The 72,089-nt window shown below is 36.0% G+C and overlaps 1 protein-coding gene and 2 long non-coding RNA genes across 4 annotated transcripts in view; 2 read left to right on the forward strand and 1 right to left on the reverse strand.

The window, feature by feature from the left end:
- The first annotated feature begins 26,130 nt into the window (after positions 1-26,130).
- On the forward strand, positions 26,131-40,663 carry LOC145797194 (uncharacterized). Its single transcript, XR_014338413.1, has 4 exons — positions 26,131-26,302; positions 26,459-26,503; positions 27,501-27,545; positions 39,989-40,663. It is a non-coding gene; the product is annotated as an uncharacterized LOC145797194 (long non-coding RNA).
- A 30,291-nt stretch (positions 40,664-70,954) lies between these two features.
- LOC145797195 (uncharacterized) overlaps positions 70,955-72,089 on the reverse strand; it is a 4,696-nt gene continuing 3,561 nt past the window's right edge. Inside the window, exon 2 of the long non-coding RNA XR_014338414.1 lies at positions 70,955-71,881. This is a non-coding gene — a long non-coding RNA (uncharacterized LOC145797195). The remainder of the gene's footprint in view (positions 71,882-72,089) is intronic.
- The window catches only part of LOC114305599 (xanthohumol 4-O-methyltransferase), a 2,986-nt gene continuing 1,967 nt past the window's right edge, over positions 71,071-72,089 (forward strand). For both annotated transcript variants that reach the window (XM_028250701.2, XM_028250702.2), the window contains exon 1: positions 71,071-71,949. In XM_028250701.2, the coding sequence (XP_028106502.2) occupies positions 71,071-71,949 (879 nt within the window). The remainder of the gene's footprint in view (positions 71,950-72,089) is intronic.

A 72,089-nucleotide genomic window follows, 5' to 3' on the forward strand; every position in this document is an offset into this window, starting at 1 on the left:
CCAATCACGCATTTCGATGCATGATGGCCCAAAGAATCGAGTGTGCAACTTCAATTTCAAATGTAATGCAATGCAAATAAACAAGCAAAGGGGCTCAACCTCTATCATGCTCAACTCAAGAGGTATAGCATGCATGTTAATGTAATACAATCGTAAGCATGTGAGCTAGCATGCAACATAGGCAATGCAATGTGTACACGCAAGTATGCAAGCAAACATACAAGAGGAGGATGCAAACAAGCAAAGAGATGAACTTAAACTAAATTAGGCCACTCTCAAACAAGCCTAAATCAGCGGCCAAAGTACTCAAACATGAGGGCCAACACACATACACGCATGCACATGTTAAGGCCTAAACACTTAAGCATCAAAGGATATCCTTTAAGCACACTTCAAGGGGAATAATCACGGACATATGGCATGCATTAGAAGCTTTAAAATCATGCTAAATATGATACCATATCAATTAAACATGACAAGCCAAGGCATGCAACCAAGGTCCCAAAACTCAAAGTAAGCTAAGGGGCATTAAACTACCCTTAACAAAACCAAACATGGCATGCATTAAACAACTAAAATCAGATTTCTAGCATGTTAAAACAAAGCCAAAAGACTACTTAGATGATATCTAAGAGGCCTAAACATGCAAGCGCACCAAAGAGGCTAAACATGAAGCATGGAATGTCGACCTTTCAACACACTTAGGGGACATCAAATGCAACCACACGAGCATGCTAAGTGGGCTGAAATAACATGGCAAGTGGTTCCAAACCACTGAAATGAGGCAAGGATGCATGCTACACACTCACATACTTGAAGCCTAGAAGCTAAAATGCAAAGAGGCTATGCAATGCATGCTAAATTCGACCCAAACAACTAAGGACAGATCTTAAACATGGCAAAATAAACACGAAAGCTTCACAAAGCCAAGCCTAAAGCATGCTAGAACAATGGTCTACAACCTAAGGCATGTTAAGGCAACAAAATGGCATTACAAGGCATGTATGCTAAGCAAGCATGGTATACCAAAACCAACTTAAAACAATGCTATATTATGACATAATAAGCTTGAAAATCAGTCAAGGCGTGGTCAATATATACTCAAACTATATGCTCCCTCAAGAGGCTAAAAATGGCCCTTTTCAAGGACAACAAGGAGAGGGGGTGGCCCTCTCCTTCTTGGGACCTCAAGGCACCATCCTCACCTTTGAAATCCCTCAAGATTTCATTGGTGAGGAGGCCCAAACACCAGGGTCTCGGAGCTCACCCAAAATGGCACAAAATGGAGCCTTACAAGGCTTAAGAGGGGTCAAACAACCCCAAAGCTTGAAGCAACCTTAAACAACTATTTAGAGGGCCTAAAAATAGAACTTTTTTATGTTATACACTAAGCTCAAAAACAGATGCAAGATAGGCTAAAAAGCTATGCAAAAATGGGGTAAAAAGGGACAAAAGTCTTACCCTTGTAGACCCTTTACACAAATGGTGGACCAGCAGTCCCCTTAAGTCCAAACCAGCTTCAAAACTTCAAAAACAACCCTCTAGAACCTCAGTTCCAAGAGAAAGGTGTAGTAGTAGGTGTTTGTGTGCAATACTAAGGCCTAAAACACACACAAATACAAGAGAATGAGAGATATAGATATAGGATAGATATAAAACCCTAAACCTAGAACCAGAGCTTCTCTAACAATGTTTTCTAACCCTAATGCCAAGAGAGGAAGCCTCTTCTTATAGGCAACTCCCTCTTGTAAGGCTTCCAAAACAAGCCATCCAAGAGGGAAATCCCTCCATACACGTGTATGGAGGGGAACAGAGTGGGTGCCAGCTATCACAGCTGGCATAAAATATCTACTAAAAGTAGATGAACAGTGATTAACTATCCAAAATTGCCATTTTGACAAAATAAATGGCCGATCGGCAACAAAGAATGCCGACCGGCAATATATATTGCCGATGGCATAAAATCACTGGCCGGTGGCCTCGAGCCATGGCCGGTGATGTGTGGGGATGCCTCACAAGGCATTCCCTGCCCCTCAAGGCAAAACACAAGTGTTTGGTGCAAAACCAGACACCAAACAGTCGAGTCGAGAGATCCTGAGGCAAGGCACGCAACCGAGACCTCCGGGAACTCAAGACGAACACAAACATAGATGATCACCGAGTGTTCAAGCGGTGACGTCCAAGTCTTGAGGACGGTCAAAAATGGGGTGTCTACAGCCAGCATCTTCCGTTTTGTATTTTTTCTCCAAAGACTTCCAAAGTTCTTTTGCTGTCTTGATAGGACTGTAGACGTTGTATAATGTGTTGTCAAGTCCATTCAAGATGTAGTTTTGGCAAAGGAAATCAGCATGTTTCCAGGCATCGACCGCAGCAACTACTTGCCGGTCGGTTTCATCCTCTTTCAAAATAGGAGCATCCTCACGGAGGAAATGAGCCAGGTTTAGAGTTGTAAGATAGAACAACATTTTCTGTTGCCATCTTTTAAAATCAGTTCCTGAGAACTTCTTTGGCTTCTCACCATGATTTACCGGTACTGTGACAACAGGAGAGGGGGTTGGCGCAATTGCAACCACCACACTAATACTTGTTTGAGCATTTGTTTCAGTAGCCATGAATTCTAAATTATAAAACAAAATTATAATCAGGATTTATACTACACAAAAAACTTAAACCAAAATCACATAATTAAATTCCATAAAAAAAAAAAAACAAGAAATGTAACTTTCATTTTTCAATTAATTTGGAAATAAAATAAAATTTTATTTAACCAAATTAATTCCACACAGAAAATTAAATTTCTATAACACTTCAATAATTAAAATACTGAAACAGAATTTTAATTAATGAACACTCAGAAAATAATTTCTAAAAACCAAAATTAATTTCTGACAAAATTCCACAAATAAATATTCTGAATTGTTAATGGCACCAGTATATTACTACTAGTTGTCAAAGAAAATAGATAGTACATTACTACTATCTGTCAAATAGCATATAACCACTATTTGTGTTTCCAACCAGAATATTAATTCGTAAAATCACAAAAAATAATTTCTATAAGAACAAGAAAGGGAAAAGGGAACAAACAAAAAATTTTGTAAACAGAATAATTCGAATATGTCTTAAGATTATTGGAACAATCTTCTGTGTAAATAAAATAAATTAAAACAAAGCCAAACAAATAAATAAATAACGTATCAAATTTATTTATGGAACCGAATTAAAAAATAAAAGACCAAGTCAAGTGTGTGACATTCTGTCCTTAAGACAAATTTGCCTCGCTACGATGCTTACGGATAAGTGGCGTCTATCTCTCAGGATACAATAATCTTCACAAATTTGTAGTAACACTCCAAACAAATTTGTCCGGCACACTAGAACCTTGTATTCTATTACTCTTTGGTTTTTTCTCTAAATAACTAATATGAAGAATAATGTAAACAAAGCAAGAAATGGACTGCAAAAGATGATATTCTGGATGTTTTTTGGATCATCAAAATTGCTGGAACATGGCTATATTTATAGGCAAAAAATCTGACCCAAATAGGTGCTAATTTAAATTGAACAGGTGCAAGCACTATTCAAATAGATAACTGCTGGAATAGTTGGTCTGTCCGAACTGTATGAACCTGTTTGAACTGGTAAAGAATATGTCCGGTTCAACTGGGCAATTTATGGTAGTTAAATAACTATAAAACCAGTTTGAATCTGTGTGGAATTTGGACCGGAAGAGGCACAAAAATTTTGAAAAAAAATTGAATTTAAATTTAATTTGAAATACAAATAATTTCCGACAAGAATTTTTTGAAAAAATTTGAATAAATTAATGTTAGACCCGACCCACAACCCACAACCGGCAAGGCTTGGGCCGGCCAGACAGACGACAGCGGCGCGCATGCGTGGTGGTTTAGGCTAAGGTTCACTTTGTCCGTAACTCCTCCCTTCTACAAACTTGGGGTGCCCCTTGGGGCCCAACCCAAGTGTTGCAATCTAGAGCTTATATACTCAACAAAACTCTCTTAAAGTTTCAATGTGGGACAACCCATTTCAAAGAAACCCACATTTACTTCTTTAATTGTCTATTCCACGAACCCGAAAACAACGTCAACTTCCCATTCACCCATAAATGGTTTTGATGAACCGTCTTCACCGTGTGACTTATCATGCAGCAAGGAACACGTCACCTTTTCGGACCCACCCCAAAAGAAATTTGGGGCCCATTCAATTTTGGGCTCAAAGTTAGCCCAAAATAAGCCTTTATAAACCAAATTTTCCAACAAATACAAATTTATCAGACTAAAAAACAAGCCTAAAACCATTTTTACTTAACAAAGAATCAGAACCTAAATTCTTTCGGATGTCTGGTACATATAGCACGTTGTTAAGGGTCAGTTCCTTCCCCGATGTCATCTTCAGGACTACTTTCCCTTGTCCAGCCATAGCAGAAGTAGATGAATTTCCCATAAATAGTTGTTCACCATTTGCAGCCTCATTATAGGTAATGAACATTTTCTTGTCTACGCAAATGTGTCGAGTTGCCCTCAGTGTCAACCTACCATTCTTTGGGATTTCTAATCAAATTAGCCTCAGACACCACAACAGAGAGATTGATGTCATTTACCCCGTCAGAGATGTGATCAAGTTCTGTCACATTGGCTTGATTGGTAGTCTTCTTGTTGTACTTCTGTGATCCTTCTTAGGACGGTGGCAATCAAAGGCTCGAAGTCCTGTCTTGCCACCGTTACAACATTTACCTTTGAACTTTTTATTGCCATTGTTGTTGCTTTGTTTAGGACCATCTCCAGCAAACTTCCTCTTTTTGTTATGTGGTTTGGGCACATGTTCAACCACATTAGCTTTGAACTCAATGGGCTTTTTCCATTCCTCTTTTCAACCTTACGATTATCTTCCTCAATTCTTAGTCTTACAAACAATTCATCCATGGTTATCTCTTTGCGTTTATATTTTAAATAATTTTTAAAATCTTTCCAATTCGGTGGTAACTTTTCCACTAAAGCAGCGACTTGGAGAGATTTGCTAAGACACATACATTCAGAATGAATATCATGCAAAATTAATTGTAAACTTTGAACTTAAGAAAATACCGGCATCCTCTGTCTTATATCATGCAAAATTAATTGTAAACTTTGAACTTGAGAACTTGAGAAATTATCATGCAATATCATGCAAATTTCTTTGTGCCGGCATCCTCTGTCTTGTATTTTTTATCCAAAGAATCCCACAATTCTTTTTCTATTTTCAGAGGGCTGTAAACATTATACAGCATGTTGTCAAGGCCATTGAGAATGCAGTTTCTGCACAGAAAATCAGAATGTTTCCAAGCGTTTACAGCGACAACAACTTGCCAATCACTTTCATCCTCTCTAAGTACTGGAGTCTCTTCACGGAGAAATCGGGCATGATTCAGAATTGTAAGATAAAATAGCATTTTCTGTTGTCATCTCTTAAACTCGGTGCTATTAAATTTTTTCAATTTTTCTCCATGATTTATAAGAACTTGAACATGGTTCTGGATAGGGACCGTAGTCATTGTAACAATCGGATTTAGAGTACTACTTTCAGCAGCCATAATATCTTATTACACAAAATCAGAAAAAACCAAATTAATTTTCTAGTTACTAAAACCAGAAAATAAATTATAACACAAAATAATTTTACTTTTCTTGTTACTAAAACTAGAAAAATAAAATACCACAATAATTTTATGTATCACAAATTAATATTCTGAAATTGTTAATGACACTAATATATTACTACTAGTTGTCAAAGAAAATAAACAGTATATTACTACTATTTGTCAAATAGTATATTACTACTACTTGTATTTTCCAGCCAGAATATTACTTTGTGAAAGCACAGAAAAATAAATACAATGAAGACACCAAAATTATTCTGTCTTAAGATTGTTGGACAATCTTCATTGTATTTAAAAAATAAATTATGTTTGTGTACTTAATAATAAACGGAATACAGAAGAAATAAAGGAAATGAGAGAGATTGTTTGATTACAAAAATCAAATCAAAATATAAATTAAATAAATAAAACAGATTTTTATTTTGTTACAAAAATAAAATCAAAATCTAAAACAGGAAAAATAATAAAATAGAAAAGTAAATTAATTACTTACCTTATTAATTTGTCGAACAAATTTTTTGATCAAGTCCAGTGTTTAACACTGTGTCCGTAAGATAGATTTGTCCTCTCCACGGTGCTTTCAAATTGTAGACGTCTATCTCCCAAGATAAAATGATCAGTAGTGAATAGTAGCAGCAATACAAACTATTCACACAGCGAACACCCTTTGGGTTTACACTCTTACTCATCGGAAAATAATGTAGCAAAATGCAAAGAGAACTGTTAGGTTTTTATTCTTGGCAACCCCGTTTGACAAAACTCCTTTCAGTTGTATTTGTTTTCACACTTTTATGTCAGTGAGGCTATGAGTGTTTATATGCGAATCCAACCCGAATTGCGCCTTTCAGAGAAGTTTGTGATGCTAATGCTTTCAAGATTGTCACTTCCCTGATTATGACGGGGATCAAGCTGCCCGGTCAGCTTGTTGGAGTCCAAGGGGCAACGCTCCTTGGCAGGTCCGGGGCAGCGCCATGACGGGGTCGAGGGGCAGCGCCCCCGAAGCAAAATGCAAAAAATGCATTCCAAGTTGCCTGTCCGCTAAAGCGGACATTCCCCTGCTCGAGCGGACATTCCCCTGCTCGAGCGGAGAATGCTGGGTTTCAGAAGTTTGTCAGGTCTGTAAAAATACTGGAAGGTGTGATTTCGCGCTCGAGCAGGTTCTCTAGCACTCGAGCGGACCTCTATTTTGTCACACGCATATTTTGCTGAAGACGCTCGAGCGGGATGTTGGGCCCTCGAGCGGACCGCGCGAACACAGTTTTCTGGATTTCAATAAGGATTGGGTTCTCTTCCAAATCTAGGATTACTTTTGGTTTTTCTATAAGTAGTTGGTTTTCTCCCAAAACGAGACTACTCCTGAATTCCTCCAGATCTTCTTTTTGGTTCTTAAGGTTTATATCTGGGGATATTTTGTTAGTTTTCTTTGATGTTTTATTGAGTATTCAACTCATGGTTTAAAGAGAGTACATCAAAGGTTTTGTTGTTATACACAAGAGAGAGAGTGAGTTGTTCTTCGGTGGATTCTGAAGAATTCGAGCCTGAAGCTTCGGTGGATTCTGGAGTGGCTCATTGTAAAGACAATTCCGAGGTGAAGACGGGGTTGGAAGAGGCACATAGAGGTTGGTTCAATTAGGCGTGGATTCGCTAGGTAATTGAGAGTATACCTATCTTCTTAGTGGATTGTTTTGTGGCTATTGCCCGTGGTTTTTTAATCACAGTTGGAGGTGTCCAATTGTGATTTTTTCACGTTAAAATCGTTGTGTTGTTTTGTCTTGATTGCTTGATTGGGATTGTTGTTTACTATTTAAAATTGATACATAATCATAAATCAACATCTAGGGGATTTCTAGATTTTTCAAGAACAATAGTAGAATTTAGAATGGAAATTCAAGTGAAAAAACCAAATGAGGGATTGCCTATTTATAGGTGGAATGGTGGCCTTTAGGTGAAATTCAGTTTAAATTAAACAGGTAGCAAACATGTTTGAACAGTTACCAGACCTATTTGGTTTAAATGAACAGATACAAACCTATTCAGTTTGAATTTTGAACAAATATGGGTTTGAACTGAATCTGTTCAGATAGATAGAAACTTGTACATAAATTCTGAAAAGGTGCAAACAAATTTGAATTCAAAAATTGAATTAAACTGGACAGATTTTATTTTACCAAAAAATAAAATTAAATTCAAATGTTTTGGCCCAAAAAGATAAGTATTGGGCCGGACAAGCCCAACCCAACCTCACACCATGCACCCGTACCCAAGCCTAGCTCAGCCCGCCCAACAAGACGGATGGTGGCGGTGGCGACCCGTGCGTGTGTGTTTATTTTTTTAGTCCAATGGGTCTAGCCCAATTTGCCCAAAACCTCTCCTTCCTACAAACTTGGTGTAACAATTTCGACCCATAATTAATGTTAATCCATGCTTAATTATGCCTAATAAGTAATTAAAGTGAATTTTTGCATCATATGTTGCCTTATTTGTGTTTATATTTGTTTAATATAGAAAGATCTATTCATGTTTTCATTTCGGTTTGAGAATTGAAGGTCTTATTGACATCCGATTCATAAATTGACTTGATTTATGTGTTAATTGGGATTTGTAGAATTTTATGGTAGGTTCAACTGAAATTTGATTCAGAATGAATTAATTAGAATAAATTGTACTCGTTTGATTAGTGGTAAGCTTAATTAATTAAACTCTATAATCCAACCTATATAAGGCTAGTTTGTGCATTAGCTCTTTTGGTTTTACACATTTTTTAGTCTATTCACACGAACAAAACGTGAGGGAGAGTAAGAGAAGGAAGAAGTTGAGATCAAAGCTAGGAATAATTGGAGAATTGAAGAGAATTGAGAGGTGAACTTCTACACTTGTACAATTGAGACTCTAGGTAAGAATTCTAGTCTTTGGCTTTGTAATGTAGTTGATTACTGCATTGAAACAAGTGAGTGAGGTGAATTCATAAGGGATTTGAGCTAAAATTGAAGAAAGTTAAGTCATTCCATACATGCATGCATATATCATAGCATCTTGAGTTTGAAATCAAAGAATTTCCACATGCATGTGTAATTCATGAAGTTTGAAGGTTGATCTCCAAGAATTTCAACTTGCATGCACTCATTTTACATGTGTTTTGAGAATTCATCTTGTGTTGCATCAATTTATATCACTTGATTATGTTTTGGAAGCTTTGGAGTCAAACCATTGCAGACATGGCATGTTTTGTATATTTCAAGTTGGGATTTTAGTCAATTGGGCATGCTTTTGGGCCTTGATTTTATGAAATGATCTTGAATTTTCAATGTTTTCCAAGTTTAAATGTGTTTTGTCAAGTGTTTGACCCAAAAGGATGAGTTTGTAGCTTTGAAGTTGAGTTTGAAAGCTTAGAGGCGAATATGGAAATTCCAGAATTCGACATCTCCGCTCGAGCGGTCACCTTTGTTTTTGCATCTCTGCTCAAGCAACCAGAAGTCCGCTCGAGCGTAAAATGCAAGCTCCCAGAAGTTTCATGTTTTTGCAGACTGTTCAAGCGACAAGAATTGCGCTCGAGCGAGGACTTGAGTGTCACGTGCGAGCGTCTGTCGAGCGTGAAAATCACATAACTAGTACTTTTTCAAAGTTTGCAGACTACTCGAGCGAAGAAAGTTGCGCTCAAGCGGCCCCTCACACTTTGCATGTCCGCTCGAGCAAAGGAAGTTGCGCTCGAACGGGACCCCTATTTCCAGCATTTTTGACCAAGTGTTTCCTAATGCATTTTTGCATCCTCATTGCATCACAAGCATTCCTAGGCCAAGATTAAGACATAATAATGAAGGTAAAATGTAAAAACACACTAAGAATAGGACGCAATGAGTTAAGTATATCCCAAGTGTGTGTCTCAAATATGTATTTGTTATGTATTGATGTAGGTCATGTACCATAGACTGTTTGATTAGTCTGCTCTGTCTGTCTGCACCCGGAGCCATCTGTGAGTAATAACTTAGTAAAGCTATATTCAACTTTATTTATTTTCTGTATGATGAAATAAGATATGTTTTCTGAAATGTTATGTTCTGTATAATGAATGATTGTCCAAATTCTAACATGTATTCGTGGCATCCTTAGCATCATGTGATATCTGTTAGCTATTACCTGGTATCGAAGGTTCCATTATGGAACTTATTATGTCTGTCATCTGTTACCCATACAGGATGCTCCATCATGGAGCTTAGCATATCTGTTATCTGTTATCTGTTACTCGGATCCGGAGGTTCCTTCATGGAACTGGTTACTCATAACCACTATCTGTTCTGTATCTGTTCTGTTAGCGCTAATGGATGTACCATGTATGATTAAGTATAAACTCTAATTTCTATATATGACTTGAACAAGAACAAGAATATGTATATGAATTTGAAATTCTGATTTTCTGAATCTTAAATGGATATCATTCATTAAGTTCTTTACTTTGTTATTATTCACTGGGCTCCCGCTCATTATTTATATTATATATGTAGGTGATTATACACGTGACCAGGCCCAGAGTTGATGGCCTAAGATTCCGTTTTGTCAGCTAATCACCGTGCCTCCCGAGAAGGTTCCTTTTGGGAAGACCATGTCATGGCTTTATTTTTTTGTTCTGTTTATTTGTACTTGGACTAAGTTTTCTTTCGACCTTATCTGTGTGAATGCGTGATGTGAGACCAATGTATTTATGACGTCACATGTATATATATATAAGTTTATTTGAAAATTCTATCTCATGTATGTTTGAATGTTATTTCCGCAGCCCCTAATTATATCTTATTCTATTAAAAGGCTTTCAGTAATCCAAGGATTACTGGCCAGTTACGACGCTAAACCCATAGGGACGGGTTTGGGTCGTGACACTTCGGGTGTCCCTTAGGGCCCTCCCCAAGTTACAAACCCATGCCTTATAAACCCACATAAGTTTGCCCATCAAACCAATATGGGACAAGCTTTAACTCAAACCTTAATGAAAATTCCACTAAAACACCATTTACATGGAACTCACTTTGGCTTCAATTTTCCATTCACCCGATAATGGTTTTAAGCAACCAAATATACTACGTGAATCACAACGTGGCATAGAACGCATTACCACTTAGACCCGCCAACCTTGGTGCATGGGTCCTACCTAAAAATTAGACCAAAGTTGCGGAAAAATTCTATTTTTTCCTAAAACCATTTCTAACAAATTTTTCATATAATCTCTTATCTATTAGTCGTCTTGCCAAACAATTTAATTGTATTGTCATCTTCTTACCCTCCTCTTGCCTTTTACAGGACCTGAGTTCGTAGAGGATTTTTGGCAGAGGCTATGAGCGTGATGGGCTGTACTACTTTGGGAATCCACCATACGAACATTCCTCTTCTTCCTTAGTTAGTTTTCAAGCCTTTGTTCTGCCTGCTTCCATGTCTTATGTTTTTAATATTCAAACTTTAGAATTATGGCACGCTTGTATTGGTCATGTTAATTTTCAGTATTTATGTTAACTTTTTCCTTCATTTTAATAAAGTTTGCAAAGATTTTAAGTTTCATTGTGTGGTTTGTGAGTTGTCTAAGCATACCCGTACTAGTTATATCCGTCATATGGCTCATGTTCCTAGTGCTTTTGATCTTATACATTCTGATGTCTGGGGCCCTTCCCCTATCACTACTTTTTTTATATTATGCAATTTTTATTGATGATCATACAAGGTGCACTTGGGTTTATCTAATTCGTTGTAAGTCTAACATCTTTCCCATTTTTGTCTAATTTTTATAGATGGTTAAAACTTAGTTTCATGTAGTTGTTAGAACTATCCGGTATGATAATGGTGGGGAATATATTTCTAATGCATTTTGTTCCCATCTTAATCAAACCGGTATTCTTCAACAACTTACTTATCCTCGAATCCCTGAACAAACTGGTGTTGCTAAATACAAAAACCATTATATTATGTCTGTTGTTCAGTGTCTTCTTCGAGGTATGAATGTCCCTAAGTCTTATTGGCATATGGTTGTCCTTACTACTATTTACCTCATTAATAGGACCCCTAGTCATGTGTTGCATGGACTCACTCTATTTTATACCCTTATGCTCACCACCACTTTGTTTCCACTCTTACCTCGTGTCTTTAGGTGTATCTGTTTTGTTAAAAAATAGAGTTCCATTCCCACAGAGTTAGATGACAAATTTATTCGTTATATCTTCTTCGGGTACTCTTCCATGTCCAAAGGGTATAGGGGTTATGACTCTGTGTCTCGTCACTTTTACTACACTTTGGATGTTACATTTTGTAAGGATCTTGCTTTCTTTGGTACTAACCCTTCTTCGCAGGCTTCTCCTCCTATTACTTCCATTGTTTGTCTGGTGACCATTTTAGACGAGGTTGAGAATGAGGTTGTCCTCATTCCTCCTTCTTAACCTTCATTTTCTCCTTCATTGCAAGTATACTCCCGGCACCCATGCACTCAGCCCCCCTTGTCGTTTCTCTGATCTCTAGGTCAGGTAACTCTTATCCTTTAGCTGCTCCTCCACCTCCTCATCGTAACCCACATCAGGATCGACATCTTCCAAATCGTTTGAGTTATTTGAGTAGTACTTATCATCCTATTTCCCAGTATCTTTCCTATAACAGGGTTTTCCTTCTTATCGTTCTTTTCTTGGCAAGCTTGAGTCAGAGTCTATTCTTCGTTCTGTATCTGAGGCCTTTCAGAATCCCAAATGGGTAACGGCTATGCAGACTGATATGGCGGCCTTAGAACAGAATCACAGTTGGGATCTTATACCTTTACCTCTTGGGGAAAACACAATTGGTTGCAAATGGATGTTCACTATAAAGTACCTCACTAATGGCTTAGTTGACCATTACAAAGCCTGCTTGATGGCCAAGGTTTCACACAGATTTCTGGCAAGGATTTTGGTGCTACTTTTGTCCCTGTCGCCAAGCTTACTTCTGTACGTCTTCCTTATCTCCCTTGCAACATCTCATTCTTGGCCTCTTCTTCATCTTGATGTCAAGAATGCATTTCTCTATAGAGATCTTCTTGAGATGATTTATATAGCTCCTCTACCCGATTTTTGGGTTGAGGGGGAGTATTCGGGGAAAATATGCCAGTTACGCAAATCCTTATATTGTCTAAAACAGTCTCCACGAGCATGGTTTGGTCACTTCAGTTCTGTTATTATATCTATGGGCTTTGTTCAGTGCCACTCCGATCACACTTGTTTCATTCACCAGAATTCTGCAGGTCAATGTATAGTCTTATTAATTTATATGGATGATATTATTCTTACAGGTGATGACTTTGTCGGCATTGGTCAAGTAAAGAGGGACTTGGGCTAAACTTTTGATATTAAGGATTTAGGATGTCTCAAATATTTTTTGGGAATTGAGGTGGCTCGCTCAAGGGATGGGATCTCCTTATCTCAAATAAAGTACACTCTTAACTTGCATCAAGATAATAGTATGTTAGGTTGTAAACCTGCTTCTACTCCTATGGATCCTAATGTCAAACTCACATCAATATCTGGTGAATTGCTGGATGACCCATGCATGTATCAGCGTCTTGTTGGACACCTCATTTATTTGACCAACACTAGACCTGATTTGACATTTGTAGTTAGTGTTGTGAGTCAGTTCATGCATGCACCTTGTAAAGAGCACCTTAACACGGTTAATCATATTTTGAGGTACTTAAAAATTTCTCCTGACTTGGGATTGTTTTTTACCGCTAGTCTCCAATCTGGGCTCTCCTGTTTCATCGATGTAGACGATGTAGGATCTAGAACTGATCGACGTTCCATTTCTACCTTCTATACTTTTTATGGTGATCATCTTATCTCATGGAAAAGTAAGAAACAAGCGGTGGTTTCTAGTTCTTCTGCAGAGGTTGAGTATCAGGTTATGGCACATGGGACATGTGAGATTCTTTGGATTCACTCTATTTTGACAGAGTTGGGTTTTGAGTAGACTGCTCTTTCCTCTTTATTTCGTGATAACAAATCTGCCACTATATTATCCTTTGATTCTGTACTTCATGAGTGTACCAAAAATATCGAGGTTGACATACATTTCATTCGAGAAAAAGGTTCAGGCTGTTATTATGCGTCTATCATTTGTCTCTTTTTCTCAACAGTTGGCAGATATGTTCACAAAATCTGTGGGACCAATTTTGCTCTAGTCGTCCATTGACAAGTGTTGAATATAGAAATCAAAATATTATATATGGAAATTAGAATAGGAATTATTTTGATTATAAGAATCTTACCTTTAGGAATGGCAATGGGCCAACGATCACACTTCTCGTCCCCGCTCCCCCAATAGTGAAAATTTCCTTGTCTCTTACCCTGATCCTCGATTGGGAACCTATCACCATCCCCACCACCGCCCATGCCTGTAACGCCCTCAAAATAATAACATTAAACCCTCAATTGAGACATTCCTTGACATGCAAAATATCCACATTCTTCTATTAATCATAGTTTCATTACAATAGTACTACATGTTAACAACAAAAGCAAAATGCCCTACGGGCTTACAGCTTTCCAAGTTAACACTTGGTTACAACAAAAGGATGCTAACTCATCTACACATTAAGCCCTTGGCTTGAATATACATGTAATACATCAAAAGAAACTAAACAGCAAAAATCAGCTCGCATCTAGCCTCCCAAGCTATGTCCTTGGAGGTGGCATGCTACCTGTACCTGAAAATGATGTTCCCATATATGGTGAGCCACAGCCCAGTAGAAATACACTAAACTAACCATGAACAATGACTAAAAGATTAGCAATTGATAGATGGTCAACACTGATACATCCACATAAATCACATTTTATGTCATACGACTTATGAGTCCAAGTTACTTTTCATTTTCCCTTTTTCAACAGATAAGCATATTAGCTCTATCATCATTTCAACAGGTATGTATAAAAACTATATCCCACATTCACAGATAAGCATATAAGCTATATCCACATTCTCAACAGATATATATAACAACTATATACCACATTCATAGACAAGCATATAAGCTGTATCTACACTTCACAAAGATAAGCATATGAGCTCTATCTTCACTTCTCTAGACAAGCATATGAGCTGTATTTACGGAGTTCATCCCCTATCTCCTCCCAACACTATCCGGTTTAGAGGTGCATCCCCCATCTTCCCCTAAACCGCGGAGTACATCCCTCATCTCTTCCTCTACACATAACGTATACAAACACATTGGTTCTATATACAATCACCCAATACATACAGTTAATGTATTCTATCAACCGTCAAATTCCATGACACATTCTATTGATTAGTTTTCGTTTGCCTAATCATCATGCATTGTCTATAACAATCACGACTATCCTCCACCGATAGCCCAAAGCAGTTATCTCTAAACAGAAAATAAATGCACAATGGATATTCAATCAACATTTCATTTCGGTGAGTGATAATTAATTCAACTACACCCTTTAACCCCATACATTCCCAATCTCAACAATTTCATTTCATTTCCTCATTTCTCACAATTAATTATCCCAATTAATCAAACGATGTAATTAGGTCATTTCCATAATTAACATTACGACCCTTAGGTCCCATTTTCATCATTGATTCAACATTTATTCCATTTCTCTATGCCAAACATGCATCTAGGTTTATTATAAATAAAACCCCAACTTTTGTAAAATAACACAAAAGCCCCAAACTTTCACAAAATTACCAAACCAACCCCAACTTCTCAAAATGCCAAAATTTAACGACAAAATCCATAGAGAGGAGTAGGATATCCCTACCTCAAATCCGGAGTCCCAAGAGAGAAGATGACAAAACCCAACGTGCTCCAAAACCCGAAATTTTCAGATTAAAATGTAGCCCTCGATGATTAACAACTTTTTTGTAAAGGCCAAAGGTGAGCAAATCACTCATACTAGATCAAAACCTAGAGAGAAGGTAGAGTTCTAGAGTGAGAGGCTCAACAATGGTATTTTTGGAAAAGTAGGAGAGAGAGGAGAAAGTGAAAAAGTGATTTGAAAAGTCAAAACTCGGAACTTAAACCCAGTCGCCCCGCTCGAGCGTCAAACACCTCGCTCGAGCGTCACTCACAGACTCCCGCTCGAGCGTCAACCATCCCGCTCGAGCGGCCAATCCCACGCTCGAGCGTCCAACACTGCACAGGAAATACTGGATGGGTGCAATTCCCGCTCGAGCGCCAAAACCCCCGCTCGAGCAGACAGGTCAAAATCTGGGCAACTAGTTTTGGTTTTCAAACTCAACCAACCTGTAACAAACCTGCCCAACACATCCCATAACTCAACTACAAAGTAAAAAGGATGTGAACAAGATAATAATCAACTACCAACCTCCACGGACGCATGTCCAGATCACTGTACAACAAGGGTAAATCCGGGATCGCTATAATGCCCCTGCCCCCTAATGGGGATCGGTTTCCCTGACCCCGAAAATTCCCCAGCCAAAAAAAAAAAATATAACCAACCCCAATGAATTACACCAAACAGGGCCGAGATTGTGCTATCCAGTAGTAAACTGTGAATTTATACTAGTTGTTATGAGCCACAAAATTCAGGTAGCAATTGCCAATTCATCACGAAGAAACCATTTCATTGTTTATAGTTGTTTTCATTCATGATTCAACAGTATAATCCACAAAACAAAATAATTGCAGAAAAAAAATAAAAATAAAAGCAACAATCAAGATCTGAGATTTCAACAATCCCGCAATTACAAAACTATAAATTTACACAAAACAACCTAACATCTGCAAATTTAAGCTCCAATTCAATACATCAAATACAACAACAACACAAAAAATAATAATAATAATAATAATAATAATAATAATAATAATAATAATAATAATAATAATAATAATAATAATAATAATAATTAAACAAATAACTTAGAGATCAAGAGAAAAACAACAAAATCATCAACAACAACATCATACACAACAAATCAACTACCAAAGAGATCAAATCAGGATGAGTGCCCTGATTGTCTTTGAAGTCGACATGGTGATAGTGATGGTGGTGGTGGTGGTGGTGGTGGTGGTGGTGGTTTGTGTGTTCTCTTATTTGGCATTTAAAAACCCTAACCCTAGAAGAGAGAAAGAAACCAACAACAACTTGAGAGAGAAGATGAGAAACTTTTCAGAGGAAGTGGGGTGTAGATCTGAAGCCTTCACATCTTAGATATATCACAGATCCAACAAATCTGGAGCCTTCACATCGCGAATTCAGCGACTGCGACAACTAATATCACAAGCGATGATGATTTTAACACTGTCGTTGATACAAACGGTGTTTCTTCAATTGACGAATGGTGTTGAGTCAGTAAGGCAGCAATGGAGGTGAGGAGAAGATAGAGAGAGATGGGGGCTTAGGGTGAGACGAAGACAAAATCTAGATTAGGGTGTGAGAGAGAGAGAGAGTAGTGTAGAGAAGAGAGGTAATTAAGTGAATAGAAAAGTATATATATACGGGGATAAGTACGAGGCGGGATTAGGATGGGAGAACCTATCCCTCTCCTATCCGAAAACTGTCGGGGATCTATTTTTTAATACCGATCCCGACCTTATGGGGGTAATTTTTGGGGAAAAATAGTCTTATCGGATAGGGCGATCCGCGTTCCCCTCGGCCCGGGTTCAAATTGTCATCTCTACATACCTTGTGTATATTGTTTCCATTATAGGAATCTTACCTTGTATATATTATTTTCATTATAGGAACCTTGCATTGTATATATTGTTTCCTAAATTATATCATGAATATATTATATATATATGACATCTATCTCATTGATTGGTAAATTAAATAATTCTTTTCATTCTTTTGAACTTAAATTTTTATGTGATATTAATTGTGATTACCAAACGGACTTAATTGATTACCACTTAATAAATCCAGTTTTAAGTATTAAATCATGTTATCGAGCACCCCTTAACACAGGATAGGCGGAATAAAAAAATAAAAAATAAAAAATAAAGGGATAAAAATACAAATCTCCCAACTGAGCTATCCCCACAGCATTGCACTATCCGGGGATCAAATCGGATATGTACCGTGGCAAGGTACTATTCTGCCACTGGATCACTGGCGTTTCCTTCCTTAGGCTTATTTTAGGAAGAGCTCTGATTCGTAGCTCAAATCCGTGGCTCGAATCTGTGGCTTGACACCAAAACGACGTCGTTTTGGTGTCTTTGTTTTTTTCTTTTTCTTTTTCTTTTTCCTGGTTTTTGTTACAGAAGGAAGACGAAGAAGAAGGATGGAGAAGAAGAGAAGGTGAAGAGAAGGGAGGAGGAGGAGGAGGAGGAAAGAGGAGGACTGGGGGGGGCATATTCACAGAGGGAGGAGGAGGCGGAGGCGACGACGGTGGTGCTGCGACGATCGCTGGTGCTGCGACGACCGGCGGCAGCGAGACAACGGCGGTGGTGATCTCCTCTCCTCCTCTCTCTTTCTCCCTCTCTCCTCCTCTTTCTCTTCTCCTCTCTTCTTCCTCTCTTCTCTCCCTCTTCCCTCTTACTCTTTTCTCCTTTCTCTCTGTCTCTGTCTTCGAATTCAAGCCATTTTTCGAGCCACAGATTCGAGCTACCAATCTTTTTCCTTTTAGGAATACAGTTAAAAATCAAATTTTTTGATTTTTTTGACCTTTTTAAACTATTTTATCTCTTTATTTTATATATATATATTTTAAAAAAAAATTAAAAAGCTAATTTTTAATATACTTTTCAAAATAATCCTTAATATATAGTATTGAGAAATACTATTGTACACACCTCAAAGGGTGTACTATATACATCCTATGACAAAAAAGAAAATAACACAATTTTATACTTTTTGAGTCATAATTATAAAAAATAAAAATAAAAATTTGTCATAATTAAATACATCATATATATATATATATATAAGGAAAATGGTCTTTTTAAGAACAATAATTGTGGAAGTTCCAAACTTTCAAACTAATTTTGTTAATTTGTTAACTTGTAGAAAAAAAAAAAAAATCTATTGATTAGTTCCTTAAGTCAAAAATCCAAAAACAAAAAAAGGTTCTAATTAGCTACAATTTTGAATTTTAAAATTCAAAATAATATGATAAGCCACCCTCACTCGTTCCAAAAATAATGTTGATCAAAATAGTTCAAATAAAAAAAAATAAAGACACTAATTATTTATGATTTTGAATTTCAAAATTCAAAATAATATGGTAGCCACCTTCATCCCACTCTCACCTTTTTTCAAAATAATATAAATCTAAAATTTTAAAAACTCAATCAAATTAAAAATTCAATACAATTCTCTCTTTAAAATACTCAATATTTGATCTTTTTTCAAATCCGGTCAACTCTTCCCCAAATGTAATGATGCAATGGTTGTTCTCTTTCTTTGACAATAGTCCAAACTTATTTCAGGTTTGTTTGTTTGTGCCTTTTTTTTTTTTTTTTTAATTTATATTTTCATGTGAGTATTTTTTTTTCTCCATATGACTTTTTTTCTAATTTTTTTTCCAACTAAATTGATAATAAATATATATCTGTTAACTATCTTTATTTTGGAAGTTGATTTGAATTTTTTTTTTTTTGGGTAGATGTTTGTATATTTTTTTATATCGTTGTTATTATTTCTTTTGATATATGTGAATTGATAATATAGTTATGAGTTTTTTTTTTTTCTAATTTATAGAATAAGGCGCCTTATATTATTCTTTATGATTTGGCCATTTTTTAAATTTCTTAAACAAAATTTTCAAATTTTTTATTTGTAAAAAATTTAAAACATTTAATTGACTTACCTATCAATAAATAAAATTTTAAATAATGAACATTATTCCATAATTTATGGATTTAAAAAAAAAGTTAACAACCATTTATGGAATAAGAAAACCTAAAATCACGCATTTTTTTATTTTTCATTTTTAACTCTTTCAAACTCTGACGGTACCTTTTTATTGCCACAACATTGTCTTTTTATATTTACAAAGATAAAAAACTAGACCGGAGTTGCATAATGGTTAGTGGAGGTGGTGAGCATGGCAACAATAAGGGTGATGATGAGCTCGGCTAGAGCATTGTTTGGGTGGATTTTGAAAAGATGAATATTAAAAGAATAGTAGATAGTTTAGGTGATGAATTAATTTAGAAAACTAATGTGTGGTTGAGATTAATTTTACCATATAAAAATTAAATATGGATCATATATTGTTTTTTATATATAATTTTGGTTACTTTTGTATAATTATCAAAAATTATTGTGATTACATGTTACTTATGATTTGATATATTATTGTTGTATTATCGTAATGAATTTTATTATTAATGTCTATTAGCAGTGCAGTGGTGAGACGTCGCATGATAAATAAAAATATGTTTTGCTATTATTATTATTATTATTGATAATATATTTCTTTATTTTCCTTTTTACAATGTTCAAAAAATTAATTTATTTTTATTGTTAGTTTTTTTAGATGAGAAGTCAAAAATAAATTTTAACCAAATTCAAGTTATAACTAATTTGAGATTGAAAAGAAAATTTCAAAAGAAATTGTAATTATATATATTTTACAAAAATATTTTTAAAACAATACAAGGAAAAATTGGAACTATGAATTAAAATTATCAAACAACCTAATTCCATGAAAAAATTTAATGAAAAATTGATCAAATTTGAATTTATAATTATTAAATATTTTTAATAAGTCATTAATTTTTTATTCAAGTTCTAATCTGATTTGATCTTAAATAGTTTTTCAGATATGAATATATCTTAATATTGATACAATCGATATTAGACATATTTTAAGGAGGATAAATTATATTGATAGTCCCCGCATTTTGTCTATTGTGTCAATTTGGTTTTTGTAATTTCAATTAGTTTGATTTTTACCCCTAATTTTAGATTTTGTATTAATTTGGTCCAATTGATAATGTCGGTTAAGATTTTTGAAAGAAAATAGTTATTGAGTTTGTTGAGATTAACTTATTGAGTTGAACAAGTTTATAATTTTGTCTATAAAAGCATAACAGATACTACTCGTGTGTATTTTCAATAAAAAAAAATTAGCAATTATAACAATTGGACCAAATTGAGACAAAATTATAAATTTATGATCAAAATTGAGCAAATTAAGATTGTAAGGACAAAAATAACACAAGAGTTAAAATATAGGGATTACCAATGTAATTTATTCTTTTAAGAATAAGTACATAATTTCTTAATTAATTTTGAAATTGTTAATAAATATACCAAACAAATATGTACATATTTTCTATTTTTGTTATAATTTTTTAAACAAATATATATGCTAATTAAAAATTAAATAAATAGGTAGGTCTACTAACTAATGGATTGGACATAAACTAGATGATTCTCTAAGGACTACGCTTAAATCAAGAATTATTGGCAAAAAAATCGACTTTAACTAAATTTTCTCATCCAATATTAAAACTTCTAAATTAGCTCATATCAGTCACGAACTGATAAACTATGATATAATTTAAATTTATTTGGACTAGAATATGACCTACAATTTAGAGTGGCTTTATCTTAAATAATTTTTTATACATAAAAATATATATAACTATTCATTTAATTGTTTTAAACATAAATATATAGTTTTTTTTTTTAACTATGTTCAAACTTTTTAATAAATATGTATAAAATAAGTCCATATTTCTTATTTTTATTATAAAAAAATATTTACAAATATTTATTTACTAATTTAATAAATAGATAGGTCAAATGATTCATTTAAGTTGGGAATAGAACAAGAAAATTTTTAATGATTAAATGAAAGACAAGTTGACATAAATCTAATGTTAAGCCCAAATTTAATATCACAAGTGAATCCTAATTCATTTTTACGTAAATCTTATAACATAAGATAAATTATAATTTTTAGACTTCACAAAACATGAAAAAATTACTATATTGACAAATGTAATTTACCACTATTATACGATAAATTAAATTTACGAAACTCATAAGACGAAATGTATTTATATTTTATCACAAATATAATTTTTGTGATTCATTTTTTAATTTTTACCAGTTAAATATGACATATATTTTGTTATTAAGAACTTAGAGCACACAATTAATGACATAGGAATAAATAAAAAAATTCTCTTATATATAATTGTGATAAAAATGAATAAAATTTAATTGATTCTAAATCATTTTTGCTAAATATTATAGATAAATTTTTTAGATTATTATTTAATTTTAACAATTAATTTTTGATTATTTTATTTACACCTGTGCATAGCACCGGTAATTATGCTAGTAAGGTATAACTAAAATTTTAGAAGTCATAATTAAAATAATGTTATAACTAAAATAAAAAGTTAATTATAACTAAAAAAGAAAATGATATAACTATGGGTGCATATAATACACCATTTTTCAAGGTGTGTGTATTAGAATTTTCAAATTTTCCTACAACATTATAGGAGGACTACATGCAGGAAAAAGAAAAAAAGAAAAAAAAAATTATCAATATATGGGAGGGTGCAAGTACTTGCACCCCCATAACCTTTCATTTACTCTCCACCATAGACACACTTACACTTCATAAATATTTATATATTTTTTTTGGAGACTTATTTATAAGTCCTTTTTCAGACACTTATGGTAGGATAAGTCCTGTGTAATTTCTTATAGAGTCTCAAGTCCTATTTAGATAAGAATGTATTCCACAAGATCCTACATAAACGTAACGTGACGTGACACTTACATAAACGTAACGTAACGTGACACCTACATAAACGTAACGTAACGTGACACCTACATAAACGTAACGTAACGTGTCACGTTACGTTTCGCAAACTTAATGAGTTTTTATCTTTTTAAATTGAATGTGAAAATGTTGCTGGTTTATGTTGGTGTCACGTTACGTTTCATATAAATATGATATATGGTAACATTCAATTTCCTACATAAAATGTTCCTATATAGGAAATTGAATATTGCTATAGATCATAGGTATCACGTTACGTTTATGTAGGTGTCACATTACGTTACATTTATGTAGATATGATCTATGCATAGATCATAGATGTCACGTTACGTTTATGTAGGTGTCACGTTGCGTTACGTTTATATAGATATGATCTATGGTAATATTCAATTTCCTATATATGATTTTACTATTATTTATGATATTAACAACTAATATTGATGGTAAACGTGTCAACAAACTTCCCACATGACTTATGAGAATATAAATTTTTAGTAGGACTATATGTAAAATAAGTCTCCCTAATAGGACTTATAAATAATTTTTTCTTTCTTTTTTTTTCTTCCCCCACTTATATATAGTTCGCCTTAACATTATAATAGTATATATAGTTCCTGTAAGGCCCTGGTGTCCCACATCGAGAATGGAGAGGGAGTTCCTAGGCTATAAAAGTAAAATTCTAGACCTTTATATAGCATCGAAGCCTTTTCCCGGGTGGTGAAATCCATACTAAAACTCCCCAGTTAAGCGTGCTTAGGCTGGAATAATTCTAGGATGGGTGACCCACTGGGAAGAACAAATCCGTACTGGCGTGGCCCAAAGCGGACAATATCGATGGCATGTGAAGGGTTGGGGCGTTACAATTGGTATCAAAGCTGACTCTTCGGAGTACCGAGTGTGGGCCCCTAGTGTCTCTCGGTGTATGTGTGCGGGCTTGTGAGCTGGCAGGCTACTGCACAAGGACGTACAGCCCTAAGGGGGGCTGATTGTAAGGCCCTGGTGTCCCACATCGAGAATAGAGAGGGAGTTCCTGGGTTATAAAAGTAAAAACCTAGACCCTTATATAGCATCGAGGCCTTTTCCCGAGTGGTGAAATTCCTATTAGAACTCCCCAGTTAAATGTGTTTAGGCAGGAGTAGTTCTAGGATGGGTGACCCACTGGAAATAACAAGTCCTTACGGGCGTAATCCAAAACGGACAATATCGATAACATGTGAAGGGGTAGGGCGTTACAGTTCCCCTTAACGTAGATATTTTTCACATGCCAAAAACCAAAAAATGAAAACAATAAATTAATAAATAAATTATCTACTCATCGAGAACCATCCCCAAGATCTCTCAAAGTAATCAAACATAACATTGTGCAATAGTAGAAACCAGTCAGGACCAGCCTAGGGTTGAGGCCACTCACGCGTGCGCCTTAAGCTCTAAAATTTGGCCTTAAAATAGCGCCTTTAAATTTATTAATAATATATTTAAAATTTAATTAGACTTAATTTATTTTTGTTAATTTAAGATTAGTCTAAAGAGCTTCAAAAAATTATATTAGGCCTAATTAAAAAATATATATTTAGTCACCAATGTCATTTGGCTTGATTGAAAAAAATGAATTAAAATATATATAAGTATAATTGGTCCAAATAATAGAATAAATAATTTTATCCTAATTCTTCTCTCTCATAAGCTATCAGATTTTAATGGAATAAATAATTTTACCTTGATTTTGTACCCTATGTTTTTATCATATTTTAATTGAATAAAGTTTTCCTAATCTATTTGCTCTAGTTTTGTTTCATTAAATTATTTTTCATAATTTCTTTACTATTAGATAGTGAGTGAATTGTATGTTGTGTGGAAAATTGATTGTATAGTCATCTTTCTTTTCCATTTATGTTTGCTTCACATAGCTGGTGAAGCAAAATTATTATTTCATGCTTTAATTTAACACAATGTGAAATCATGTATAGGGATGGCAATTTCACCCCAGCCTGATGGGGACCCGACCCCTCGACCCCGATCAGAATGGTTTTTTCCCGAAAAATACCCCCGTGGGGACGGGGATGGTATTTAAAATTAAATCCCTGAAGCATTTCGGGCCGGGGACGGGGATAACATTCACAGCCCCAGACCCGACCCGGCCCCGTCCCCGTATCTCCCCGAAGTGATATTACAAGTATGCCCCTGTGTATATATATGTATGTGTTTAGGGTTTGTTGACACAATCCCAACACAAAGCTGCTCTCTCTCTCTCAATCTCTCACTCTCACTGCCGTTCTCTATACTCCCTCAGTCTAGGTCTCTCATCTCTCTCTCTCTCTCCCTCACTCAAATTTCTCTCCCTCAGGCCACGTCTCTCATCATCTAGAACAGATCTAAACCGATCCTCCACCACCACCGCCTCCGTCATTATCATCTAGGTCAGATCTAAACAGATCTGAACAGATCCGCCGATCCTCCACCACCGCCTTCGTCGCCATGGCTTCCTCGTCGCAACACCGCCTTTGTCCGGCCTCCGCTGCAGCTCCGCCGCAACACAGCTTGACGAACAAATCTGCGGTTTTTTTTTTTTTTAAGTTCTTGTTGATGATGATGATGATATATATATATGCGTGTGTGTGACATGAACAAGTTCATATTTTTGAGATTTGAGATTTTTTTTTGAGATATATATATATCTTCGTCGAATCGCCGCCAGATTTTATATATATATATCTGCGTTGATGATGATATATATCTGTGCAATGAAGAATTTGAGATTTTTTTTTTTTTTGTTTTTAAGTTGCTGATGATGATAGATTATACAATAGATTGAAATTTTTAATGATGATGATGATGATGATAGATTACTGAAACTGAATACAACAGATTGAATTTTTTTTTTTTTTATGTTAAAAAAAAATAAAAATGAACAGGTCGGGAATTTTTGGGGTCGGGCAAACCCGATCCCCGATCGGGGGCGGGGGCGGGGGTGATGGGATCCCCATACTTAATCTATATTTTTTAAATTTGTAATTTTGTCCTTTATTTAATGAAATTACACCGTACTTAAGTATAGTTTTTCACTCTTCATTTGAATAGGGTGGCGGGTCACGATGGAAGCAGAATCACGATAGTAGCAACCTCCTGCTACTTGAACATGTGTCATGTCAAGCACTCATATTATGAAGGAGAAATTACAAATTGGTGGGTGTAATGAAAGAATATTTATATTTTTATGTTAGTACAAATGTCCTATGTGCATGATATATATCTGGTGCAACTTTTTATGTGTTAGAGTTATACTAATTTTTTTTTTTTATTTATAGTGTAATTATTTTTTTACTATCCCACTAATTTATAATTTCTTCAATTATTGTGCCTATTTGGTAGAATTTAAAAGTTGCTTATTTCAACTTTTGACTTAATTTAAGGTATAATGTTGTGTTTGGTACAATTTACATTATTAGATGGAAAATGCTAGAGGTCCCAAAATTTCTACCAAATAAATGATCAAATGTCTCACATGGGTGTGGGGCCCACAAAATTGCGGACCTCACACCCATGTGAGACATTTGGTCATTTGTTTGGTAGAAAATTTGGTGTCCCTAGCATTACCCTTATTAGATTATAGCTTATTTAAAGCTATTTTCAGCTTAAATTGGGGAGCTGCTTGGGGGATACTTAATTCAAACAGCTTAAGCGTACAACTGATTTGGGGGGATGAAATGACTTAAATGTCCCTCCAAAATTTCAAAAATTACGGAATTACCACTATTTAAACCCTCTTTTATGTTGCCCTAGCCCACTCTTCTCCTCTCCTCTCCTCATTTCCTCTCTTGACGATCGAAGACAATCCACCACATCTCCAAGATCAGCTGATCGAACTCCTTTCCTCCCTATTTTCCGTTGATCTGCACCAAAAAGGTAAGATTTCATGCCTTTTGTTATATATATATATATATATACACATCAAGTTAGGGTTTACACAGACAAAGATCAGATCACGCTCTCTGTTCCTCTCTCCGCTTTCTTCTTCTTCTCCGATTTTCATCATTTTTTTTGTTTAATTTTTTTTCGCAGCCACCACTAACAACCATTCGACGTGTCCGACACTTGAGTATTCAGGTAAGATTCTTCATCATTTCCTCTTCTTTCTATTCGTCTCTCTCTCTCACTCTCTCTTCTTGCTTCGACTCCCCCCTTTTTTCGATATGTTTTTTTTTTAAAGAAACAATTCATTTGATTCATGTTATTATGCACAATCAAAATTACATGAAATAAAAATTAATAAATTTAAAATCTAAGAAAAAGAAAAAGAAAGAAACAATTAGATTTTATTTAAATGGAGAATTGTTTCTACAGTTTTGTGTTATCAATGGATACTTGTCAGAGGTCTCTATGTGTTTTAATACTCGGGAAGGATTTATAATGGTGGTTGTTTGGATGAGAGTAGATTTGTAGCGTTAAATCAAATTTTCTGCTCAATTGCATGGTGCCCCATAAAGACATTGCCTATTTGGTTCAGTGTTCTTGTTCACTTTTGGTCTTTTGCTGTGTTGTTCCTCAAACCCTTTTTTTATTATTATTATATATTTTTTACTTTTGACAACTCTATTTATCGTAACCTGTTCATCCAAACTCAAAACCTTTTGCTAGTAATTCTAAGTGTAATTTTTTCTCATTTTCTTGATGGGCTAATGAGTGGATTATGCATTTTGGGTTTTGATTTCTCTCTTATTGGGTCTTTGTAATGAACTGGGTATTACCCTTCTACAATTCTCTCTACCCCCTTTTTTTTTTCCCTTTTTTTTAGTTGGGAATTTTTTATTTATTATTATTATTATTATTATTATTATTATTATTATTATTATTATTATTATTATTATTTTTGAGAATTTTGGTCTGATGTTTGAAAACACTTTTCTCTAAAAGTCAAAATATATATTTGCAAAACATGAAATATTAAGATAATAAATATATAATTATTTCATTGAAGTTGGTATAAACAAATGTTTACATATCTTTTTATTCTCTTTTCCTTCCCATGTGAGGGGATTCTTACTTCTAAACACAATCCAAAGGATTTCAGAAACAGTCTTTATTTATTTACTTGTTTTTGCAGCCACCATTTGCAGCCGTTCGATGAGTCTGACACCTAAGTATTTAGGTAAGATTCTTCATCATTTCCTCTTCTTTCTATTCGTCTCTCTCTCTCTCTCTCTCACTCACTCTCTCTTCTTGCTTCGATTCTCCTCTCTTTTCGATATGTTTTTTTTTAAAGAAACAATTCATTTTCTTCCTGTTATTATGCACAATCAAAATTACATGAAATAAAAACTAATAAATTTATATTCTAAGAAAAAGAAAAAGAAAGAAACAATTAGATTTTATTTAAATGGAGAATTGTTTCTACAGTTTTGTGTTATCAATGGACACTTGTCAGAATAGGTTGAATTAATAAGAAAAGCATCTTAGTGTGTGGTTTCAATTGAACTTACAAGAAATTATGATTTAGGTGTCCAAGACACTAGTTGCTCAATGATATTGTTTCGAGGGGTATGACTTGTACTATATGAAAGTTTTTTTTTAATACCATGATCGTGGCATTTTCTTTAAAATAGCTCCCATATTACCACTATGTCCAAGACACCAATTGCTTAGTAAAGTATGTTCGAGTTAAATGATCATGAGTGTAGGCATGTAAATTAGTCTAATAATGATGTAAGGTTAGACTCACAAATGTACTTCATTTTTTGTTTTTTTTCTTAGTTGATAAGAATTTCATGGTGTCATAATGGCATTCAACCTTTGTTTCCAATCCATCCAATAGTGACAGATTGTTATCGCATTATTGGATCTTATTGACGTGATGTGAGAGCTATTTCTTGGTTAGATAAAATATATCCACACCTTTTTTTTTTTTTGATCAGCGAAGAAAGGGGAACTTTATTGATGAAGACCGAATAAAGAAATACATCAATAAAGAATAAGGGGAAGGAGAAGGGGAAGGGGAGTGCAAAGAGCATCATAACAAAACAAAACAATCCCAACTAGGTTGGCACTGTTGAGATCGCCCAATCATATGCTAGCACACCGCCTAGAGATGGTGAGTTAGTGAGTAACCAATCACAATCAACAAACCCAAACCAAAAATACCATCGAAATCTAAAACATGTCAAAGCCAACAAATAGAAATACTAAAAACCAGCCAAAAAACAAAACAAAGACAGCAATAAAGCCCTCTGCTGGAGCATCCAGACAGCAGACCACACACACTGGCAAGAAGCAGACCATCAGTCAGGCAAGTAGATCAGTAGCAGGACATCCCATAGATCAACACAACAATTCAAACCATAAGCCCAGTACACCATTATTCTTGCAGCAGCTACCAGCAGAGGATGGAGAAGCTACCAACCAGCCACCATTTATCTAAGCACACAAAAGCTCCTATGCTAACACAGGACCACCTTTCAACCAAGCCCACAAAACTCCTTTGCTAACAGAGGGCATATGACACTCAGCAGGCCTCTGCACTACCTTCACAGACTAGAACCAAGCTGATACATACCACTCTGTAACCAATCTGCTTCATACCCATCTGCTACCAATCTGCATAATGACAGAACAACCATAAATACCCATTTTCCAAAGGAGCTTCACTGGAGCCAGAGAAAGAGCTTCAGACCAAACTCTTACAAACCAATCTGCTACTTACCACACTGCTACCAATCTGCATAATGACAGAACAGCCATAAACCTATGTGATACAACCTCTCACCTGCTTCAAATTTGCGACAATATCATGCACTGTGTAATTCACCCCTTTAACATATGACTTGATCCATAATGCAATTCTTACTTTCAATAGCTCTACTACCTGTGCAAAATCTGCATTACCATTGTTAAATAAGCATTCATTCCTAAGTTTCCATAAGGACCAAAGCATGGCCAAAGGGACCACCTTCCAAATATTGAACTCCTTCTTCCTTAATTTCATACCAGACCACCAGTTAAGCAAAATAACCACAGATCCTGGTGTTACCCACTGCACTTCCCACCAGTTTACCAACTCAGACCATAACTTTCATACCAATGGGCATAAAAGCAACACATGATTTGTGGTTTCTACCTCTGCTTTGCAAAATACACATAGGGGGCTGACATTGACAGGTATAGCTCCAATCCTTTGCATAAATTCTGCTGTTTTGAGTCTCCCTTTCCAAGCTAACCAACTGCAGAACTGAGCCTTCGAGGGTGCTGCATTTTTCCACAGGAACTTTGAAATGGGAACCGTGGATCCATTAACTAATTCCAACCTTTTCCACACTGATGCCACAGAGAATACTCCAGAATTACTTGCTCTCCACAAACAATTATCCTCAGTTAGAGGATTTAGATTAGGTACCTCTGCTAGTAATACATTTAGCCTATGAACTTCCTCCTCCTCCCAAGCTAAAAGTGATCTTCTAAATGCCAACTTCCAATCACTGCCCGGTCCTTTCCGGCAGTAAAAAAATTGCAAGGAACCTTCCTTCTCCACTGATAAACTAAACAGTCTAGGAAATTCACTCCTAAGACTCATATCATTGAACCATCTATCCATCCAAAAATGAATCCTTTCCCCATTTCCCAAAATAATCCTGAAATTTTGTGAGAAAAACTCTGCCACTACACTGTTTGTTGAAGCTAATGATGCAATGTCCTTCCACACTGTAGATACCATTGCAGCTGGCACTAGTTCTGGTTTCCACCTGCCCCCAATCCCACCATATCTGCTATATACCACCATTTTCCATAGTGACTGTTGTTGATGACCATACCTCCACCACCATTTTAACATTAAACAGACATTAACATCACTAAGACTTCTCACACCCAACCCCCCTTGGGCTTTACTTTTACACACCTCCTTCCATTGAACTAAGTGAATTTTCCTTTGAACTTCAGAACCGCCCCACAAGAAGTTTGATTGAATCCTATCAATTGTTTTAGCAACACCAACAGGCAATTTGAAGATAGATAGAAAGTACACTGGAAGATTTGGCAATCTAGACTTAATTAGGGTCACTCTACCGGCAAAGGACAAGAATCTCCACTTCCAAGATGCTAATTTCTTTTTAAACTTCTCCACCACTGGTTTCCAAGTACTTTTTTTCCTTGGATTGGTCCCTAAAGGTAAGCCAAGATATGACAAAGGTAGACTCTGGCTGAGGCAATTCAAGTTGTTAGCAAACTCCTTAACTAACTCCTCTTCCACTCCAATTCCACAAACAATACTTTTATGAAAATTAATCTTGAGGCCTGACATGACTTCAAAACACCTCAAAATTCTTTTAAGCACCCTGATTTCATCCCAATTGGCTTCACAAAAAATAATAGTGTCATTTGCAAATTGTAAATTGGAGATTTTCAATTCTTGATGACCAACTGAAGCTCCTCTGATCATCCCCTTTTCTTTGGCTCTCTCTAACAGAATATTTAGACCTTCTGCAACTATAGTAAAGAGGAAAGGCAATAGTGGATCTCCTTGCCTTAAACCCCTCTGAGGAGAAAACTCTGCTGTGGGTGACCCATTTACAAGCACTGAGATCCTTGACGTAGAAATGCAGGACCTAGGAGCACTTGTCTTATTCTTCTGGACAACACTTTAGCCAACACTTTATAAATTGAGCTAACCAAGCTTATAGATCTAAATTCACTCAAGTCTATTGGGTTCTTCTTTTTAGGAATCAAGGTAATGAAAGAGTTGTTTACCTTTTTAGCCAACTTCCCATTACGATGAAACTCTTGGAACAACTACATGAACTCACCTTTCATTATAGACCAGCACTTTTGAATGCAATACAGATTAAAACCATTAGGTTCAGGGGCATTATTCCCATCATAATCTTGAATGGCTGCCTAAATTTCTGCTTCACTAAAATCAGCCTCCAGCACTTCCTTTGAATCAACATCAGTAATGGACAAAAAGGACCCTGCCAACTTAGGCCGACTGTCCCAGCTTTCAGCAAAAACCCTTCTAAAATAATTCTCCACAACTTGCTTCACTATGCTTGGGTCTTCCACCACAACACCATTTACCTGAATGGAGTCCAATAAATTTTTCCTCTGCCTGTTACTTGCCATCAAGTGAAATAGTCTAGTATTTTTATCCCCATTTTGTGCCCATGACATTCTAGATTTTTATAACCACATCCTCTCCTTACTTCTACTTAGCTGCCAAACTTGACTTCTGATCTCACGTCTTCTATGCACCTCTAATTCCTACAAGGACCTAGATTCCGCCTTCAAGTCCCACTCATGAAGTTCATCTTCAGCTTGCTTAAGTAGATCATCAATATTACCAAAGACCTCTATATTCCACCTACGCAGATATGCTCTCAGTCTTTTGAGCTTAATCATGATTCTAAAACTAGCCCATCCCTGAATCTGTGCTTCCTCCCAGACCTTTTCCACTTCCTTCTTAAACTAGGGATGGGATGTCCAAGCATTAATAAACCGAAAAGGTTTTGGCCCCCAATCCCTTCCATCCTCCATAAGCAAAACTAGACAGTGATCTGAAATGACTCTAGGCAATCCCCATTGTTTAAATTTATACCTCTCTAGCCAAACAGGATCAAGCAAAAACCTATCAATCATACTCCACCTCTTCCCATCCAATGCATTACACCATGTGAATAATCTACCATGCATATTCAGATCAATTAATTCCAAGCTCTCTATAAAATTATTAAAGTCTTTCATACCCCTTTCCCTTCTTGAGCAACCTTTCCTCTCACTTATAACTCTAATCTCATTAAAATCACCACCCAGACACCAAGGGTTAGGATAAGAGAGTTTAAGATTTATAAGACTCTCCTAAAGTTTCCTCCTCTTCAATGCATCAGTCGGGGCATAAATATTGCAAATAACACAATGAAATGATTGAGATAAGATACCTGAGAGAAGAATGAAGTTCCTGGAACTGCAGCAGTCTATCAATTGAAAAATTCGGGTGTTCCAAATGCAAAGGAGACCACCTGCACTTCCTTCTGAACCCACCTCCATAAAACCCATGTCATCCACAGGCCATAAGGACTTAACAAAATTACCATCAACAGCTTCTCTCTTAGTCTCCTACAGCATCAAAACATTTACTAATTTTGCTCTCACCAATGCCTTAATTCTACTCCTTTTTTCAAGTCGTCTAAGACCCCTAACATTCCATGACATGATCTTCATAAAAAACCTTCAACACAGCATCTATCCTCCTTCATTTTTTCAGCAGCTTAATCAGCCTCTGCCCTTCCTTCAACTCTTTCCAAATCTTTCTCCTCCAGCTCCATTATTTTGGCCACCACTTCCTCTTCCTTCCCTTCACAGTTTAGCCCTAATGCCTTTCGGACCTCAATCGTAGCTTGGACTTCTTTAAGTATCTTTCTTCTCCTTTGGGAACTGCTGCTTTGTGACGATTTTAGGGACAGAGCAGTTGCTGCCACTCAAAGGATCACTCCACTTCTGAGACAGTTGCTGAATAGGATCCCCTTCTGTTTTGGTTGGCCACCCTGCTTCATTCTTTCTTTCCCCTGTTCACTGTCTTTCCTCTTCAGGTCAGACTTCCATTTTGATCTAGCATGAGCTTGCTGAAATGGGCCCCCTTCTCGTGATTAACTTTCTGGGCTACAGCTTCCCTCCAGCCATAAACTGTGACTGGGCTATGCAGTCACTTAAATTAGAATTAACTTCCCATCTTGGCCCATTAGTTATAGGCTGAACTTGGGCTCCATGTAGCACAATTTCTAAATTTATGTTGGGCCTGCCACACTCCAACCCAGTTAAACTATACATAATACTTTTATTACATTCCAGATCTTCAACCCGTTGCTTTATCCCATTCTCCACAGACCTTGAGCAGACCGCCTCCACCACCCTTTCTTTCCCTAGAACACGCTCAGTTACTTTATTAGCTGCTCCAGGCATACAATGATAGCCTTCATCCACAGCTACTAAAGCTTTTTCGGCTGTGTGTGTTCCATTAATTGACACGTCATCAGTTTGTGCCACATCATCATTATCGTCCTCCTCTGTAACTAAACCGACTTCACCTTCATCCCCACCTTCAACACCATTGAAAGCTACCTCTGGATGAACATGATCAACTTGACGCCTGCGTTTGGACAAGTGTTCACTCTCATTGTGCATATTGGATTCCATTACTTCATTTTTATGGCAGCTATAGTCACCATTGCATTGACAGATACTGACTAAGGGCTCTTCAAACACTCGCACTTGATAATCCCTCGCATTTCCTACTAGATTAATTACCGTATTGATGGGCTCCATCCTTTTTGTAATAACCCTAACTTTGCCGAACATAAAGTGTTTGCCTCCCACTGTATCTTCATCATACTGAACCACTTCTCCCCATACCTTGCCAATGGCTTCAAAAGTTTTGATACTCCAGAGATTGAGAGGAACTCTCACACAAGTGAGCCATATACATCTATCACATTCCAAAAACTTCTCTTCTTCCCATTCAAATACTTCATCACTCCAGTCATGAATCCACTCCTCCATTTTCGCTCTTTCTTCCTTCATCTAATGGTTGGAGCTGAATGATAAAATTGCTAACTTTCCTCCTGCTTGTCTAACTACTACTTCCTTAACAGTCCTCTTATAGATCTCCTTTCGAAAGTCATGGAAGGAAAAAAATGCTTTGAGCTTGACTAGAACACTATCATATGATCATCAATTGCCAGCCTCAACAGCTCTAACTGAGACATTTTGTTTTCCATATTCTCCACTATTTTTACCTCTAGTTTGAACTACTTCCGCATATGAATTACCTTTGATTCCAATCATAGGTTGGATGGGAGTCCACTGCTTCTTCTGCACCATACCTCTCTGCTTAGTATTTGTTAGCATCTGTCTACTTTGATTGGACTTGTTGTACTCAGCCATCTTTACTCTCAAGGCCCTATTATGACACCATAAGCCATCAGTTTTTCTCACTGCCACCTCTGCAGCCACCTTGCAATCGTACCTAACAAATCCAAATCTTGATCTTGTAGTTTTCCTCCTTTTCAATGGTATGAAGACATCCTTCACAACTCCAAACTTACTGAACAGATTAAATAGATCTCTAGGGGTCATAGCCTCTGGTACTTCATCAACGAAAAGAGAGACCAAGTCATTCATCCTTGATCAACCAGTTTGCAGACCCATCCTCCGTTTTCTGAGAATCGGATTCCACTCTCCTTCACTTCCCTCCAGGATGCCCATCAGTTTTTGATAACCTGTGATTGGAATATTTACAGACATAACTTTATGGTCATAGTTTTTTCTTTATGTACTCATAACTACTAATTTGTTATGGCAATACTAGATATTTAGAGTAGATAAAATAAAACAAACACACAAGCACATAAAATAATAAAATATATCCACACTTAAAAGCCTAAACAAACCATATAGCCTCTAAACTCAGCGTGAAGGTTTCTTGGTCCGAAGGAAAGTGTCGATAGTATTTTTAGAGTCATAATTTTAGTTGATATGGGGTTTGTCTACTCCATAAACACTAGAACTCTTCTACCGTTTACCTTTGAATCCACTCTTACCCTCTAAACTCACCACAAAATTACTTGTGGGTTGCCTCATGCCATAGTTTTCTAGCCTGTCTTAAATCAATTACTACGACATTGGCACAACACAACCTCAATGGATTTTCCTCATAGAAACAAAGCTCCCTTACTCCAACCATGAACACCACAACACTAGACAAGGACATTAGTCATCACCATGTGTTAATCTAATTAGCATGTTTAAATATTACCTTATTGGTGTTTTAGGATAAAAAATATGTTATGTTGTGTTCATGTTATTAGTGTTATTTGGTCTTATTTAGAATATACCTTATTGGTGCTTAGTGTTCATGTTATTAGTGTTATTTGGTAAACTTCAAAAATTTGTTTGTGTTATTCTAAATTAGATTTTATTGTTTTGATTAAAGAGAATATCAATGGTTGTTTAAACAAAAAGGAATGAAAAATGGTACCATGTTGTGATTACTCAATTTTATTTTTTTTTTGGTCATATTAATATAAATTTTGAAGTTTACACCTTTAGTTGCAATACGTCATTTGGACACGGACTTGATTGGGGATATATGAAATGGTGTCAAAAGAAATTGTAGCAAACGAATAGTCAATATGTTACAAATATTTTATTCAATCAATACTTCTTGGGTGCAATGTATTTACAATTAACTTCTGTAGACACTCCATTTTTGACGGTCCTTAAGACTTGGGCGCCACTAATTGATCACTCAATGATGAATGTATACTTATCAAATGCTCGATTGCCTCAGCAAGAAACCTCAACCTACAAACCTTATGCCTTATTTTAGACCAAAACAGTGGTTTTTCAGGCCTGAGCATTTAGGGACCTACAGACCCACTAGTGTGGCATGCCGCCCACTATTAGTGGCCTGCTGCCCACTAGTGCAAAAAACCAGATATTTTCTGCCTGATGTCTCGATAGATGCATACTCCATTCCAGCTATGCTTGTATAGATATTTCCGAGGGTCTCTCATATATTTCTATATATAGATGACCCTCTCTTTTGTTAGAGAGGTTAGAAAAATTTTGAATTTAGAAAATTTTGGAGAGCAAAATTTTGAAAATTTTCTCTCTCTACAATTCTCTTTCTCGCTTGCAACTTACATAACCTTTGCCTAAACACTTTAAACCAAACCTAGAGAGTTCCTTGCTGAGGTGATTTGAGCTTGCATTTTAGCTCTTGAGGCTCTTGAGAGTGTGAAATAGTGGTTTAGGAATTCAAGGGATCATTTCTCTTCAAAAGGTATACATTCTAATTCTTTTGTACCATATTCTTCTCATCTTTTCTTTCTGTTTTTGAGCTATTTATTACCTATATTTTTAGACTGAAACTTGTGGTTTAAGGCCATTAAAGGTAGAGGGGTTAACAACCTTTCTTTGAACCTTGCTTTTAAAGCCTTTGCCCTTGTGTTTCCCATCCTCTCATCAACTTTTTTTGAGCTTTTTACAATTGATTTTCAGAGATTTTTCAGAGGCAAAACTCATGTTTTCAAGTCCCAAAAGTGGAGGGGTTAGCCTCCCCTCCTTGTGTTTGTGAGCTAGTTTTAATCCCTCAATATTTTAGGTAGTTATTGTAGTTGTTTTTGTCTTAATTCCAACACTTTTTCTGACTGTTTTAGGATTGTTTTTATGATTTAGCTTCATTCATGCTTTGTATAGTATGCTTGTAGTGTAATGGTCCTCATAGGCTTGGTGGTTTAGGCCTTAACCACCAACTTATTTGAGTTGATAGCCTTTATGTCTTACTTTCCATACTTGTGTTCACCTCTAAGCATCTCTGCAACCTCCCTCATTTCTTGACTTTTCCTTTGCTTTGAGAGTGGTTTCAAACTGATTGTTTGTTTAAGCTTGAGATTATGGTCGTTGTGCTTAATGATTTAATCTCTTTGGAGGTTCATTATCAACGGCATGACATATTTCTCATGCCTAAAACAATCCTTTGTTTGACACTTCTCTCCATTAGTGGACTTAACGCTCATTTTGGACTAAAGTGACTAATGAATGGAAAGGTAATTAAAAGAGGTGTTAAAATTGGAATAAAATGAAGCAAGATCATAAAATGATTTGGTGTTCAATCGGTCGTTAATTGAATACATGGAGACTTGGCTCATTTGATACTTGTTAGCAATGAAATAGTTCAAGTTTCCAATGTCTACCACTTCCCTTGATCAATCCATGATAGGGAAGAGGTTTTGTTGGTTTTTGCTCACCATTAATTGAAATTGTATCCCTTGGTTCATAAGTCATCACGCAATGAAATTGCGTCGATTGGTGGCTTGTAAATCAAGTCTACCCCTCATTTGACCTGTTTGTTGATAAGAAGAGGCAGGGTGGACAAACAGCTCTTGAGAATGCCCTAGTTTGTGCTCTGTTGTGTAAGAAAGAACCAACATTAGTGGCAGGCAAGCCACTTTTACTGGGCGGCAGGCCACTACTTCTGGGTTGCCGGCCACTTTTTCTAGCCAAGCAGTGTCCTTTTTCCAGTAGAGTAGAGCAGAGGCTGAGGTGAAACAACAGTGCAATTGTCTAACTGTGCAATAGAGGCATTCTGGCAGCAAAATATGAGACTTTTTCGGGTGGAAATTCGCGTGCATGCATGGGTCAACCCTCGTTTCCTGGGGCTCATAATAGTTAATGAATTAAATATTAATTGTGCATTATAATTAGCTAGTTAGTTTTTGTATTAAACTAAGTAGAATAGCTAGTTAATTTTGTGTTGTACTTATTTAATTAGCTAAAATAGTTAGTTAATTCATAGTGTTGTAATAATAAGCTAGTATAGTTAATTTACTTCATTTGGGTTGTAATAGTTAGTTAATTCGTAGTAGCTTAGCTAATTTATTTATTTGGACCTTCTTGTGCGAGAGCCAATATGTAATAATGTGTATGTCTTGCAACCTCACGTCTTTCGCCCTTTTATTTATCCGCTTATGATGGATAGAATAGAACATCATGTTTCATTTCGCACATTCCATGTTTGAATCCACTTGTCTTGCATGCATCGAGGCTCGGTTCATCATTCTAACAAAGCATTGTCATTAATACTTTGTTAAATCCTTGTTTAAACCACATACTATCAAATTGATTCATATGTCATAATTAGTAATCGTGCTTATTAATTGCATCATTGCATGTGCTCCATTAGTCATGTTAGTTAGGAGCATGCATGTTTTCTAACTTTTTTGTTTCTTTTGGCTTGCCTTGAAGTATGAGGTGAGCATTTTTGTGCTTTAGCATATCACATGCATATGATTGTTGACATGTTTAGCATGCTTGCCATAAGGCTAAGTGCTTAATTGATATACTTGTTTGAATGCCTGTGGATGAAGGCTAATTACTTGAATTGGAATAATTTGAGTAATGTACATATACGATCACATTTTCAAGTGGTACATATTCGAAACAACTTTCAAACCAAACATTAAATCAAAGTGTTCCAATTTTTGTAAATTAGTTTATACTTGTGTGCAACACATAGTAATGTTAGCCTAATAACCGGAACAAGAGCATATAATGTAAATAAGAATCACATCATGATTAGTAGAGGCTGATCTTTAATCGGGTGAGTGAGGTGCTCAATTCATGACATTCCCCTCTTGTACCTACGTTCCTGAGCCGAGACACTTTGGTGATGACGGATAAGTGGCCTTTAGCACGAGTCTCGGGTTTCCTAAATTTTCCACACAAAAAAAAAAAAAAAAAAAAAAAAACATTTAGGTGGTGACTCTGTATCTGACAAAGTAGTCCATTTTTGACATTTTGATTCAAAATCAATTTTCTAAAAGATTTGCCGAATTTAGATTCTTTTGTGTTTATCTATTTCACATTGCACTTGTAGAATCAAATTTAGAACCACGGGAGTCCGAACTATAGGGCTAGTCGTATTCGAAAGGAGCACGAAAAGTTGAGCTACAACTTCCCAATCAATTTTAGAGGACTTGGATTCAATTCTTCCTAATTAATACAGAGGCATGTCATCCTGCAGTAACTATTATTCTAGTGCTGAGACCTTCAACTTGAGGTATGAGGCATTGAAATATGATTGTGGGCTAAGAGCTGTCATAAGGGTTACCGAGTCTGACAAGCCATCTAAAGGAAAACTGTATTTCATTTGTAAGAAAAGAAATTGTCAATTTTGGAAGTGGTGCACCCCATAAGCTGTGACGATGGTAGAGAGGCTGAGGAACGAGAGAATGCTTGATCAAAATCAAAATATGGAGACTGTAGGACTAAAAGTGAAGAACCAAATGCTTGAGCAATCCAATGCTTTCATGAAGCAGTTTGTTGTGGGTCTACTCACAATTTGTATTGTTATGTCAATTGCATTACTTTTCAAATGATGATATGTGCCATAGAGATACCTGGTGTTTTTGTGATAATGTAGTTTACCATGAACTATTGTACTAAGCTTTGTACCCAATAAATGTTTATATGTCTAACCTAGTTTCCATGTATGGTTATTTTGTACTAATCTAGCTGCTGTAATGCAAGCAATGATGAATGAGTTTGTTTTAAAGAAATTTTTTTCCTTCATAGAATAAGTACCCAAAAGGAAACACAATCTGAAAATAGAAAGAACAAGGGAAAATCAAGTCAAGTACCATCCGTTAAAGCTCACTGGGATGCAAAATCAAATGAAATTTTTATTAAGCTTTGTGTTGAGCAAGTGAAGACTGGTCACAGGCCTGGTACACACTTAGATAGGGTCGGGTCGGAAAATGTGATAACTAAGTTTAAAAGTATGATTGAAAAAGCATACCAACGAATACAAATGAAAAATCACTAGGATGTGTTGAAAAAAGATTGGTTTTTATAGAATAATCTGTTAAGGAGTGAGATAAGCTTAGGCTGTGATACATTGACTGGAGCTATATCTGTATCTGATGAGTGGTGGACCAAGAAATTAGAGGTAAGTGAATTGCGTAATGTACATATTCTGTTTGTTTTTTTTTGTTTCAACAGATCAATTTTTGTTACTTGAAATTGTTAAATTTTCCTTTGTAATTGTTGCAGAGGTATCTTGATGCCGCTAAATTTCAACGTATGCCGTTGCAATTTACTGAAGACTTAGATATACTATTCTCAGATGTAGCTGCTACAGGAGAATGGGCATACACCCTTAGCTCAGGGGTTATGCTTCACAATGATGAAACTCTAGAGAAATTTCATACCCCACATGATACTGTTTTGGAAAATGATGACGATTTGTAAGTGGTTCATCCTTCAAATTTAAAAAAAAAAACATCAATCAAACACTGATGGTTCATCAACCAAGAGCAAGACAAAGAAGAACTTTACTGGTGCAGCTCTACTTAACAAGACACTTGATCGTATAGTCAATGTGGTTGAGTCATCTTCAGTATTCAATTGCAAAATGTTTGGCGAAGTTGGAAAGCATCCCTGGTGTGTCCTCGGATGATGAGCTGTAGATTGTTCTTAAGAGACAAGCATCGTGAGTGCTTCATGAGTCTTCTTATAGATGAAGTTCGGCTGAGGTTTCAAAAGTTGGAGATTGAGATGGAAAAGAGCACCATAGTTTATCGCGGCTCATTGTTGCTAAAGTTGGATGTTTCTAAATTTCCTAATTATTTCATGTTTAAGACCTTTATTAAGACTTTTATTATTAGTTGTGGACTATTGTGTTGGACTCATTATGTTTTTATTTTATTAATATTGAGTATGTTAGACTCGTTATTTGGACTTTTATTAATATTCTGTTGGACTTTCATTAATATTGTGTTGGACTTTTATTATGTTGGACTATGTTAGTTCAATGGTTGAATGGTTGGTGAGTAGATGGCATTTATTCTTATATGCAATTTTTATTAGGTGGATGCCATTTGAATGGTAAGTGGCATTGATTTCATTATTGAATATGAATGGTAGGTGAATAGTTAAAACTTTTATATACATGTAGATGTTCTCCCACTGCTATTATTGTGAGAAAGGTTGAATCTCTTGTGAGATTTATGTCCCATGTTCCCTGATTTGTTTGCCTTCTCTCTCATATAGCCTGATCTTATTTGCTGTTGTTGTAATGCATCTACTTGCTGTGAAGCATTCGCTTTACAAGTTAGTTAAAATTTTATAGTTAAAATTTTGAAGTTGAAGGTACCAAAAAATTTTCCTTCACATTTTTATCAATTTCTCTGCATTCCATGGTTTTTTTCTGTGTTTTTATCATTATCAGTTTCTTTGCCAAAGAACAAATTACCTTCAATGACAATTCTCAGATTTTAATCTTTTAGTTGTAGTAAATGTGCTGCCACCTGCAAATAAGGGAGAGCATTGTTTTACTAAAGCATTAGAAACCTTTCACTAGTATGTATGTTTTTGACCACTTGGTTCTAGGTCAGTCTGACCACTTGTAGGGTTGCTGAAGTGATTAATTAGTGCCTTGACTTAGATGTTGTTGTCATTCTACAAAGATGGCTCAATATTTTATTATTCCTTACTTTTTACCCCTTAAAAAATGATATTTTGTTCTTCATTGACACTATCTATAGATTTAGCAACATTGAACGTCTGCTATATTACTAAATAGAACTTGGTCCAAACATCTGAGGTTTATTTTCCTTTTTATTTTGATCTTATATGTGCTTGTGACACCCTCTGATCAAAATCTCATAAGGTTTGTTAAATCTATGTTTTGAGTGTTATTAAGTTTGTTACTTCTGTATGAGTAAATCCATTTTGTTGTTTTAGATCACTTTGATTATGTTATGAAAGTATGAAATATTGCATTAGTCAGTAAGCACTATAAGTCCTTGAGATCACTAAGAGTTGTTAAGAAAGAAAAAAAAAAAAAAAAAGACCATGGTAAATATTTCAATTTATTTTATTGGAAACCTACAGTACTATTAGTTATGTTGTGTTGAGGGTGGGTGGCTTTCGTAAGCTTTTATTTCTTTCTCATTATTGTACTATTGTGTGTTAATTGTAGGACAATCTTCACTGTATTTAAAAAATAAATTATGTTTCCGTACTTAACAACAAACGGAATACAAAAGAAATAAAGGAAATGAGAGAGATTGTTTGCTTACAAAAATCAAACTAGTAAATTAAAAAACAGATTTTTATTTTGTTACAAAAACAAAATCAAAATCTAATATAAATAAAACAGAAAATAAATTAACAACTTACTTTATTAATTTCTCGAACAAAGTTTTGATCAAGTCCAGTGTTTAACACTGTGTCCTTAAGACAGATTCGTCTTCTCTATGGTACTTTCAGATTGTGGACGTCTATCTCTTAGGATAAAATGATCAACAGTGAATAGTAACAACACTACATACTATTCACATAACGAACACACTAAGTATTTACACTCTTTCTCACAAGGAAAATAATGCAGCAAAATGCAGAGAGAGCAAGCAGAATTTGGGACAAAAAATTGGTGTCAAAAAAACCAAATGAGGGCCTACCTATTTATAGATGCAGTGGTACCTTTTCAGTTTGAATTAAACAGGTAGCGTACCTGTTTGAACACCTGTTCGGTTTGAATGAACATATACAAATCTGTTAGGTTTAAATTTCAAACAGATAAAAAAATTGTATTGAACAGATTCGAATCTATACAGAAATTCAGAAAAAATGAAAAACAAATTTGAATTTTTCCCACCAAAATTTGAAATTAAAACTTTGGACAGATTTTATATTACCAAAAAATAAATTTAAATTCAAATGTTTTTTGCCCAAAAAGATAAGTATTGGGCCGGATAAGCCCAACCCAACCTCACACCACGCACTCGCGCCCAGGCCTAGCCTAGCCCAACCCAGCCCGACCGGATGGACAGCAGAGGTAGCGCGCGCGTGTGTTTATGTTTAGGTCCAATGGGTCTAGCCCAGTTTGCCCATAACCTATCCCTTCTACAAACTTGGGGTGTCTCTTGGGGCCCTCCCCAAGTTACAAACCCATGCCTTATAAACCCACAAAAATTTTCCTACCAAACCAATGTAGGAGAAGCCTTTATTCAAACCTTTAAAAAATTTTTACCAAAACCTCATTTCCATGGAGCTCACTTTAGCTTCAATTTCCCATTCACCCGATAATGGTTTTAATCAACCAAATATACTACGTGAACCACAACACAATATAGAATGCGTTACTACTTTGTCCCACCACCTTTGGCGCATAGATCCCACCTAAAAAATAGACCAAAGTTTAGGAAAAATTCTGTTTTCCCAAAACCATTTCTAACAATCCCCCACATGAATGGAATTTGATGATAACGGAAATGCAACAATATCCATAATTTGTCGAAAGAGTATAAATAAAAAATATCTTGCATCAAGATAGGTAGCTTTCGGCCTGGAACCTTCCCCAGTGATAACCTATTGGACTTACTAGCTAACCAATGGACGTGATGCCTTGAATTGTTCAACTGTTTGTGTAAACTAATACAATAGATTTCACACAAAATATCTTTTAACACATCGTGGTTCTCACGGTTGTGTTCATTTTGGCCTTGAACGCTCCTGGTTGATCATGAGTGTTTCTAGAGAATTTAACCTCTTTATTCTCTTAGAACCGGTTCCAGTTCGACACTCATATAGGTGATTCTTGTTGTGAGTATCTCCTTATACTCATTTTGATTTTTTATGCCTAAATCAAGATATAAGTAATTATTAAAAGCAAAGCTTATCCTTAAACCCTTGCATACAACATATGTTGCAGATATCACTCTCACTATAGGAATGGGTAGGGAATTTTAAATCCCCTGGTGATTTCTGGTGAGCCACACATAACTTACTTGTCCCTTTGAACTTAGTTCTTGGGATCTCCAGTCATATAAGTAGGGTTACCATTATGATGACTCTTATGTAATAGGCTTTAATCCTATCCCCTTCGATGAACTATACACTTGCTCTTTTGTCAAACCTTTTGTCAACGGATCCGCAATATTCTCTTTAGATTTTATATAATCTATTGAGATTATTCCATTTGAAAGCAATTTTCTTACGGTATAATGTCGACGACGAATATGTCGTGACTTACCATTATACATATAATTTTGTGCCCTGCTTATTGCAGATTAACTATCACAATGAATGCAAATAGCTGGCACCAGTTTTGGCCACATTGGAATGTCTTCTAAGAAGTGACGAAGCCATTCTGCTTCTTCTCCTGCTTTGTCTAAAGCAATGAACTCAGATTCCATTGTGGATCGTGCGATGCATGTTTGTTTCATGGATTTCCAAGAAACAGCAGCACCACCCAGAATAAAGACATATCCACTAGTAGATTTTGAATCTTTAGTATCCGATATCCAATTTGCATCACAATAGCCTTCAAGTACTGCAGGATATCAAGTAAAGTTCAAACCATGATCACGAGTAAATCTTAGGTATCTAAGAACCCGAATGATTGTTTTCCAATGGTCTTCTCTGGGTTTACTAGTGTACTTACTCAATTTACTGGCAGCATAAGCTATATCAGGATGAGTATAATTGATTAGGTACATTAGGCTTCCAATGATGTGGGAGTATTTTAACTGAGACATCGCATCACCTTTATTTTTTAATACATAAAGACTGATGTCTACAGGTGTTCGAGCTACATTCATCTCATCCTTGATAAATTTACCAAGAATTTTCTCAATATATGTGATTGAGATAATGCATATCCGTCAGATGTTTTAGTAAGTTTCATTTCTAATACTACATCTGCGACCCCCATATCTTTCATATCAAATCTTCTATTCAGTATTTGCTTAGTTGATTTGATCATATTTTGACTGCTTCCAATGATAAGCATGTCATCTACACAAACACAAACTATGACATATCCTTGGTCAGTGTTTTTAACATAAACGCACTTGTCATATTCCTTTATCTGAAACTCATTAGTAAGCATAGCATGATCAAATTTTTCATGACATTGCTTAGGCGCTTGTTTTAATCCACAAAGAGATTTTATAAGCCGACAAACTTTCTTTTCTTGCCCTGGTACTATAACCCCTTCGGGTTGTTCCATATAGATCTCTTCATTTAGATCACCATTTAAGAAAACTATCTTAACATCCATTTGATATATTTCTAAATTATACAACGCTGCTATAGCAATAAGCATTCAGATGGATGTTATTATCGTCACAAGGAAATATGTGTCAAAATAGTCCAGATCTTCCTTTTGTCTATAACCTTTTACCGCAAGTCTTGCTTTATACTTGTCTATTGAACCATCTGCTTTCATTTTTCTCTTGAATATCCATTTATATCCAAGAGGTTTAGAACTGAGTGGAAGCTCTATCAATTCCCAAGTATGATTTTGCATAATGGATTCAATTTCATTATTAACAGCCTTTTTCTACAAAGGTGCCTCCGGACCTGTCATTGCTTCCTTAAAGCTTTGAGGTTCACTTTCTAATAGGTATGTCAGAAAATCTGGACCAAAGGATTTTGATGTTCTTGCTCTCTTATTTCGTCTTGGTTCATCATCAGGTAAATCCTGCTAGTCGAGACCATTACTAGTCTCTTGTGTTTGATTGTCATTAGTCTCTTGACTTTGTGTATAATCAAAAAAAAATTTCTATGAACTTAATTCTGGTCATTTCTTGTAAGGAAAAACATGTTCAAAATACACAACATTCATTGACTCTATAATAGTGTTCACATTTATATCAGGTATTTCTGATTTATAAATTAGAAACCGATATGCACTACTATTCTGAGCAAAACCAATAAACACACAATCCACTGTTTTTAGTCCTATCTTAGTCTTTTTCATAACAGGAACTTCAACTTTTGCCAAACATCCCCACCCTTTTAAGTATTTGTAGGAAGGTGGTCGACCTTTCCACAATTCATAAAGAGTGTTGTTGGTTTTCTTGTGGGGTATTCTGTTAAGAACATAATTAGCAGACAATATTACTTCCCCCCACAAGTTTTGTGGTAAGCCTGAACTTAGTAACATGGCATTCATCATTTCTTTAAGAGTTCTATTCTTCTTTTTAGCAATTCCATTTTGCTGTGAAGAATAGGGTGTTGTAGTTTGGTGAATAATGCCATGTTGTGCACAAAATTCATTTAATGGTGCATCATATTCACCACCTCTATCACTCCTAACCATTTTAATGGTTTTACCAAGTTGATTTTCAACTTCAATTTTGTAGAGTTTAAACATTTCTAAGGCTTCATCTTTATTTCTAAGTAAGTATACATAACAATATCTTATGCAATCATCAATAAATGTTATGAAATACTTTTTGCCTCCTCTAGTTTGAACAAATTTAAGATCACATACATCTGTATGAATTAATTCTAGAGGTTCGATTTTTCTTTCAACCGATTTAAATAAAGCCTTAGTTAGTTTCGTTTCTACACAAATCTCACATTTGTTATTAGGATTAATTTCAAACTTTGGTATATAATCCAAACCAATTAATCTACACAAAGCATCAAAATTGACATGTCCTAATCTACCATACCATAAATTAGACTCAAGAATATAAGCAAAAAATGTGTTATTCTTATTAATAGCAAGTTTTGGTACAACCGTCATTACATTCAACTTGAAGAGACCATCACTCATGTATCCCTTACCAACATACATACCACTCTTTGATAATACAAATTTATCAGACTCAAATACAAGCTTAAAACCATTTTTACTTAACAAAGAGCCAGAAACTAAATTTTTCTGGATATCTGGTAGATGCAGTACATTGTTGAGGGTAAGTTCCTTCCCTGATGTCATCTTTAAAATCACATTTCCTTGTCCAGCCACAGTAGAAGTAGAAGAATTTCCCATGAAAAGTTGTTCACCATTCGCAGCCTCATTGTAAGTAGTGAACATCTTCTTGTCCGCACATATGTGACGAGTTGCCCCAGCGTCAACCCACCATTCCTCGGCATTTCCACCCAAATTATCCTCAGACACCACTGCAGAGAGATTGACGTCATTTACCCCGTTAGAGATGTAATCTAATTTTGTCACATTGTCTTGATTGATGGTTTTCTTGCTTGTACTTCCGCGATCCTTCTTAGGTCGGCAGTAATCAGAAGCTTGATGTCTGGTCTTGCCACAGTTATAGCATTTTCCTTTAAACTTCTTATTGCCATTGTTGTCGCCTTGTTTAGGACCATGTCTAGCAAACTTCCTCTTTTTATTATATGGTTTGTGCACTTTTTCAACCACATTAACCTTGGACTCAATGGGATTTTTACCATTTCTCTTTTCAGCCTTACGGTTATCTTTCTCAATTCTTAGTCTTGCAATCAATTCATCCTTGGTCATCTCCTTGCATTTATGTTTTAAATAATTTTTGAAATCTTTCCAAGTCGGTGGTAACTTTTCCACTAAAATAGCGACTTGGAAAGACTCGCTAAGAGACATACCTTCAAAATGAATATTATGCAAAATTAATTGAAAATTTTGAACTTAAGAAATTACCGTTTGGAAGTCTACCATAACGAAGTCCAGAAATTTATCGACAACAAATTCTTTGTACCAGCATCCTCTGCCTTGTATTTTTTCTCCAAAGAATCCCACAATTCTTTTGCTGTTTTTCGAGGGCTGTAAACATTATATAGCATGTTATCAAGGCCATTGAGGATGTAGTTTTTGCACAGAAAATCAGAATATTTCCAAGCATCTACAGCGGCAACAACTTGCCGATCACTTTCATCCTCTCTAAGTACTAGAGCCTTTTCACGGAGAAACTAGGTCAGATTTAAAGTTATAAGATAAAACAGCATTTTCTGCTACCATCTTTTAAACTCAGTACCATTAAATTTTTTCGATTTTTCTCCATGATTTATTGGAACTTGAACATGGTTCTGGATAGGGACCGGAATCGGTGTAGCGATCGGATTTGGAGTATTACTTTCAACAGCCATAATATCTGATTACAAAAAAATTAAAAAAAATCAAAACCAAATTAATTTCCTAGTTACTACAACCAGAAAATAAATTATAACACAAAATAATTTTACTTTTCTTGTTACTAAAACTAGAAAAATAAAATACCACAATAATTTTTTGTGACACAAATTAATTTTCTGCAATTGTTAATGATACCAGTATATTACTACTAGTTGTTAAAGAAATTAAACAGTATATTATTACTATTTGTCAAACAATATATTACTACTATTTGTATTTCCCAACCAAAATATCACTTTGTAAAAGCACAGAAAAATAAATACAATGAAGACACAAAAAATATTCTATCTTCAGTTTGTAGGACAATCTTCACTGTATTTAAAAAATAAAATATGTTTGTATACTTAACAACAAACGGAATACAGAATAAATAAAGGAAATGAAAGAGATTGTTTGATTACAAAAATCAAACCAGTAAATAAAAATAAATAAATTAAAAAACTAGACTTTTATTTTGTTACAAAAAAAAATCAAAATCAAAATCCAATATAAATAAAACAGAAAATAAATTAACAACTTACTTTATTAATTTCTCAAACAAAGTTTTGATCAAGTCTAGTGTTTAACATTGTGTCCTTAAACAGATTCGTCCTCTCCACAGTACTTTCAGATTGTGGACGTCTATCTCTTAGGATAAAATGATCAACAGTAAATAGTAGCAGCACTATACACTATTCACACAACGAACACACTAAGTGTTTTCACTCTTTCTCACAAAAAAAATAATGCAGTAAAATGTAGAGAGAGCAGGCAGAATTTGGGACGAAAAATTGGAGTGAAAAAAAAACAAAACAAATGAGGGCCTGCCTATTTCTAGATGCAGTGGTACCTTTTCAGTTTGAATTAAACAGGCCTAGCCCGCCCGCCCGCCCGACCGAACAGACGGCGGTGGCGCGCGCGTGTGTTTATTTTTGGGTCCAATGGGTCTAGCCCAATTTGCCCATAACCTTTCCCTTCTACAAACTTGGGGTGCCCCTTGGGGCCTTCCCCATGTTACAAATCCATGCCTTATAAACCCACAAAAATTTGCCCACCAAACCAATGTGGGACAAGCCTTTGTTCAAACCTTTAAGAAATTTCCACCAAAACTCCATTTCTATGGAGCTCACTTTGTCTTCAATTTCCCATTCACCCGATAATGGTTTAAAGTAACCAAAAATACTACGTGAATCACAATGCAACATAGAATGCGTTATCACTTTGGCCTGCTACCTTTGGCGCTTGGGTCCTACCTAAAAAATAGACCAACGCTTAGGAAAAATTCTATTTTTCCAAAACCATTTTTATTATTAATTTCATTTTTGTAATAGTAAATAAGAAGCCTTTAAATGAGTAGGTATTTTAGAGATGAGTAACAATGGTGACGATGAATGGAATGATGATCATGATGATGAGTATGCTGAAAATGAAGATAAAGGCAACACATTGCAAACCCAACAAAATAATAATATGCTTTTAGCAACAGCGGCAACAGTTGCCGTCACATATGCGACAAATTATTTGATAAAAGAACCATGTAGGACATCTTCTCTAATAGGGTGGAAGTGGATGGTCAAATTACAAGAAGGGAATCAAACAAGAATGTTTGAAAATTTTCGAATGAAAAAAGAGGTATTTTATAAATTATGTGATTTGTTACAGAATAACTATGGCCTTCAAACTGGAGGAAAAGTCTCGGTTCAGGAGCAGGTTGTAATTTTTTTATATATTATTGGCGGTGACATTCGAAACAAAAATGTCCAAGAAAAATTTCTACATTCTGGAGAGACAATTTCAAAACTCTTCAAGCTGGTGTTAAAAGCTATTACAATGATGTCTATTGATTGGATAAGGCCTCAACTGAGAATGGTGTGCATCCATATATTAGAAACAATCGCAGATACTATCCTTATTTCAAGGTAATAATTAACTACAAGTAGAACTTGGGTGTTACATATAATTAATTAATGTTGTTAGGATATTTCTCATAATGAATAAATATATTTTTATTCTCAATTTTGTAATAGGATTGTTTGGAGCAATTGACGGAACACACATCAAAACATATATATCTTCAGATAAGCAACCTCATTAATAGGTAGAAAGGGGTATGCGACTCAAAACATAATGGCCGCATGTGACTTTGATATGTGTTTCACATTTTGTTTGCCAAGATGGAAAGGAAGTGCACACGATTCTCGGATCTTCTTAGATAAATTAGGAATCCTAGTTATAATTTTCTAAAACCAAAAGGAGGTAACTGTTTTATATTTGATTGCTACAGTAAATGCACCGCATTCATATCTTCATATTTATTTTTACATTCCTAATTTCTTTAATTTCATTTTGGAATTTTGAAATAGATGAGTTTTACTTGGTGGATGCTGGGTATCCAAACATGAAAGGATATCTTGCACCTTACAAAGGAGAGAGATATTATCCAGCTCAATTTGAACATGGTCAACCCCCCCCAAAAAAAATGCACAAGAAAAATTCAACCGAGCACATTCATCACTTAGAAGTGTAATAGAAAGAACGTTTGGGGTTTGAAAAGCAAGATGGCCGATGATAAAGGATATCCTACTAAACCACAAGTGGCCAACCCAAGTCAAACTTATTTGTGCAACAATGGCAATTTATAATTTCATTCGACGAAGTTAGTTCCGCGATATTGCATTTGACTCTTATAATAGATTCACGGATTATGTGCCTAATGAAGAGGAAGGATCTTCGTCTCAACAAGCACGCCATGAAAATGATGTTGTAGATGATGACAACAAGATAGAAGTGAGGAGACATAATATTTGTGTGGCAATTTGCAGACGAAATTAGGAGTTCTTTAAATATCTAGGAAGTTTTATTTTTATTTCCTTAATAATAATTTATTATATTTTTATTGCAATGAAATTTTCTTGTTCCCTTGTTCACTCAATATTAAAAAAAAATAAAAAAAATAATGAGGTGATGGAAAAATGTACCAAATTAGGTACTAATATCAACTTCTAATAATGAAATAACTTTTTCAAAATTTAAAGCGAAGAAAATGACAAAAGTATAATTTTTATGTTCATAAGAGGAAAAATGTTAATTACACAGCAAAAAACTATTTTACAGCTTATTTACCAAACACTACTTTGCTGCTTAAATTCATAATCTCACAGTTGCACCAAACAGATTACCAACTTATGTTCACAATTGTAAGCTATAATCTGTTAAGTTATAATCTATAATCACTTTCCTACAACTCTACCAAACAGGGCCATTATCATCTTTGGAGCATCACGTGATGGAGCACACTCATGTCAAAAAGTTATTTAGTAATTTTGAAATATTATTTCACATCATTCAAAGTGGGACACTTGTCCTATTATCCCTTCAAAATAAATACAAAATTGGTAGGATTTACTATTTTAACCAATCAACTTTATATTGGGGCACACTACATAGATTTGCTCCGGGGGCAAAATATTTCTTCACCCATCCCGTTGCTTCTTTTTTTTATTTTTCACAATTCTGTGATTTTTTTTAATAATATTTATAAGGTCCATGCTAACAAATGTGCAGGGATATTAGTCATTGAATAATTAATAATACTTTATTATATTTAATGTTGAATATTAAATAATAATTGTATTCATGCATGGAAATATAAAATATTAATTCAATATTACATTAAATGCACTTTAACTAGTGCCCTAGACATTTGTTAGCATTAGTCTATTTATAAATTAATTTTGTTTGAAAAAATTATACAACACATACCAAAATAGGAGTCAAATTATGGCATTGTCAAACTTTATGGTAAACTGAGCACATAGATGGTAAAATAATAAATTCTGATTTTTTCAACTACCACCCCTAACGAATTATAGCATTGACACATGACAAAATAATAAATTTTGATTTTTATTGCCAACCAACTCCCAACCCCCAACCCCCAATAATACCAAGAATAATAATTGGATTGAGTTTTGAACGGATAACCAATATTTGGTTGCCATGAGAGTGGTGAACAGGTAAGGCCATTTCCAACCCTACACTAAATTTATCATTAAATTTAAATTTAATAAAAAAACAAATCTCTTTTTTTTTATATTTCAATGGTTTCACCAAACCTGTATCAAATTAAAAATGTCAAAAAAATTTCACTAAACCGAAGATCTGGACCACCTTTCACCATTTTACTATGCATGACCATTGAGTTAGGATCCATCGGACATACCGCGGTCATCCTCTTCCTTGAACAATTCCCACAAAATTAGGTAAAATAGAGTGTTAGAAAAATAGTTTGTGCAACCATGACTTTTGGCTAACTTTAAACCTAAATTGAGATGGGCTCCGGACACCGATTGAGGTGTGTCCGGGTGGAAACGCATTCTTTGTCAGGTCGTGATTCACTTTGTATATTTGGTTGTTCAAACTATTTTCTGAATGAATGCGAAATTGACTTGGAAAGAGACTTCGGTAACACGATAGTTAAACGAATTCAAATTGAATTTGTCTTCTTCATCAACAATGAGTGCACAAGCACACAAATCTTCAAGATCAATCTTTATCAACAATGAACTCACATTCTCAAATTCAATCTTCAGAACGTGTGTTTGGATGTTGAGAATCTACAGAGTGGTAAAAATTAATTTGGTAAATAAATAAATGTGTAAAAGATTTATCAATTTTACATAATTTTATCTTTGATAAGTAGAAATAATTTTTAAGAATTTAAAAATATTTTTTTGACATTTATTTATGTCAAATTAGTTTATATTTTATCAAATTGATGATTTTATCCTTTAAATTGAGTAATGATATCTTCAATGTCTTTATTTGAAACAAGATTCAAAATTCATGATCAAGTGTGTCACAATTGAAAAGTCAGGGACCAAAATGACACGAGCCCCAAACTATAGGGACTGTTAGTGTAATTCACCCAATTTTTTTTACTAAATCTTTCACATGGGTATAGAAATCACACAAATTCCTGTGTGTGTATTCCACACCTATGTAAAAAGTTTGATAAAAAATTTATTAAGTTATTTGGAGTAACTTTAGCATAAAACCTATTCCCCTCTCTCTCTCTCTCTCTCTCTCTCACATTGGTTTTCCTTACAAATAAAGTGACCTCTCTCTCTCTCTCTCTCTCTCTCTCTCTCTCTCTCTCTCTCTATTTATATATATATATATAAGCTATTGCATTGCATCATTTCCAAATTACATACCAGTTTGTTTGGCAGGAAGGTTTGGGTTAGGTTGGGGCTATTTTAACCACAAAAAGAAAAAATAGGTTTTTTAGCATAATAAGATAAAATATCACATTCAAACCATAATCATTTCATATTTTCTCTTACAAAAGTCAAAAAAAAGGCAAAAAAACTCATCCCAAACGAGGCCTTTTAACCCTAAAATTAAATTGCCAAAAAGCCAATCCATATCCCAAACAAAGGGGTAATTCTATTTACACATCCTTACTATAGCGATCCCAGTTTTTCCTCAATTGAGTATTGTATTCCGAACTTGGTTCCGTAGATGTGGGTTGTTGTATTTAGCTTGTTTCCGTCCTTCAATACTTTGTATTTAAGTTATAGGATGTTTTGGGCAGGTTCGTTTCAGGTTGGTTGTGATTGGAAGCATATGGTTACTGTCCAGTTTTTAGCCTCTTCGCACGAGCCAGGACTTTGTCGCTCGAGCGAGCCTTGCGTTGTTGCTTCTTCGCTCAAGCGAGGGTTTGTACGTATAGCGATCCCGGTTTCCCTTTTTCTTTAACTGTTGTACCCGGACTTACGTTCCGTGGAGTTGGTTGTTGTATGTGCCTTGTTTACATCCTTTAATCCTTATATTGAGTCTCAGGTTGGTTGAGCTTAGGAATCAAGTCTAGTTGCCCAGATTTTGGCTTGTCCGCTCGAGCGGGGGTTTGGGCGCTTGAGCGGGGAATACACCCATCCAGTATGTCCTGTGTAGTGTTGGACGCTCGAACGGGGGATTGGCCGCTCGAGCGGGAGGTTGGGAGTGACGTTCGAGCGGGGAGTTGGGCGCTCAAGCGGGGACCTGTCTGCAAAAACTTCTGGGAGTGTGCATCCGCCGCTCGAGCGGGAGTCTGTGAGTGGCGCTCGAGCGGGGGTTTCCACGCTCGAGCGGGGCGACTGTTATAAAAATCTGAGACCCAACTTTCTGGATCATTTTTCATCTTCCTTTTGATTCTAAAACCCTAGAACCGTCTTCTCCCTCTCCCTACACACCTTCTCTCTTAGGTTTGATCTACTTAGAGTGTATTTCTACCCTAAGTCCTTTGTTAAAAAGATAGAGTGGGTCGAGGGCTTCCGTTTAATCTGAACAATCTTGGGTTTGGAGCACTTTGGTTTCTCGTCATCTTCTCCATTCGAGTTCTTCGCTTCGAGGTAGGGATTTCCTACTCCATATTATAGGTTTTGTTCTAAGTTTTGGTATTTTGATATGTTGGGGGTTGTTTGGTAATTTTGGGAAAAACCCTAGTTGTTGTAATAAATTAATTTATATAATTAATTTAGGGAAAATTGGGGAACTTAGTTAAATTCATGGAATTAATGAATTTATTGATTAAGTGGTGTAGTTGGTAGTTTAATCACTCACCTATGAAAATGTTGGAATTATGTTAGTTGATACATCTATTTTCTATTTAGAAATAACTGTTTTGGGCTATCGGTGGCGGACAGTCGTGATTGTTGTAGACATTACATATGGATTAGGGAAAACTGAAACTACTCGCATTGGTTAAGTCATTGATTTAGACTGTTGAATTAATATAGAAAATACATGTATTGATTGTGTATTGTATATGACAAGTGTTTAATACATTGTATATGCATGTTGTTTGGGAGGAGATAGGGGATGTACTCCATGGTTTAGGGGAAGATAGGGGATGGACCTCTAAACCGGATTTGTTTGGGAGGAGATAGGGGATGGACTCCATTAGCATCACTATTATGTGTGCTTATTGATATTGAAGTGTTTTTACATGTTATTGATACAGCACTAAAATGTGTATCAAACGGGAAGTATGAAGTGTTTTGATATGAGCCTGAGTCTCATTTGTTTTGTTGATATTGAAAGTAATGTGAATATGATATATAGTTCACTGTTGTAAGTTTGGCCAGGTTCTGAGCCATGTTGATAATAATGGAAAGTGAAATGTGTCTTAGACATTAGTGTCATGAGATTGTATAATGATACAATTGATTATCTTGGTTAACCATCTATTGAATGCTATTGCTTTATTCAATGCTTATATTTGGTTTAGTATATTTCTACTGGGCTGTGGCTCACCCTATATGGGAATCATTTTCAGGTTCAGGTGATAAGCTACCTCCAAGGACTTAGCTTGGAAGGATTTGACTTTTGGATTTTGAAGACTATCTTCAGTTAGTTGCTTTTATTTGATAGTACATGTAAACATTCAAGCCGAGGGCTTTACTTGTATTTGAGTTAGAACTCATATTTTTGTGTCCAAGTGTTGGCTTGGAAAGATGTAAGCCCGTAGGGCATTTAATTTGATGTTACATGTAATGCTTTTATTTAGAAATACTCTGATGAATGAGATAATGAATTGTTTTCTTTAAATATTGCATGTCAGTGATAAATATATAATGGGTTTATTTTGAGGGCGTTACAACTTGGTATCAGAGCGTACCGGGTTTGAATACTTTGGGTACGTGGGAAGTGATTAGTATCACAATGGGTTCGTCTCGTTTGATAGAGACTTAGTGAAATATTATATGCTTATATGATAACATGTTTATGTGATTATGTGGGTATGGAACGTAGTTTCTAGGATGTTAATTGGACCCTTGAGTTTCTAGTAGTCTTGCTGGAAAGGCACTTGATCAATGCTACTTCCAACTGGAACTATAGTAACGCTTCGGGACTATTATCATCCAGGAATGAAATTCGTAGGTGCTTATGTGATTATGTGCTTACGTGGAATGAATTATTGTTGTCCAATGCATTAGGACGCAAGTGTTTAGCTTCGGCACATTTATTAATGTGCTAACGTCTTTGTTTCCTTTATTAGGATGTCAGGACGAGGACGTGGTAGGCCGGGTAGGCAGGAGGTGCCTGTGCCAGAGGAGGTTCCGGCAGTACAGGAGGGAGTTGGCCAGGCCAATGTGGCCGAGCCAGTAGGCCAGCAGGCTATGGGCGCTTTAGCCCGAGAGATAGCAGGGGCATTCAGGGAGTCAGTAGGCATTCTTAGGACTGAGAATCAAGCCCAGGTTGTTGTTGCGGATGCAGGACCTTCTTTTCTGAAGAGGGAGTTCTTCTGGTCTAACCCGAACGAATTTGTGGGTGATCCCAAAGAGCCACTTAAGGCAGATGAATGGCTCGAACAGACAACGAAGACGTTTGAGATGCTTGGCATCGAAGACGAAGGGTTGAAAGTGACCTTGGCATCGTTCCAGCGGAAGGGGGATGCGGGTCAGTGGTGGAAGTTCACTAAGGGTCGTATAGGAGGTACGTGGGAGGCTTTTGTAAATGCTTTCCAGGAGAGGTTTTTATCTCCAGTTGTCAGGGAAAAGCTGAGAGACCAGTTCTGTCAACTTAAGCAGTCGAGTTCTTCAGTGGCCGAGTTTGAGGCTGCATTTACTAGTTTATCCAGGTTTGCACCTGAGTTGGTGACGTCTGAGGAACTTCGTTGTATTGAGTTTGAGAAGAAGTTGAGGCGTGGCCTCAAGTTGAGAGTTGGGGGAACTATGATTCGGGAGTATGGGCGTATGGTTGATGCTGCAGCCCATATGGAGATCATGATGCAGGAGGAGGAGGAAGGGCAGAAAGGCTCCAAGAGGAGTCAGGATGGCCAGAGTGATGGCAGGAGACAGAGAGGTTTCACTCCTCAACAGTCTCAGAGTAGCTTTTCTAGATCAACTTTTCCAGTGCCGAGTGCAGGTTCGGGAAAAGGCAGTCAGGGAGACATTACCTGTTTCAAGTGTGGCCAGCTAGGCCACAAGTCTCCAGTTTGTCCTCAGCGGGGAGGAGTACAGAGAGCAGCATCTTCTTCGGCTCGATCCCAGAGCCAGAGTCAGGGTAGAGGCCAGCCACTCTCGTGTTATCAGTGTGGTCATCCAGGGCACTTGAAGAGGTATTGCCCGCAGTTGAGTGGCACATCTGGTGCATTTGGTTTGAGGCAGACTCAGAGTCATCAGCAGTCGGTTCAGGCCTTGAAGGCCAATCCGGGGGCTTCGTCGTCCCAGTCAGTGCAGTAGTCGTATGCTCCTAGAGGTGAGCAGGTAGATCAGGGGCCTACAAGGCACGTGTATGCTGTTACCGCACAGGATTTAGTACCGGCTCCATCGGTAGTGAGAGGTACTTTTCTGTTTTGCAACTCGGTTGCTAGTGTGTTGATTGACACGGGTGCATCTCATTCTTTTGTATCTGCTGCATTTGCATCTGTTTTGGAATTGGAGTTAGCACAGTTAGCATCTCCTATTTGTGTAGTGTCACCTCTTGGGGGTGAACTGATCTTGAAACAAGGTGTTAGAGGTTGTGATATAGAGATCGCCGACCATAGGCTTCCTTTTCCATTTGTTGTCATGCCCATGAACGGTTTTGATGTTATTTTGGATATGAACTGGCTATCGTCATACCGGACTGTTATCGATTGCTACCGCCAGAGGGTCACGTTATGTACCTTGAGCGGGGAGTGGTTCCATTTTTTGGGAGACCGGGTTGGTAGTGTTTTGCCACCGGGGTATGATTCGCGAGGGCGAAGTGAGCTTAGTAGTTTACTTGCTAGCTTTGAGAGTGGAGAGGGTGATGAAACCCAGGTTGTATTGCCGAGGGTGGTTTGTGAGTATTCGGATGTCTTTCCCGAAGACCTTGTTAGTTTGCCACCTCACCGAGAGATAGAGTTCTCTATTGATCTAGTGCCCGGTACAGCGCCGATTTCTATGGCACCTTACCATTTTGCTCCAGCAGAGTTGATTGAGTTAAAAGTTCAGCTCGAGGAATTGCTAGATAAGGGTTTTGTTCGCCCTAGTGTTTCACCGTGGGGAGAACCGGCCCTCTTTGCTAAAAAGAAAGATGGTGCCTTGAGATTGTGTATAGACTACCGGAAGTTGAATCGGGCTACGGTCAAGAATAAGTACCCTATGCCCCGTATAGATGATTTGTTTGACCAGTTGAAGGTTTCCCGTTGTTTCTCTAAGATAGACTTGAGATTGGGTTACCACCAGTTAAGGGTCAGGGAGGAGGATATTCCGAAGACGGCATTCCGTACGCGGTATGGCCATTATGAGTTTCTGGTAATACCATTTGGGCTTACCAATGCACCGGCAGTCTTTATGGACTTGATGAACCGGATCTTCCGGGAATTCTTAGATCAATTTGTGGTCGTTTTCGTGGACGACATTCTTATCTATTCGCCTTTAGAGGAGGAGCACGAGGAACACTTGAGAGTGGTGCTTGAGTTGCTTAGAGCCCATAGGCTGTATGCCAAGTTTGGGAAGTGTGAGTTCTGGCTAGGAGAGGTGAAATTCTTAGGCCACGTGGTATCCGGGGAAGGGGTGTCTGTTGATGCATCCAAGGTTGAGGCAGTGCAAGATTGGGCACAGCCTAAGAGTGTGTTTGAGATCCGCAGTTTTCTGGGATTAGCTGGGTATTACCGTCAGTTTGTGAAAGATTTCTCCAGGCTAGCTTCGCCGTTGACTAGATTGACTCGGAAGGGAGTCAAGTTTGTGTGGAGTGAGACTTGTGAAAAGTCGTTCCAAGAGCTGAAAGTTAGATTGACTACCGCTCCGGTTTTGATTATTCCGGAGAGAGGGTTGGGTTATGCGGTTTATTGTGATGCCTCACGAGAGGGTTTGGGTTGTGTGTTGATGCAAGAGGGGAAAGTGGTAGCTTATGGCTCACGTCAATTGAAAATTCACGAGAAGAATTACCCCACACATGACCTAGAGTTAGCAGCAGTGATCTTTGCCTTGAAGATTTGGAGGCATTACCTTTATGGTGAGAAGTTCGAGGTGTTCTCGGACCACAAGAGTTTGAAGTATCTATTTACACAGAGAGACTTGAACTTGAGACAGAAGAGATGGATGGAGTTCATTGAGGACTACGACTTTGAGTTGCATTATCACCCGGGAAGGCCAATGTTGTGGCCGATGCCCTTAGTAGGAAATCCATTAGTGACGTAGCTTGTATTGCCATCCGAGAATGGGAGATGTTGGGAGCTCTTGGCGAGTTTGATTTGCTACTGGGCGAATCTGTTGAGGCTGCGGCCTTGTTTTCCGTTGTCGCGCAGCCTACACTTATGACTAGAGTGTTAGAGGCACAGAGAGGTGACCTTGAGGTAGAATCCCTCCGAGAGAAAATCTCAGGTGGGAAGGTTGAGAAGGGTTTGACGGTGTATCCCGACCTGAGTGTGAGATACCGAGACCATTTGTTTATGCCGGAGTCTTGCCGAGAGGAAGTACTCCGAGAGTTTCACCATTCACGTCTTGCGGTGCATCCGGGAGGCACTAAGATGTATCGGGATTTGGGTCGCCAGTTTTGGTGGCGGGGTATGAAGAGAGATGTTGCCGTTTTCGTATCGAAGTGCCTTACTTGCCAGCAAGTGAAGGCCGAGCATCAGAGGCTAGCGGGTTTGTTGCAACCCTTACCTATTGCCGAGTGGAAGTGGGAGCATGTCACTATGGACTTCGTTGTAGGCCTTCCGAGGACTCAGCGGGGTAGTGACGCCATTTGGGTGGTTGTAGACCGGTTGACTAAGTCGGCGCACTTCATTCCTATGCGCGTGAGAGATTCGGTAGACCATCTTGCCGACTTGTATATTCGGGACAAAGTGAGATTGCATGGGGTCCCAGTGACGATCGTCTCGGATAGAGATCCTCGTTTTACTGCTAGGTTGTGGCAGAGTTTGCAGAGTGCCTTGGGCACCAAGTTGACCTTTAGTATGGCTTATCATCCGCAGACTGACGAGCAGTCCGAGCGTACTATTCAGATTCTTGAGGATATGCTTCGGGGTTGTGTCCTTGACTTTAGTGGGACGTGGGAGAGGCACTTACCATTGGTGGAGTTTGCCTACAACAACAGCTTTCAGTCTAGTATCGGTATGGCACCGTTTGAGGCCTTGTATGGCCGACCGTGTAGGTCTCCAGTTTGTTGGGCCGAGGTGGGTGATGCACCTTTGTTGGGTCCGGAGTTGGTTAGGGAGACGACGGAGAAGGTTGAGCTTATCCGTAGGAGGCTTGTTATAGCCCAGAGTCGCCAAAAGAGTTATGCCGACCGTAGGAGGAGGCCTTTGGCGTTTGACGTAGGTGATCATGTCTTTTTGAAGATATCACCTAGGCGAGGCTTGATGAGGTTTGGGAAGAGTGGGAAGTTATCCCCTCGGTTTATTGGTCCTTTTGAGATCCTTGAGAGGATTGGCGAGGTTGCTTATCGGTTAGCTTTACCGCCGCAGTTGTTCGGAGTTCATGACGTGTTTCATGTGAGTGTGCTTCGGACGTATGAGCCAGATCCATCACATGTATTGGATTGGACCGATTTAGAGGTAGATGAGGATGCCTCGTATGAGGAGAGACCGGTTCGGGTCTTGGATAGGCAGGATCAGGTCTTGCGTGGCAAGACCATTCCTTTGGTGAAAGTCTTGTGGAAACATCACGGAGTGGAGGAAGCCACTTGGGAACGTGAGTTGGAAGTTCGTGAGAAATATCCGGACTTGTTTGTTGATGTGTAATCTTGTATTTAGATTTTGAACTATCGTTGAACTTAAGAGCTTTTATATATGTCTTAAGTTGTGAAACATTGAAAATGTTTTGGTTTATTGGAAGAATGTTTTGGAACTTGCCTCATATGGAAGTTGAATGTAACATTATATATGTTGAATATATTGTTGAAATTGGAAAGGAAATGCGTAATGTTGATGCATGTTGAAAGTACATATGTTGTTTACATATTGTGTAATGCCTCTTGTTAAAGGAATGGGATGACCGGTAATGGGTCGAGTTTTTGAATGTTAAAATGTAACATTGTTAAAAATGAAGAAAAACCTGTTTTTGAAAACTTGTGCTTAATTTCGGGGACGAAATTCTTTAAGGGGGGGAGGTTATAGCGATCCCGGTTTCCCTTTTTCTTTAACTGTTGTACCCGGACTTAGGTTCCGTGGAGTTGGTTGTTGTATGTGCCTTGTTTATATCCTTTAATCCTTATATTGAGTCTCAGGTTGGTTGAGCTTAGGAATCAAGTCTAGTTGCCCAGATTTTGGCTTGTCCGCTCGAGCGGGGGTTTGGGCACTCGAGCGGGGAATACACCCATCCAGTATGTCCTGTGTAGTGTTGGACGCTCGAGCGGGGGATTGGCCGCTCGAGCGAGAGGTTGGGAGTGACATTCAAGCGGGGAGTTGGGCGCTCGAGTGGGGACCTGTCTGCAAAAACTTCTGAGAGTGTGCATCCGCCGCTCGAGCGGGAGTTTGGCCGCTCGAGCGGGAGTTTGTGAGTGGCGCTCGAGCGGGGCGACTGTTATAAAAATCCGAGACCCGACTTTCTGGATCATTTTTCATCTTCCTTTTGATTCTAAAACCCTAGAACCGTCTTCTCCCTCTCCCTACACACCTTCTCTCTTAGGTTTGATCTACTTAGAGTGTATTTCTACCCTAAGTCCTTTGTTAAAAAGATAGAGTGGGTCGAGGGCTTCCGTTTAATCTGAACAATCTTGGGTTTGGAGCACTTTGGTTTCTCGTCATCTTCTCCATTCGAGTTCTTCGCTTCGAGGTAGGGATTTCCTACTCCATATTATAGGTTTTGTTCTAAGTTTTGGTATTTTGATATGTTGGGGATTGTTTGGTAATTTTGGGAAAAACCCTAGTTGTTGTAATAAATTAATTTATATAATTAATTTAGGGAAAATTGGGGAACTTAGTTAAATTCATGGAATTAATGAATTTATTGATTAAGTGGTGTAGTTGGTAGTTTAATCACTCACCTATGAAAATGTTGGAATTATGTTAGTTGATACATCTATTTCCTATTTAGAAATAACTGTTTTGGGCTATCGGTGGCGGACAGTCGTGATTGTTGTAGACATTACATGTGGATTAGGGAAAACTGAAACTACTCACATTAGTGAAGTCATTGATTTAGACTGTTGAACTAATACAGAAAATACATGTATTGATTGTGTATTGTATATGACAAGTGTTTAATACATTGTATATGCATGTTGTTTGGGAGGAGATAGGGGATGTACTCCACGGTTTAGGGGAAGATAGGGGATGGACCTCTAAACCGGATTTGTTTGGGAGGAGATAAAGGATGTACTCCACGGTTTAGGGAAAGATAGGGGATGGACCTCTAAACCGGATTTGTTTGGGAGGAGATAGGGGATGGACTCCATTAGCATCACTATTATGTGTGCTTATTGATATTGAAGTGTTTTTACATGTTATTGATACAGCACTAAAATGTGTATCAAACGGGAAGTATGAATTGTTTTGATATGAGCCTGAGTCTCATTTGTTTTGTTGATATTGAAAGTAATATGAATATGATATATAGTTCACTGTTGTAAGTTTGGCCAGGTTCGGAGCCATGTTGATAATAATGGAAAATGAAATGTGTCTTAGACATTAGTGTCATGAGACTGTATAATGATACAATTGATTATCTTGGTTAACCATCTATTGAATGCTATTGCTTTATTCAATGCTTATATTTGGTTTAGTATATTTCTACTGGGCTGTGGCTCACCCTATATGGGAACATCATTTTCAGGTTCAGGTGATAAGCTACCTCCAAGGACTTAGCTTGGAAGGATTTGACTTTTGGATTTTGAAGACTATCTTCAGTTAGTTGTTTTTATTTGATAGTACATGTAAACATTCAAGCCTAGGGCTTTACTTGTATTTGAGTTAGAACTCATATTTTTGTGTCCAAGTGTTGGCTTGAAAAGATGTAAGCCCGTAGGACATTTAATTTGATGTTACATGTAATGCTTTTATTTAGAAATACTCTGATGAATGAGATAATGAATTGTTTTCTTTAAATATTGCATGTCAGTGATAAATATATAATGGGTTTATTTTGAGGGCGTTACAGTACGTTCGAGCGAGCTTTTCATGTCTTCAGGTTTTGTTCAGACGCAGCCTTGGCTCGAGCAAGCTGTTCTTCCCTCGAGCGAGCGAGCTGTATTTTTTGGGCTTCTTTGCTCGAGCATGCTTCTGGGTTGCAGACCTAAAGCTTCGTGTTGTTCGCTCAAGCAAGGCTTTGTGGGCTCGAGTGAGGTTTCTTTGTGTCTGGTCGCTCGAGCGACCACTCATTCGCTCGAGCGAGGAACGTATATATCAGTTTGCAGCAGCAGTTTCTTCTTCACTTTTTGATTTCCCTTTTGGCTCAAAACCCTAGATTCGACTCTCTCTCTCTCTCTCTCTACACTCACCTTCTCTCTAAGGATTGATCTAGTTCTTGGGTGTTCTTACCCTAATCTCTTTGTAAGAAAGATAGCGGGTTGCGTGGGCTTCGTTTTGATCCGAAAAACTTTGGGATTGGAGCACTTCCGAGTTTGGCTCTTCTTCCCCTTGGGTTCTCCATTTGAGGTAGGGATTCTCCTTGTTCTTTTTCAATACTCCGTCTATAGATAGACATGTGGTAGTTTCGTATTGCATGAAAATCATATCATGTTGAATTTCTTTGAAAACCATGTGAGGGAACCTAGGGTTGGTTGTTTGAGAATGATTATTTTATCCTTGATAGTTCTTTGAGCTAATTGGAGTGTAAATTAGCATGTTATTGTGGAAAGAAGAAAAAACCCTAAATTATGTTTTGATTTGGTAAATTAAAATAGAGGGTAGTTGATCAATGTTTGTAAGTCTCTATTGTTAATATGAGTTGGGTAAAGGTGTTAATGCCTAAGGGATTAACTATGGCTTTGGGGTTGTTTTAAAATGAATGTATTGAATCGAGTCGGGTTATGGCTTTATAATGAATGGAATTGGTTTTGTGAAATGAAAAAGGGGTTTTGGAATTGGAAAATCCTGGAAGTTGATCTTGGAGATGGGAAATGAAATGTTAACTCTATGTGAGTTTCAGAAAATAAATATGAGAATTGAATTATTGTATCATGAGTGTTGAATACACACATTTGGGGGTTTTACCCTTACCTATCGTACTAGTGTCATTGTTGGGTTTAAGATCTCATGAGAGTTGACTCTTTATAATAGGTGTATTAAAATCATGCATCTAGAGGTTTTGTCCTTGGTCATCGGTAGAGGATGACATGATTGTGTTGAATTGTCGTGTATGCATTACACCTGTGTTGATTGAACATTGTATGTAATGAAGTGCTATGATACATTATATATGTATAATTGTTAGAGAGGAGATAGGTGATGTAGTCCAGTGTGTGGGAGGAGATAGGGGATGTACTCCACACACATATGTGTTCATATACTTTAACACATTGCTTATGTATCTTGAATAGTTTATGTGTATGTATTACACTTGTTGGTTATGTTCTGTTGTATTGTGATTATTGGTGTTGTACACCGCGCTTATAATCAGAGATACCGTTACCTTCTAGCTAGCGCCTAGAGAACTGACTGCGCTGAGAATCTAAGGTACCACACCCTTCCAGCTAGTGCCTGGTAAAATGGCATACCATTGTGAGAGTTGTATCCTTGGCTTACTGTGCATATAGCCAGTAGTGTAGAGTTTTATTGTTTTTGTCTCAGTGTATCTAAGTATATCATAGATTGCGATGGTTACAGCTTTGGAGGGCCAAGTTGCCTCATTTGTTGATTATATACATGTTGATGATTTGTTATCTCCCTTTTATTAAAGGCATGCATGTATAGATATGAATGTATTGGGAACAAACCAAAATGCCATTGTAAGATTTTGGGAAAGTGTGAAGGAAAATTGAGTATTTGAAAGTATGTTTTGAAAAAGGGAAAATCTGTTGTAAGTATGGAAAATGGGAGAAAGGTAGTGGGCTTACTGAAATTGTTTTCTAAGATGTTGTTATTGTTATAAAAGTTTGGGAACCAGGGATAATGAAATGAAAAGAAAGATGAATCGTTTATAGCGTTGAATGAAATTGCTGTTTTTTAGAAAAATTCATACTTATGTATGTTTTTGTATAAACTGCCTCATTAGTATTCTGGTATGAGATTGAGCATTCATGATCATAGCTATCTGTAAGTTGTTATTGTTGAGAATCATGTTGAGATCCTTACTGGACTATATGTTCATCCCACGTTGTTGAATCTTTTTCAAGTGATAGTCAGGATGTGCTACAAGATTTGGATCTTCTTATTTGTTGGCCACGGGGCCTCTTTTGTGTTGGCGGAGTGCCATTGTTGTAAAAGGGTTACACCATTCTTTTGATTCTTTAATGATTGTAAGCCTATGGGCAGTTTATTTAGAATGCTCATGTTGTATGTAATTTGCATTCGAATGAGAGAATTACTATTTATTTCTACTAGTCGAATATTTGAGTTTATTTTCACATGTTGTCTCTGAACTTGAAGTGAATTAATGGATTTGGTAATGATTTCGAGTAATAAAAAGTGGGGCGTGACACTTACTTATCTTAGTATACACCATTTACTCTTTACACTATACACAAATTAAAACATTTAAGTTTGTCTCAATACACATCAATTATTTTCAAATAATACTAAACTATCCTCATCTTCTCCAACAAATCCTAACCCTAACCATTGTCAACAACCACCGCCTCCCACCGGCGCTGTTTCCTTCTCAGCCTCTCTCGATACGAACCATATATATTACTGCTGACACAACTTCTTTGTTAAAATCTTCCAGGAGGTTCAGGATTCACTGGCATTTGATGTACTCCATCAAGCCTCTGGTATGTTGTTTTAACTCCATAAGTTTCTCTGGGTTTGATACTTAAGACCACAAAGTTGGTTCCCTTTGTTCGTATTCATCATATAAGTTTTCCTCAGTCTTTTGTGCTTTTGGAAGTTTGGCCTTTTACATGTCCTTCAGACAGGGCCGGCCTTACCCTAAGGCAGGTAAGGCTTGTGCCTTAGGTCTTATATTTTGGCCTAAAAATAGGGTCCCTAAATTTAAAAAATTGTTATAAGTTCAACCTTTTTTTTTTTTTTTTGGTTTTAAGATCAATTTAAAAGGCCCCAAATGTTTTATCAGGCTCATGTATAATTTAGCTCATATTTATCTATAAATGTGTTTGGCCCATATTTATTAAAATGAAAATATATAAATAAATAAATAAATAAAAAACAATAGGGCCCCTAAATTTGGTAAAACATATAAACATATATAACATAGGGCCCCTAAATTTGGTAAAATATTATAGGCTCAATTTTTTTTTTTTTTGGTTTTAGGATCAATTTAAAGGGCCCCAAATATTTTTTTGGGTCCATGTATGATTTACTCCACATTTATTTATAAGTGTAGTTTGGTCTATATTTATTAAAATGAAAATATACATTAAAAAAAAAAAGTGTTTGGGCTCAAGAAAAATAATACATACAATATATGGGTCCTATTTTTTTTTTATTTTTTATTTTTACCTTCTTTATCTATTAGATTTTAGTGGAATAAATAATTTTGCTCAAATTTTTTTACCTAGGTCTTTATCAATTTTAATTGAATAATTTTTTCCTAATTTTTTTGTTCTAATTTTGTTTTATTAAATTGTTTTATTTATAATTTTAATGATTATATGTGTAAGTAAATTTTTTTATGGTTACAAACAAATAAAAAAAATTATAACTTATTATTTTATTCATAAATTTTTTTTCAATATAAAAAAACTCCATTTTCGAAATTCACCTTAGGCCCGACGCAGGGCCGGCACTGCCTTCAGACTGTTCCATAGTATATTCACCTGGTGAGACTTGAAGATGGTTTTAATGGTCTAAGAGATGGAATCCGGATCTTCTGTCGCATTCCCCTATCGCCTTCCCCTGTCGCCCCCAAAACGACGTCGTTTTGGGGGCGAAATTTCAAAAAAAAAAAACGCAGAAGAGGGAGGAAGGAGAGGAAGAGGGAGGGAGGAGGGAGGAGGGAGGAGGAGGAGGAGGAGGGCCGGCCGGACTGGAGGGGGCCATAAATACAGGGGAGGAGGAGGAGGCGGAGCTCGACGGGTCGGAGGCGGAGCTCGACGGCGGTCGCAGCACCTGCGACGAGGTGGAGCTGCTGCAACGGCTGCGACGGCGGCTGCGACGGCGGCGAGGGACGACGGCGGTTGCGACGGCGGCGAGGGCAGCAGCCTCCTCCTCCTCCTCCTCCCTCCTCCCTCTCCCTCTCCCTCTCCTTCCTCCCTCTTCTCTGCGTCTCTTCTCTGCGTTTTTTTTTTTGAAAATTCGCCCCCAAAACGATGTCGTTTTGGGGGCGACAGGGGAAGGCGACAGGGGTAAGGCGACGGGTGATCCGGATTCCTAAGAGATGATGTGTACCCCATGCAGGACTAAGTGGCAGGAAAGGCTGGCGTGCTTTTGAATGACTTAAATGTAGTAAATTGAATAATATATCTTTGAAAATTGAAATGGTGGTTGACATTATACACATTTTTGTATCGAGTGTGCTAGGTAGATTTGACATGTTCAGTTCAACACATTCAATAGGAAATGGCAAAGGTTAGGGTTGAGTTGGGAGGGAGAGAGAGAACTGCCATAAAGGTGGTGATGATTAGAAGGAAGGGAGGTGACTGAGGGTGGTCGGAAATGGCGAAGGTTAGGGTTGAGTTGGGAGGGAAGAAGGGAGGGAGGAGGGGAGAAAGGGAGGGGTGTATTGGTAATTTGATTGAATGATAGAAATGTAATAAAAAATTTAGAAAAAGCATGTGTATTAAGTTAATCAAGTGTTTGGAAATAGAATTTCTCCAAATGAAGGTTATATAGGCTATTATATATGTACCCTATACAATCAGATTATCATAACTAGTGGTCACCCGTGCGATGCACAGGATTTTAGAAAGTCAATAATTACTACAAAAAAAAATTGCTATTTGTTTATATTTCTTAATATTTTTATTTAGTTTGTGTATATAAATCTTATTTCACATCATTAAAAATATTTAATATTTCACATTGTTGAAAATTTTTAAAAAAGTATCCTACATTAGTAAATCATCACATATATAATAGCTAATTTATCTAAGAATTACTTCAGAAAATCAAAAGTAGAGTAACAAAGGCATATTATAATTAATCAAAATGACTAATATATTAAATAAAAGTAACACTAATTTTGCTTAATCAATAGTAGATATTACAGTAATCATCTCATATAATATAATAAATTAAAATAAAATTAATTTTAATTCCCATTATATTTAGTTAGTGGGTGGTTAAAAATTTTTACATGATATTTATTTTTTTGTTATATTGATTCATTAAACACAAATAGGTTTGGAATGATTATAAAAAAATTAAAAAAAATGTTTGAAAATGCATTATACTTGAATTGACAAACATAAAGAATATAAATATTTAAATTATTCAAAAAAAAAAATTAACATTTTAAATATGAGATATCGTCCATTTGCTCAAACTCTGAATCTAAACAAATAAATAAATAATTTAAACAAAGAAGAAATTTGTGGTTTAGTTCTCAAAAGAAATGAGTTACTAAAAATAAATTTAATCATGAATTATTTCAATAGGATAATCAACAATAAAAAATCAACTGATGAATACATTTAAAGTATAACCCATATCCAATAAATTTTGATTCTTCATTTTCAATCTAACATCTACACCAAAAAAAAAAAAAAAAAAAATTAAACACAAATAATCAATAAGTGAGAGAGTTACAAATTGATAATAGCAATTCTTTTATAAATATAAAAAAAGAATAAAATCTCAATTAAATGACAAATTATTAACAAAAAGAAAGAAATAAGGAAAAATACAGATTGCAACAAAAAAAAATTTAAAAAATAATAATGTTCATTTATATGAACTCACTTTCTTACAAATGCAAAAACTCATGCAAGTACACATTTCAAATGTAAAGCAAATATTTAAGATTTTTAGGCACCGAAAAGGGATCAATGTTGATTGTTTTCCCCCCAATTTTCTGTTCACGGTTTCTTTTGCAGAAACTTGTTTTTATATTAAAAAGATTATGTTTAAACAAAAGATATATATGGAATTCTATCATGTTTAAAATTTGTATGGATAAGTAATTGATGATTTTAAAAGATAAAATAGTAAGTTCCACTTAATGATAAACTTTAAAAAGATTAAGTTGAAATATATAGAAATTCTATAACAAACTAACAAAAGATAAATATAGATCGTTAAAAAAATTATCATCTTTTTGGGATATTTATATCCCAATCTTATTCTTTTTTTTATTTAAATATTTTGTTATCTTTTATTTGAATTTTCATTAAATAGTTATATTTTTATTTTTGTATATTTTTTCATTTATATTTATTTGTTATTCATATATACATAATTACCTTTTTATTTTAAAAATCATTTGACTCGTAATATTTTTTTATTTAATTTTTTTTAATTGTTCATATATAAATAGTTAACTTTTTTATTTTTATAATTAATTGACTTGTAATATTTTTATTTATTTATTTATTTTTATCTTTTATTTGACTCTTTATATTATTTTGTAATTGAAATTTGAATAGTTATCCTTTTATTTTATTTATTTTAGATTATGTTTAAACAAAAGATATATATGGAATTCTATCATGTTTAAAATTTGAGTGGATAAGTAATTGATGATTTTAAAAGATTAAAAAGATTAAGTTGAAATATATAGAAATTCTATAACAAGCTAACAAAAGATAAATATAGATCGTTAAAAAAATTATCATCTTTTTGGGATATTTATATCCCAATCTTAATCTTTTTTTTTATTTAAATATTTTGTTATCTTTTATTTGAATTTTCATTAAATAGTTATATTTTTATTTTTGTATATTTTTTCATCTATATTTATTTTTTATTCATATATACATAATTACCTTTTTATTTTAAAAATCATTTAACTCGTAATATTTTTTTATTTAAAATTTTTTTAATTGTTCATATATAAATAGTTAACTTTTTATTTTTATAATTAATTGACTCCTAATATTTTTTATTTATTTATTTATTTTATCTTTTATTTGACTCTTTATATTATTTTGTAGTTGAAATTTAAATAGTTATCTTTTTATTTTATATTTTTATCTCTACCTCTTTGTTGCTCATATTTAAATATATATAATCCTTTTGGCTTTTGAGATTTAGATAATTGACAAATGATTAAAAATTAAGAAAAGTGGAAGGGGAGAATTGAAAAGTGACACATAGGAGAGAGAATTCATAAGAATTTAGTATTAAGAGTTTGGAGAATTCTCATACTCCACTACATTTGTTTATATATATAGTATAGATATACAAATAAATACTTTCTAGAATAAAAACATAAAACCAATTAGACATGGACTTGTAGAGAAATGAGAATTTACATGGACCAATCAATCACAAAAATGAAAACAGAGCAAGGACACCAAAATGCACAAAAATAGAAACAGAGCAAGAACACTAAAATGCAAGCTTCTCTGACATTTTACAAAATTAATTTTCAAAATTTGAAACAAAATAAATGTAGCGATGTTATTGGGCGGGTGACGTGGTGTCTAGCTGGTGGTGGTAACGATGGGTGGGTCATTTGTGCTTGCCGTTCGGCCGGTTAAGTGATACAGTATTTTTTTTTTTTTTTAATAATTGTCCATCGTTATCTGTTATTTAGAAAAAAAAAAACATATGTATTTATTTTTGATATTTTTTTAATATATAAATTATTTTTTAGATCAAAATAACAAATTATTTTTTTGAATTAAATTTTAAAAAGAGTTTAATTATAAGTTTTAAATAAAATTTTCAATAAAATTTTAAGTTGTGTATTTAGTTGTAAGTTACAAGCTTTTTAATTAAAGTTTTGAAAATTCTTTTCAAAATTCATAATCAAATAATTTTTTTTATTTCATATGTCACATCAAAATTTCAAAACTCAATTTAAAATTCATAACTAAACACATTTTTTCTTTTCAAATTATAATTTCAAAATTTACCAACTCTAAATATAATTCTATTCACAAATCATAATTTTAAAATTTTACTGAACGTTATCTAAGATTTTGCAGAGAAAAAGGAATGTGAAAGAGGATAACTTTAAACTGTGGTTAAGTTAACATAACATGAATGACCCACCTTTTCTTTCAAACTTAAAAAAGCGTACGTGTATGGTTTTTTAACCAAAGAAACATTAACATGTTGTTGATGGCTTTAAAAGGAAGCCATGCGTTCGGCAATAGCAGCAACAAAGAAACAGATATCAGTGAACTCTACACACACAGACACAGAGACAGAGAGAGAATGGCGAACGAAGAAGAAGCCATGTTACGCGGCCAAGCAGAAATATGGCAATGCATGTATCATTTTGTGGACTCAATTGCTTTGAAGTGTGCTTTGGATCTTGGTATAGCAGACATCATCCAAGCACGCGGCTGCCCCATCACCTTATCCCAAATCGCCAACGACGTTGCCTCCTCACCATCTCTAGACATCGCTCGCCTATCCCGCCTCATGAGATTTTTAGTCCACAAAAAAATCTTCGACGCCACAAATCCCCAATCAGATTCGGATTCAGAAGAAGAGACTCTCTACAGCCTGAACCACTGCTCTAAATGGCTTATACGCGACACACAAGAACTAAGCCTTGCCCCTTTGATTTGCTTATTGCAATACCATCCATTGCTAACTGCACCATACAAATTCCTCTCCAGATCTATACAAGAGGGTGGGAATGCATTCCATATGGCCCATGGGCGTGAGTTGTGGGACTTTGCATCGGTCGATCCTGAGCTCAACAAGGTCTTCAATGATGGCATGGAATGTACTGCTAGGATCACGATCAAGGCTTTGATATCCGAATATAAACATGGGTTTGATTGCATTGGATCTCTAGTCGATGTTGGTGGTGGCACTGGGGCTTCCATTGCTGAGATTGTGAAAGCATACCCGCATGTCAAAGGAACCAACTTTGATTTGCCACACGTTGTTGCCACCGCACCACCGTGCCCTGGAGTTAACCACGTTGGGGGTGACATGTTTAGTAACATTCCAACAACAGATGCAATCTTCATGAAGGTAACATACAGTTCGATACTTACTCACACAATCTCTATAATAAGTTGAGGTTGTAGAGATAAAAATTTAGGAAAAAAAGCACTTTTTTCGTAACAAAAGATTAAAGTTGCTAAAATGATATTATTGTTTTTTAGCTATAA

Source organism: Camellia sinensis, chromosome 8 (genome assembly GCF_055761805.1).
Source record: "Camellia sinensis isolate YWXY chromosome 8, ASM5576180v1, whole genome shotgun sequence".
NCBI lineage: Eukaryota > Viridiplantae > Streptophyta > Magnoliopsida > Ericales > Theaceae > Camellia > Camellia sinensis.